Source organism: Lolium rigidum, chromosome 6 (assembly GCF_022539505.1).
Source record: "Lolium rigidum isolate FL_2022 chromosome 6, APGP_CSIRO_Lrig_0.1, whole genome shotgun sequence".
NCBI lineage: Eukaryota > Viridiplantae > Streptophyta > Magnoliopsida > Poales > Poaceae > Lolium > Lolium rigidum.
This window is the reverse complement of record NC_061513.1, coordinates 329,987,121-330,059,209: the sequence shown is the minus strand read 5'-3', so window position 1 is coordinate 330,059,209 and position 72,089 is coordinate 329,987,121. Positions and strand designations below refer to the sequence as shown.

General features: G+C 45.0%; 1 protein-coding gene and 1 pseudogene across 1 annotated transcript; one reads left to right on the top strand and one right to left on the bottom strand.

Moving 5' to 3' along the window:
• The first annotated feature begins 39,844 nt into the window (after positions 1-39,844).
• LOC124662052 (crocetin glucosyltransferase, chloroplastic-like) lies at positions 39,845-43,147 on the top strand. Its single transcript, XM_047199938.1, has 2 exons — positions 39,845-40,524; positions 42,109-43,147. Exons 1-2 carry the CDS (start codon positions 39,916-39,918, stop codon positions 42,976-42,978), a joined length of 1,479 nt encoding a protein of 492 aa, XP_047055894.1. The 5' UTR covers positions 39,845-39,915; the 3' UTR covers positions 42,979-43,147.
• Positions 43,148-60,813: 17,666 nt separating this feature from the next.
• LOC124659264 lies at positions 60,814-68,493 on the bottom strand (annotated as a pseudogene).
• Positions 68,494-72,089: the final 3,596 nt, after the last annotated feature.

Below are 72,089 nucleotides of genomic sequence, written 5' to 3'. Positions count from 1 at the left end.
TGGTCTAATAAAAATTTGGTGCAAAAAGCCCCTCAAAATTTTGGGTCAAAATACCCTAAAAGTGCCAAAATCCTTCCCTGTTTTAAAATTCCAGCAAAATCCCTAAAACCTAGGGGGTTTTCGCAAAAACCCCCTTTGTCATCTTCCCCACGCACACAGGCAGGCAACTGCCTGGCGCCCGCCCGGCCGTCGATGGAGCCGGCCGCCGAGATGCTCCCCGCCGCCCGCTGGCCCTTTAAAACCCTCGCCGCCGCCAGAGAGCAACCCTAGCACGCCCCATTTCTTCCCCCTCCTCTTCTCTGCGCCGCACGGCCAAACCCTAGCACGGCCAGAGCTCGCCGTCGCCGCCGTTCTGCGGCGCCCCGAGCCCAGCCGACGCCGCCGTTCGCTCCGCCGTGTCGCCGTCGACCTCCTCCGCCCATCAGCGCAAGCCGGAACGCCCCCAAACGCGCCAATCGAACGACCTCTGCCGCGCCGGCCACCGCCTCCCACCGGCGACTCCGGCCTCCCCTCGCCTCGCCGTCGGCACCACGAGCTTCGTGGTGAGATTCTGAGTCGCCTGGTGCTCCTCCCCTCTTCGATTGCTGGCCGTAGCATCCCGGCCATGTGCGCCCGTCCCGGCCTCCGCGCGACCTCGCCGGAGACGCCCCTCCGGCGACTATTGGCGGGCGGCGCCGCTCCCAGGAGGTTCGCCCTCCTCTTGCGCGTCCGCTTGGCCCCTGGCGCCCCGCTTCGTCGAGGCCGTGGCCAACCTGGCCGGCCATGGCCTGGCTGATGTCGTGCTGACGTCATGATGACGTCAGCCGACCCTTTTATTATTTTCTGTTTATTTTTAATTCAGAAAATGATGTGTAATATATCAAATTGTTCAGAATTTGAAATCCTACATGTTTATGCGCATCTCATACATCATTATAACCTTTAAACTTGCAAATTTAGCGAAACCCTAATCGAACCCTCTCATATGGCGGTGTCCGATGCCGGAACCCCTTTAATCCGATGTTGCACCTAGGGTTACTCGATTCCATTCACATGACTTGTCATTCATATTGTATGCGCATTGCATTATGCCATGTCGTGAATGTTTGTTTCCCTTTTCGGTATTTGGTTCTTCGCGATAGGATCTGAGCCGGAGTCCGACGTCAACGCCACCGAAGAACAGTACTCATCCGCTGAGGGACAAGGCAAGCCCTAACCTGGTTCATCTTTGATTTCGAAATGCTTTTATCTATGGTTCCTACATATCGCATACGATTCAACTGTCTTTTATCGATAGATAGAGTTACCCTATCTGTTGCATGTCCGACCTTTGTAGCCTCGATACCCTGATCCACTGCTCCTAGCATAACTAGGTTTGGCATGTGTGCGTCGCGATAGCCTTTATCTCTTTATGCTTAGCCATGCTTAGTTTGTTACGCTACTACTCCGGTCTTCGGACTGGAGCCTTACAATGAAATGAATCTAGCATGACAAGTTGACGTGGTAAGTATAGAGATGATGATAAACATGATTAAAGGCTCAGACGAGAGGCCACATTGGGATGTGGTGGGTTGTTTCGTTTCTGCCGACCCTAGGAACCGAGTTCTCGCCTCTTGAACCAAGACCGAGCGTACAACCACACGAGGCCCTATTATGGTACCCTCTCGACTCACTAACTTGCCTAGTAGATTCCATGAGTCACATAGTTTGCGCGTTACCTGATCATATGCATTGCATTTTGCTTGGGGGTTAAAGGTACATAACAGGCAGGTAAGCGTGGTCGTGGTGGCTGGGGGTTGCGGCCTCTGGGGAAACCCACCTCGCCTCACATCGTTAAGGACCGACTTCGGGACTTGACCCGTTACGGCGGAATAATCCTTAGCGCGTGACTCATGGTCTCGGCGACAGCAAGGTAAAGGTCTTGGTCGACCACCCTCTGCCGGCTCTCCAAGGAAGAGGGCTAATATATATTGGCATTAAGAGTCGGTTGGCGCGTGTGGGTAAAGTTGTGCACCCTTGCAGGGTTATGAATCTTTTCGAAAAGCCGTGTCCACGGTTACGGACGACTTGGGAACGGACGTGGAGATCATAGAGAACATGAACCTAATCGTAAAACTTGGCAACTAATGTTTGTTTACGGATACCTTCTTCGGGTGTTGAGGGGGTGGTCCGAGGATAGTGGTTCGAGATGATGAAGCTTGGTGGATACAATATGATGAGCAATAGAGATAGAGATGTCGCTCTCTTATCCCCTTTCAAAGGTTCTGAGTAGTCGAACTTCTCTTCTCTCTCATCTTACAAAGGAAAACTGGCTTTACGCAAAAGAAGATCTACAGAAAGCCCGCATACCCGCTTTGCTAAAAGGTTGTACTAAGTCTTGCTGAGTCCCTGTACTCAGCTTTGCATGCTTTTGTTTCAGATGAAGTCGCTACAGCCGAAGGTAGTTTCTACGTTAACATCGATGGTTAGTTTGGAGTTCCCGAGCAGCGACACTGCGACTTATGGGTCGGGACGTCGCTTTATGTTATGGCTTCTTAAGCCCTTTGCTATCTTGTTATTTAGAATAACATAATTTGCTTCCGTTGCTTGTTGAATGATGGGTCAGTGACCTCTACGTGTAATAATTTGGATCTTACTCTGTTAAGAGTTGTAATATATTCTTTTGAGTCGTAGAGTCACTGTTGTGTTACCGATTCTCTCACTGTAGTCTTCCGAGCTCGAGGTTAGGCTTACATCAGACGAAGATCTGGTATTTGTCTAACCCTGATCCCGGGGGTGCCACAGTGCGTCTTCGCTGGGATATCGTGCGGATTTCGGCGGATTCGCTGGGATCCTCATGGTACCGGTTTTGGGGCGTCACAAGTAAACAAAATCTAATATGGGGATTTTTCCTGGGTCGCTACATAACAGCACATCCACAACCTTAGAACTTTCTGTCACTGTCCCAGATTTAATGGAGGCATGAACCCACTATCGAGCATAAATACCCCCTCTTGGAGTCACAAATATCAACTTGGCCAGAGCCTCTACTAGCAACGGAGAGCATGCAAGAACATAAATAACATATATGATAGATTGATAATCAACTTGACATATTATTCAATATTCATCAGATCCCAACAAACACAACATGTAGAATTACAAATAGATGATCTTGATCATGATAGGCAGCTCACAAGATCTAACATGATAGCACAATGAGGAGAAGACAACCATCTAGCTATCGCTATGGACCCATAGTCCAGGGGTGGACTACTCACACATCGATCCGGAGGCGATCATGGCGATGAAGAGACCTCCGGGAGATGATTTCCCTCTCCGGCAGGGTGCTGGAGGCGATCTCCTGAATCCCCCGAGATGGGATTGGCGGCGGCGGCGTCTCTGGAAGGTTTTCCGTATCGTGGCTCTCGGTACTGGGGGTTTCGCGACGAAGACTTTAAGTAGGTGGAAGAGCAGGTCAAGGGGCATCACGAGGGGCCCACACATCAGGGCCGCGCGGCCAGGGCCCAGGCCGCGCCGCCCTGGTGTGTCGCCACCTCGTGGCCCCACTTCGTTTCCTCTTCGGACTTCTGGAAGCTTCGTGGAAAAATAGGCCCCTGGGCGTTGATTTCGTCCAATTCCGAGAATATTTCCTTACTAGGATTTCTGAAACCAAAAACACCAGAAAACAGCAACTGGCTCTTGGGCATCTCGTCAATAGGTTAGTGCCGAAAAATGCATAATAAAGACATATAATGTGTATAAAACATGTGAGTATCATCATAAAAGTAGCATGGAACATAAGAAATTATAGATACGTTTGGGACGTATCACTATGTCAAGTTGATTATCAATCTATCATATATGTTGTTTATGTTCTTGCATGCTCTCTGTTGCTAGTAGAGGCTCTGGCCAAGTTGATACTTTTGACTCCAAGAGGGAGTATTTATGCTCGATAGTGGGTTTATGCCTCCATTGAATGCAGGACGAGTGACGAAAGTTCTAAGGTTGTGGATGTCTTGTTGCCACTAGGGATAAAACATCGATGCTTTGTCTAAGGATATTTGTGTTGATTACATTATGCACCATACTTAATGCAATTGTCCGTTGTTGCAACTTAATACTGGAAGGGGTTCGGATGATAACCCGAAGGTCGACTTTTTAGGCATAGATGCATGCTTGGATAGCGGTCTATGTACTTTGTCGTAATGCCCCGATTAAATCTCATAGTACTCATCATGATATATGTATGTGCATTGTTATGCCTTCTTTATTTGTCAATTGCCCAACTGTAATTTGTTCACCCAACATCTGTTTATCTTATGGGAGAGACACCACTAGTGAACTGTGGACCTCGGTCCAATTCTTTACATCTGAAATACAATCTACTGCAATTGTTCTTTACTTTTCTTCGCAAACAAACATCATCATCCACACTATACATCTAATCCTTTGTTTACAGCAAGCCGGTGAGATTGACAACCTCGCTGTTATGTTGGGGCAAAGTAATTTGATTGTGTTGTGCAGGTTTGTTATCACCAGAATTTGACCGAGTCAGAGGTGGGCCACGATTGAGATAGACTTGAAGATATACATGGAAGGAAGAATAAGAATTGGCCTTATACACGAAGTTGGGCTGAATTGCCCATGTATCTGTAATATAGTAGATCGCATCTTAGATTAAAAGTTAGAGTTTTACTCGTGCACGGTTAGGTGCACGTCCGAATTAGAAAGTCCGCCGGACTATAAATATGTATCTAGGGTTTATGGAATAAACAACAACACAACGTTCACCCCAAAACAAACCAATCTCGGCGCATCGCCAACTCCTTCGTCTCGAGGGTTTCAATCAGGTAAGCGACACGCTGCCTAGATCGCATCTTGCGATCTAGGCGGCACAAGCTCCACGTTGTTCATGCGTTGCCCGTACTTGAAGCGTCTTTGATGGCGGGCAACGTAGTTATCATAGATGTGTTAGGGTTAGCATTGTTCTTCGTATAAACATGCTTACGTAGTGCAACCCTTGCATATCTAGCCGTCCTCATGCCTATCTCGGGCATGGGGCGGCACCCTGCTTGTTCATCGTTTAGTAGATCCGATCCGTTACGATTGCTCCTTGCTCTGCAAGGATTAGTTTAATATCTGCAATAGTTAGGCCTTACAAAGGGGGGAGGATCCGGTGGCATGTAGGGTGGCGTTCGCAAGTCCTAAACGAGGATGTTCCGTGGATCAACTACATTGTTGGTTCTTTGGCCTTGTTTAGGATCGGCTTATGAGCACCGTGCGTGGCCGCGAGGCCCAACCTGGAGTAGGATGATCCGATTATGCGGTGAAAACCCTAAATCGTCGTAGATCTCATTAGCTTTATCTTGATCAAGCGGGATCACCAAGTATTCGTGCACCCCGCACGGATCATGGGTGGATCGGCTCTTTGAGCCGATTCACGGAGATAACCTGAGAGCCGATCGAGGCTCGTATTTAATGTTTACGTGTATGCCATGCGAGGAACTAAGCGAGGCATTCCCCATCACCTTCCCGACCAGGTATAGGTCAGGTGGCACGCCCTTGCACTTCGCATCGCCGCGTGTGACCGAGAAGAGCATTGCGGGCCGTCGCTCGGAGGGGTCTCGGCCAGCCGCAGCTCTAGGCTCTTCCCGGCTCTACTAGTGCCGACCGTCGCTGCCCGACGGTGGGTTTTGGCGGTCAACACATTCCGGCACGCCCGGTGGGACAATCGTCTACATCAACCACATCGCCATCTACATCCGAGATGGCGACGGACGGCACGCCGGTCACCTACGAGGAGCTGCTCGCCGAGCTCAAGAAGAAACATGACGAGATCAAGGCCACCCTCGAAGCCGACCTCATCGGCTCTTTTCGGAGAACCCGTACCCATGGCATCGGATGGAAGGGATTCTCACCACAAGGTGCACTCGATGGGATAGATCTCTCTCGCCCCGTCGGAGGAACGCACCATGGCCCTGCGGCGGGAGATTAACTACTTGGTGGCTCACTCGCTACACCGCCACTGCGAAAACTTGGTCAACGTGTTGGAGCGTCTCGCTCGCGCGTGATCCAGGAGATCATGAGCCACCGGTACTCGCCGTCGGGACCAGCCCTCGGGACGCACCAAGGAGAGTTGCCACTCCGGGTCCCGTCCACCGCTGCCATATGCGTTGGCAGCACCGGCTGAAGTGCCGGCTACACCGGCATTCGTCGTCTACAAGATCGGTGGTGACCCTAGTGACTACCGGTTCTTGGTTGAGGCGCCTAAGGAGATCCCTCAAGGATACGCGTGCACGTATGTGCCGATTGTGGCAACCGGGCACTCTCAAACCAGGCCACAACGTCGGGGACTCCGGCGCAAACGGGAGGAACGTCGGCAACGAGCTTGAGAAGCAGACGTGGCTAACTAAGTACGCCACCCCGACGAAACTCCCGAGCCCAGCTCCTGCAGTTGGCTCAGAGCTGGAAAAGCAAACATGGCCGGCTAAGTACGCCACCCCGGCGAATCTTCAGAGCGCATCTCCTGCAGCCGGCACGGCGGATCAGATCGGTACCATGCCGAGAGACCGGTTCGGCATTATGCCGAAAAGGAGGGCAATCGGCTATTCCAAGCCGTACCCCGATGAGTACGAGATGATCCCGCTGCCACCTAAATATCGGCTCCACGACTTCTCCAAATTCGGTGGATCGGATGGCTCCAGCTCCATCGAGCACATCGGTCGATATTTGGCGCAACTAGGACCGGCTTCGGTGTCGGATCAACTACGCGTGAGGCTCTTTTCACGGTCCCTCACGGGATCGGCTTTTGGATGGTATACCTCTTTGCCGACAAACTCCATCCGAGTCTTGGAAGCAATTGGAAGAACGAGTTCCATATGCAATATCATTCGGAAGCTTCCGATTCTAGCATTGCCGATCTAGCACAACTACGTCGAAGCGCGGAGAAACGGTGACAGAGTACATCCGGCGCTTCGGGAACCTTAGGAACCGATGTTATTCGGTTCGTATAACCGAAAAGGAAGCGAGTCGAGTTGGCGTAGGCCGGCCTTGCAACACAGCTCAAGGACATGGCCTCCCAAGCAGATTATCCCTCGGCCGGCGCACATGGTTCGAAACTATCGAGCATATGAACAGCGCCACCCGGACCCGTACCAAGACAAGTTCAAGCGTGCGGTAGTCATGGTCGATACGAGAGGAAAGTGAAGTGCCTGCGGGAGACCAAGAAGTAGCGAGTGGCTGAGTGGACTCGGGGAGGAACCCCGTGTCCTACAAATGGGTAAAGCCACCGGGGCCGCCCGGGGGATTTGATTTTGACGTAACCAAGACTGAACAAATCTTCGACCTCCTGCTCAAGGAGAAACGAGTTGACGATTCTCGAAGGTCTCAAGTTCCCCACGGCGCAAGAGCTAAACGGAAAGCCGTACTGTAAATTCCACAATTCGCTTTCCCATGCCACCAACGGCTGCAGGGTGTGGCGTCAACACATCCAAGCGGCGATAGAGAAGGGGCGTTTAATTTTCAACCGAGTACGCCATGAAGGTAGACACCCAGCCCTTCCCCGCCGTTAACATGGTAGAAGTCATCTACCCCGAGGGCTGCCGACCGGGTCCCACGTTCGGCATCAACATGGTAGGACACGGGAACCACTCTGGCAAAGATGGAGATGCGGGCAGCTGCTCTCATAGCAAGGATACAGAGGAGGCCGCTCCACGCGATCGGCTCCATCATGATGGCAAGCGCTACGTCACAGAGGGAGAAGTGAAGAATATAAGATATCAACGACCTCTCTCTGACCACCTCCTCAACAAATATGTGAGTCAGTATGACCAACGCCGACGGTCCAACTATGATTATGAAGGAGATCGTTTGGCTAGAGAAGCCAGAAGACATCGTCGGCAGGATCGCGATGAGGAGGAGCACGAGCGCCATGCCACGGACACATCAAGGGAGCCGGATGATAACGCCAGACATTGGGACTGCCCTTTCTTCGGACAACTGCCGGGATTCGGGAATGAGCCGATTGCCCACAATCGGCAATTGCCCGAATGCAACAAGAAGAAGAAGGAGGCAGCCAACGTGTCCGTGTTTGAGCGCTTAGGGCCTCTCCCACCACCGGGCAAACGTGCTTGAGTCACTTCGTTGGGCAGATCTTGAGGATTCCGAAGACGAAGGGCTAGAAGAAGAAGAAGACAGGTACCACCGTCCAAGGTGGTGCCCTGACGGACTCAGCCGTTCACAGAAACGCAGGGTTCAGCGGTTGCGCGGCCTGGAGGAAGCCGAAAGGTTATATCTCGCATACGCTAAGGAAGGCACGGCCTGATCTAGCCGCAAAGGTTCGGCGAGCCCTGGATGAAGAGGGTCGTCCACGAAGAATGGAGTGGCGTCCTAAGCAAAAGAAAGCCGATGATGAAACATCGGCTGGCACAAACATGGTGCTTGTCTTGCCGACAGAGCTTAGTGCTCCACGATTATACGATGCACTCAAGGTGGACGACGAGCGGGCGCCTCAAGTCGGAGGTTGGGTTGGTTTTATCCAGCCTAACCGAGTAGCAAGATTAAACCAATGAGCAAACCGTGCGAGGCTGATCCTTGTGATCGGCCCCAAAAGGTCTATGAAGGAACATTACGGAACCTTCGATCGGCGCTCCAATCATTATGGAAGCCGATCCCGAGCAATCGGCCAAAATTATCCTCACCACATGTTCTGCTTGTGTTCACCTTTGACCCTATCACGAACCGACGTGCGAATTACGAGCCGATATCTGCCATTCTTTAACAGATTCGGCTCGGGGGGCACCTAAACACGGGAACGGATGCGGGGGTACATGGACAAGATGCGGGGTACATGTGTGCAATGAAATATCGGGGGCCGAAAGGAGAAAATCGGCCAGTAAAAAAAAACAACAAACATTTACAGCCGATGCGAGGGCATCGACTTTAGAATTGAGAGAAAGCCGATGCGCAGTCATCGACTTTAGTGGAATTATGCAATGTTTATCGAGTCTCCACCAAATCCAGGCCAACGGTGGTGCCTTCTGTTGCCTCGAGATTTCCAATCTTTGGGGCTAGTTCGGCTGAGACGGAAGATTATCGGCTGTGGCGCATTCTCTCTGACATTCTCGCCTCGAGTAAGGCTCGGGGGGCAGCAGGCTCGAGTAAGACTTGAGGGGCAGCAGGCCTAGTGGATACTCTGTTTGAGGAGCCGATGGGGATGCCATCGGCTGATTCTTCATCAGTTGAAGAGGGAAAAGACGAATTTCGAAGGACCGATGCGTTGTTATCGGCTTATTACGCATTGGCAAAGGGGGCGAATCGGCAAGGTCGGTAGAAGGGAGAATCGGCTAAATTGAGCCGAGAAGAAATCGGCAAAATCAAATTGGGGAAGAGATCTTCATTGATGGGCGAGATTTCTTACATGAAGAGCTGATTGCTCTCAAAAGGAAACACCGGGGGATACATTGCCCCATCTACTACTACGGCCCTATTCTAGAGGTCCTATCTATGGGCCGTCACTGCCCTCGTCGTCGCCGTCGTCGCCCGCTGTCGGCGCTGCTCCCGGCGGGCTCGTCGTCGCTCCGATGGCCGCCGACCGGGCCCTCGTTGTCTTCATCTTCTTCGTCGGCGTCGTCCTCGTCGGCTGTCGAAGTCGCTAAGGTTGCCCGGCCAAGGGCAGGAACCGCTTGGCCGGCGGCTCGTCGGAGGAGCTCTCGTCGTCGTCTTCCTCCTCCTCTTCCTGCTCCTCCTCTGCCTCGGAAGAGGTGAAGTCGCAGGAGAAGTTGTCGTCGTCGCTCTCCTCCTCCGTTTCCCCAACGGTGAGGAAGCGGAGGTCGCTCTTCCCGTCCGTCGAGGATTGGTCGCCCTCGGACCAGATGGAGAAGTCGTGGTCTGACTCCTCCCCGGCCGCAATGGCGCGGCGGGTGCTCGCCGCGTGGACCTCTGCCGGGTTGTACTCCGGCGTCGGCTCACGGGATGTGGAGGATTGGCTGGAAGGATCCGATGGAGCAGAGGAGGAAGAAGACATGGTGGCAGGAGGGCTTTTTGGAGTGCTAATGCGGAGGAGATACGGAGAGGAGAACCTGTTCATGGCGGTTAAATAAAAGGGGATATAGTGGAAATTCAATGCCACGGCAGTTTTCGAGGAAGTGGTGCCACGCGGAGAAGTTGAGAAGGCAAGGCATCATGATGAAGGATACTGCAACGGTTCTGCCACGACATGACCCGACGAAGAAAAAAAAACAGAGTGATTTTGGAATTACCAATTCCAAAACCGAGGGGGCATGTGTTATCACCGGAATTTGACCGAGTCAGAGGTGGGCCACGATTGAGATAGACTTGAAGATATACATGGAAGGAAGAATAAGAATTGGCCTTATACACGAAGTTGGGCTGAATTGCCCATGTATCTGTAATATAGTAGATCGCATCTTAGATTAAAAGTTAGAGTTTTACTCGTGCACGGTTAGGTGCACGTCCGAATTAGAAAGTCCGCCGGACTATAAATATGTATCTAGGGTTTATGGAATAAATAACAACACAACGTTCACCCCAAAACAAACCAATCTCGGCGCATCGCCAACTCCTTCGTCTCGAGGGTTTCAATCAGGTAAGCGACACGCTGCCTAGATCGCATCTTGCGATCTAGGCAGCACAAGCTCCACGTTGTTCATGCGTTGCCCGTACTTGAAGCGTCTTTGATGGCGGGCAACGTAGTTATCATAGATGTGTTAGGGTTAGCATTGTTCTTCGTATAAACATGCTTACGTAGTGCAACCCTTGCATATCTAGCCGTCCTCATGCCTATCTCGGGCATGGGGGCGGCACCCTGCTTGTTCATCGTTTAGTAGATCTGATCCGTTACGATTGCTCCTTGCTCTGCAAGGATTAGTTTAATATCTGCAATAGTTAGGCCTTACAAAGGGGGAGGATCCAGGTGGCATGTAGGGTGGCGTTCGCAAGTCCTAAACAGGATGTTCCGTGGATCAACTACATTGTTGGTTCTTTGGCCTTGTTTAGGATCGGCTTATGAGCACCGTGCGTGGCCGCGAGGCCCAACCTGGAGTAGGATGATCCGATTATGCGGTGAAAACCCTAAATCGTCGTAGATCTCATTAGCTTTATCTTGATCAAGCGGGATCACCAAGTATTCGTGCACCCCGCACGGATCATGGGTGGATCGGCTCTTTGAGCCGATTCACGGGATAACCCGAGAGCCGATCGAGGCTCGTATTTAATGTTTACGTGTATGCCATGCGAGGAACTAAGCGAGGCATTCCCCATCACCTTCCCGACCGGGTATAGGTCAGGTGGCACGCCCTTGCACTTCGCATCGCCGCGTGTGACCAGAAGAGCATTGCGGGCCGTCGCTCGGAGGGGTCTCAGCCAGCCGCAGCTCTAGGCTCTTCCCGGCTCTACTAGTGCTGACTGTCGCTGCCCGACGGTGGGTTTTGGCGGTCAACAAGGTTCCACGTTGGCGCCGGAATCCCTGGTGTTGCGCCGCACTACACTCCGCCACCAACAACCTTCACGTGTTCCTTGACTCCTACTGGTTCGATAACCTTGGTTTCTTACTGAGGGAAACTTACTGATGTGCGCGTCACACCTTCCTCTTGGGGTTCCCAACGGACGTGTCAACTACACGCAGCATTTACCTACTCGAGGGCGAGTAGGAACTAAGCTTGGGGATGCTTGATACATCTCAAACGTATCTATAATTTCTTATGTTCCATGCTAGTTTTATGACAATACTCACATGTTTTATATACACTTTATATCATTTTGATGCATTTTCCGGAACTAACCTATTAACAAGATGCCGAAGCGCTAGTTCCTATTTTCTGCTGTTTTTGGTTTCAGAAATCCTACACAGGAAATATTCTCGGAATTGGACAAAACAAAAGGCCACGTTCCTATTTTTCCAGGGGCTTCACGGAGTCCGAAGGAGAGACGAAGGGGGGCCACGAGGAGCCCACACCCTAGGGGGCGCGGGCCACCCCTCTGTCGCGCCGCCAGGTGGGGACCCCACCTCGGGACTCCACCGACATCGCCCCTTCGCCTATATATTCTCCCAGAAGTGAAAACCCTAAAACAATCGACGATATTCCACGAAGAGTTCCGTAGCCGCCGCCATCGCGAAGACAAGTTTCGGGGGACAGAAGTCTCTGTTCCGGCACGCCGCCGGGACGGGGAATTGCCCCCGGAATCCATCTCCATCGACTCCATCGCCATCTTCATCCCCGTTGTTGTCTCCCATGATGAGGAGGGAGTAGTTCTCCCCCGAGGCTGAGGGCTCTACCGGTAGCTATGTGGTTCGTCTCTCTCTCCCATGGTGTGATCTTTATGTGATCATGAGCTTTGTATCACTATTAATCTATGTGTTACTCTAGTGATGTTATTAAAGTATTCTATTCCTCCTCCATGATATAATGTTGACAGTGTGTGCATCATGTAGTACTTGGGGTAGGTTATGATTGTAATCTCTTGTGGATTATGAAGTTAACTATTACTATGATAGTATTGATGTGATCTATTTCCCATTCATAGCTATTGTTGTCAGTGTGTATGCTATGTTAGTACTCGGTCTAAATTGCGACGGTATTGTCTTGGATTATGATTTGATGAGGATATCCCTACGAGTGGTGTTTGTCAAGTACTTGATGAACTTTGAGCGGAGATTTTGTAGCCACTACATGATTAGTGTTTCCAATAGGAGAGTAATTCAGAGTAGAGATACATCTCAAACGTATCTATAATTTCTTATGTTCCATGCTACTTTTATGATGATACTCACATGTTTTATACACATTATATGTCATTATTATGCGTTTTCCGGAACTAACCTATTGACAAGATGCCGAAGGGCCAGCTTGTCTGTTTTGCTGTTTTTGGTTTCAGAAATCCTAGTAAGGAAATATTCTCGGAATCGGATGAAATCAATGCCCAGCATCTTAGAAATCCACGAAGCTTCCAGAACACCCGGGAAGGACCAGAGGTGGGCCACAGGGCCACCAGATGACAGGGCGGCGCGGCCCGGGGGGGCGCGCCCCCCTACTGTGTGGCTGCCCCGTCAGCCCTCCGACTCCGCCTCTTCGCCTATTTAAGCCTCCTCGACCTAAAACCTCGATACGGAAAAGCCACGGTATGAGAAACCTTCCAGAGCCGCCGCCATCGCGAAGCCAAGATCTGGGGGATAGGAGTCTCTGTTCCGGCACGCCGCCGGGACGGGGAAGTGCCCCCGGAAGGCATCTCCATCAACACCACCGCCATCTTCATCAACGTTGCTGTCTCCCATGAGGAGGGAGTAGTTCTCCCCCGAGACTAAGGGCTGTACCGGTAGCTATGTGGTTAATCTCTCTCCTATGTACTTCAATACAATGATCTCGTGAGCTGCCTTACATGATTGAGATTCATATGAGTTGTGTATCACTATTCATCTATGTGTTACTCTAGTGATGTTATTAAAGTACTCTATTCCTCCTCCATGGTGTAACGGTGACAGTGTGTGCATCATGTAGTACTTGGCGTAGGTTATGATTGTAATCCCTTGTAGATTATGAAGTTAATTATTGCTATGATAGTATTGATGTGATCTATTCCTCCTTCATAGTGTGATGGTGACGAGTGTGCATGCTATGTTAGTACTTGGTGTAATTGCAATGATCTATCATGCACTCTAAGGTTATTTAAATATGAATATCGAATGTTGTGGAGCTTGTTAACTCCGGCATTGAGGTGCTCTTGTAGCCCTACGCAATTAGTGGTGTTCATCATCCAACAAGAGAGTGTAGAGTGGTTTTATTATGTGATCAATGTTGAGAGTGTCCACTAGTGAAAGTATGTTCCCTAGGCCTTGTTTCTAAGCATCGAAACTCCGTTTATTTACTGTTGCATTGCATGTTTACTCGCTGCCATATTTTATTCAGATTGCTATTACCACTTATATACATCCATACTACTTGTATTTCACTATCTCTTCGCCGAACTAGTGCACCTATAAATCGACAAGTGTATTAGGTGTGTTGGGGACACAAGAGACTTCTTGTATCGTGATTGCAGGGTTGCTTGAGAGGGATATCTTTGACCTCTTCCTCCCTGAGTTCGATAAACCTTGGGTGATCCACTTAAGAGAAACTTGCTGCTGTTCTACAAACCTCTGCTCTTGGAGGCCCAACACTGTCTACAAGAATAGAAGCACCCGTAGACATCAAGCACTTTTCTGGCGCCGTTGCCGTTGCCGGGCAGGAAAGGTAAAAGGCACTCATACTCCGGTCCCAGGTAACTAAGTACTTTTCTGGCGCCATTGTGTGTGTGCTCGAAGCTATTTACTTTAGATCCTGCAATTGCATCTTTTTGTTTCTTGTTAAACACTAGTAAGGCATAATGGAAAACATATGTGAGCTTTTTGTACTATTTCCTGAGTCAAGACATGAATGGTTTAATGCAAAAATTAAAAAACCTATGGAACCTTATGTGCATGCTAGTAGTAATATTAGTATTAACGCTTTGAACACCATTGTTGATAATGATATAGAAAGTTCTAAGCTTGGGGAGGTCGGTTTTGATGAGAATAATCTCTTTAGCCCTCCGGGTATTGAGGAGAAAGTTTATGTTGATTATGATATGCCTCCCATATATGATGATTATAATGATAGTGGTCTTTTGGTGCCGCCTACTATGGAGGATAAATTTAATTATGATTACAATATGCCTCCTATATTTGATGATAGCTACTTTGTTGAATTTGCTCCCACTACAACTAATAAAACTGATTATGCTTATGTGGAGAGTAATGATACTTTTATGCATGTGAATAAGAATGCCTTATGTGATACTTATATTGTTTAGTTTGTTCATGATGCCACTGGAAATTATTATGAGAGAGGAAAATATGGTTGTAGAAGTTTTCATGTTACTAAAACACCTCTCTATATGCTGAAATTTTTGAAGTTACACTTGTTTTATCTTTCTATGCTTGTTGCATTATGCCTACATGACTTGTTTATTTACAAAATTCCTTTTCATAGGAAGCATGTTAGGCTTAAATTTGTTTTGAATTTGCTTCTTGATGCTCTCTTTTGCTTCAACTCTTATTTCTTGCGAGTGCATCATTAAAACTGCTGAGCCCATCTTAATGGCTATAAAGAAAGCACTTCTTGGGAGATAACCCATGTCTTTATTTTACTACAGTACTTTTGTTTTATATTTGAGTCTTGGAAGTTGTTACTACTGTAGCAACCTCTCCTTATCTTATTTTATTGCATTGTTGTGCCAAGTAAAGTCTTTGATAGTAAAGTCAATACTAGATTTGGATTGCTGCGCAGGAACAGATTTCTGTCTGTCACGAATTTGGGCAGTGTTCTCTGTAGGTAACTCAGAAAAATCTGCCAATTTATGTGCGTGATCCTCAGATATCTATGCAACTTTCATTAAATTTGGGCATTTTCATCTGAGCAAGTCTGGTGCCTCTTTAAAATTCGTCTTTACGGACTGTTCTGTTTTGACAGATTCTGCCTTTTATTTTGCATTGCCTCTTTTGCTGTGTTGGATGGATTTCTTTGTTCCATTACCTTCCAGTAGCTTTGTGCAATGTCCAGAAGTGTTAAGAATGATTGTGTCACCTCTGAATATGTGAATTTTTGATTATGCACTAACCCTCTAATGAGTTTATTTTGAGTTTGGTGTGGAGGAAGTTTTCAAGGGTCAAGAGAGGAGGATGATACAATATGGTCAAGAAGAGTGAAGATTCTAAGCTTGGGGATGCCCCCGTGGTTCATCCCTGCATATTTTAAGAAGACTCAAGCGTCTAAGCTTGGGGATTCCCAAGGCATCCCCTTCTTCATCGACAACTTATCAGGTCATTTCTCTTTAAACTATATTTTTATTCAGTCACATCTTATGTACTTTACTTGGAGCGTTTGTGTGCTTTTATTTTTGTTTTTGTTTGAATAAAATATGATCCATCATGCTTGTATGGGAGAGAGACACGCTCCGCTGTTGCATATGAACACATGTGTTCTTAGCTTTATTCTTAATGTTCATTGCGAAAGTTGGACTATTTCATTCATTGTTATATGGTTGGAAACGGAAAATGCCGCATGTGGTAAATGATATAATGTCTTGAATAATTTTATACTTGGCAATTGTTGTGCTCATATAGATCATGTTCAAGCTCTTGCATCATGTAGTACTCATTAATGAATAACTACATAGAGCTTGTTAAAATTTGGTTTGCATGATTGATCTCCAGAGTCTAGATATTTTCTGGTTGAGGTGTTTGAACAACAAGGAGACAATGTAAAGTCTTATAATAGTTACAATATGTTCATATGTGAGCTTTTCTGCACCTTTTATACTTGAGTTTGCTTCAAACAACCTTGCTAGCCTAGCCTTGTACTGAGAGGGAATACTTCTCGTGCATCCAAATCCTTGAGCCAAAAACCATGCCATTTGTGTCCACCATACCTACCTACTACATGGTATTTCTCCGCCATTCCAAAGTACATTACTTGAGTGCTACCTTTAAATTTCTATTCTTTGCCTTTGCAACATATAGCTCATGGGACAAATAGCCTTAAAAACTAGGGAAAAAACTATTGTGGTGAAGAATATGTACTTATGTGTCTTATTTCTTAATAAGTTGCTTGTTGAGCGGTAACCATGTTTTCTGGGGACACCATCAACTTTTACCTTTGTTGAATATCATGTGAGTTGCTATGCATGTTCGTCTTGTCTGAAGTAAGGGTGATTTTCATGATCATATGGTTTGAGTATGCATACTGTTAGAGAAGAACATTGGGCCGCTAACTAAAGCCATGATTCATGGTGGAAGTTTCAGTTTGGACAATTAATCCTCAATCTCTTATGAGAATTTTAACTGTAGTTGTATGCTTATGCATTAAAGAGGAGTCCATTATCAGTTGTCTATGTTGTCCCGATATGAATGTCTAAGTTGAGAATAATCAAAAGTGAGAAATCCAATGTGAGCTTTCTCCTTAGACCTTTGTACAGGCGGCATAGAGGTACCCCTTTGTGACACTTGGTTGAAACATATGCTATGCAATGATAATCCATGTTAATCCAAGCTAATTAGGACAAGGTGCGAGCACTATTGGTATACTATGCATGAGGCTTGCAACTTATAGGATATCTTATACATAACACATATGCTTTGTTACTACCGTTGACAAAATTGTTTCTATGTTTTCAAAATAAAAGCTCTAGCACAAAAACAGTAATCCATGCTTCCCTCTGCGAAGGGCCTTTCTTATACTTTATGTTGAGTCAGTTTACCTACTTCTTTCTATCTTAGAAGCAAACACTTGTATCAACTGTGTGCATTGATTCTTACATGTTTACCTATTGAACTTGTTATATTACTTTGTGTTGACAAGTATCCATGAGATATACATGTTGAAGTTGAAAGCAATTACTGAAACTTAATCATCCTTTGTGTTGCTTCAATGCCTTTACTAAGAATCTATTGCTTTATGAGTAACTCTTATGCAAGTCTTATTGATGCTTGTCTTGAAAGTATTATTCATGAAAAGTTTTTGCTATATGATTCATTTGTTTACTCATTGTGTTCACCATTGCTTTGAATCACTTCATTCATCTCATATGCTTTACAATAGTATTGATCAAGATTATGATAGCATGTCACTTCAGAAATTATCCTTGTTATCGTTTACCTACTCGAGGGCGAGTAGGAACTAAGCTTGGGGATGCTTGATATGTCTCAAACGTATCTATATTTTCTTATGTTCCATGCTACTTTCATGATGATACTCACATGTTTTATACACATTATATGTCATTATTATGTGTTTTCCGGAACTAACCTATTGACGAGATGCCGAAGGGCCAGTTGCTGTTTTCTGCTGTTTTTGGTTTCAGAAATCCTAGTAAGGAAATATTCTCGGAATCGGACAAAATCAATGCCCAGCATCTTAGAAATCCACGAAGCTTCCAGAACACCCGGGAAGGACCAGAGGTGGGCCACGGGGCCACCGGATGACGAGGCGGCGCGGCCCGGGGGGCGCCCCCTCTGTGTGGCTGCCCCGTCGGCCCTCCGACTCCGCCTCTTCGCCTATTTAAGCCTCCTCGACCTAAAACCTCGATACGGAAAAGCCACGGTACGAGAAACCTTCCAGAGCCGCCGCCATCGCGAAGCCAAGATCTGGGGGACAGGAGTCTCCGTTCCGGCACGCCGCCGGGACGGGGAAGTGCCCCCAGAAGGCATCTCCATCAACACCACCGCCATCTTCATCAACGTTGCTGTCTCCCATGAGGAGGGAGTAGTTCTCCCCCGAGGCTAAGGGCTGTACCGGTAACTATGTGGTTAATCTCTCTCCTATGTACTTCAATACAATGATCTCATGAGCTGCCTTACATGATTGAGATTCATATGAGTTTTGTATCGCTATTCATCTATGTGTTACTCTAGTGATGTTAATAAAGTACTCATTCCTCCTCCATGGTGTAACGGTGACAGTGTGTGCATCATGTAGTACTTGGCGTAGGTTAAGATTGTAATCTCTTTTAGATTATGAAGTTAATTATTGCTATGATAGTATTGATGTGATCTATTCCTCCTTCATAGTGTGATGGTGACAGTGTGCATGCTATGTTAGTACTTGGTGTAATTGCAATGATCTATCATGCACTCTAAGGTTATTTAAATATGAATATCGAATGTTGTGGAGCTTGTTAACTCCGGCATTGAGGTGCTCTTGTAGCCCTACGCAATTAGTGGTGTTCATCATCCAACAAGAGAGTGTAGAGTGGTTTTATTAGGTGATCAATGTTGAGAGTGTCCACTAGTGAAAGTATGATCCCTAGGCCTTGTTTCTAAGCATCGAAACTCCGTTTATTTATCGTTCGTTGCATGTTTACCCGCTGCCATATTTTATTCAGATTGCTATTACCACTCATATACATCCATACTACTTGTATTTCACTATCTCTTCGTCGAACTAGTGCACCTATACATCACAAGTGTATTAGGTGTGTTGGGGACACAAGAGACTTCTTGTATCGTGATTGCAGGGTTGCTTGAGAGGGATATCTTTGACCTCTTCCTCCCTGAGTTCGATAAACCTTGGGTGATCCACTTAAGGGAAACTTGCTGCTGTTCTACAAACCTTTGCTCTTGGAGGCCCAACACTGTCTACAAGAATAGAAGCACCCGTAGACATCAAGTAGCACAAGTGAGGAGAAGTTATCTAATTGTTATGTGATCATTGTTGAGAGTGTCCACTAGTGAAAGTAGGATCCCTAGGCCTTGTTTCTAAGCATTGAAACACCGTTTCCAACAAGTTCTGTTACATGTTTGCTTGCTGCCATCTTTATTTCAGATTGCAATTACTACTTACAATCATCCATATTACTTGTATTTCACTATCTCTTCGTCGAACTAGTGCACCTATACATCTGACAAGTGTATTAGGTGTGTTGGGGACACAATAGACTTCTTGTATCTTAATTGCAGGGTTGCTTGAGAGGGATATCTTTGACCTCTACCTCCCCGAGTTCGATAAACCTTGGGTGATTCACTTAAGGGAAACTTGCTGCTGTTCTACAAACCTCTGCTCTTGGAGGCCCAACAACTGTCAACGGGAATAGAAGCGTGCGTAGACATCACATACCCACCCTTTTGTCCATCCGTACACCCCGGTAGACATCTCCACGATCATACGGGTTTACCCCCGGTGTACTATGGACAATCCCTCATAGACGATAGAGCCTCTCATCCACACTAGTGTTATCTCCAATACCCAGCTAGGCTCTACCAGGTCCATTGATATGCAAGAGGGAAACGATACAGCTGACTTCCCCAGAGCCATTATAGATCTTATGGTTAACGCAAATTGTACGACGCTAGAATCACTAGAGAGCATTGATGATTAGTCCTAGATTAATAGAACCCTTGCAATGGAACCTCCACCATATCAACACATACCATGGTTCCATTGCCCACCACATAGTCATATTCATAATTGGAAAAGTAACATTTTGCTTTTCAATGCAGGAATGATAAGTATAGTACTTTTGCGGTAAATTGATAGAAAATAATCAAGGTGACATGAGCAAGAGTGAACTTGCCTGGTGACTGCGAGATAATGCAGTTCGAAGTGTTGGATTGAACCTGAACCTCAGGTTCTGCAAAGAAGCATCATTGTCCGGTAAAGACAGTGTTATAAGATCCAAATGATGCATGTATGGATGTATTATTTCATGTTGGAACCCTTACCCCCACATGGTTATTACAGATTTAGGGTTTGAGTTAAGGATTGGTGCCTTTGCCGGTACTTTCTAAATATTTAAGTACTTTATCATGGTTTGCTTTTCTAATAAGAATAGTTGATATTTTCCTTTGGAAAATATTTATTTCAAATAAAGAATTTTAAAATTAGGGTTTCCCATATTTGGAAATTATTCATGAATTTTGAATTATTAAGATTTTCCCTCTTTTCGGAAAATCTTAACCTTGAAAACAAATGATTTGGAATAATAGAATTCCCTTTGAAATTATTTGAACAATAATTATTTGAATTCATTTTGAATTTTCCTTTATTTTTAAATCTAAGGAATATTGCAATTTAAAATTTAGAATTTAAATTTGAATTCAAAATTTTGAAATTGTATAACATTTCTCATTTCTTATTTTATTCTTGTTAATAATAATTTATTATTCCTTAATCTTTTTTTTCTTGAATTTTTAGAGGTCTTTTCCATTTATTTTTATTTGGTAGAATTCAGGAGATAAATAAAAATTGAAAAGACTAAAATGCCCTTGACCAATTGGGCCGGCCCACCTCTCTGGCCCATTTGGACAGCCCACCAGGGCCAGTTCAAAATGACTCGGTGCGGTCGCACCGGACCGTGTCGGCCCACTCACTCGCTCACTCTCTCGTCCTCTCCCGAACCCTAATCGCCTGAGGCGAACTCGTGGCGACTGAGCCGCCGCCTTGGACGCCGCCGTGCTCCGGCCGAACCAGGGCACGCCGTGGTGCTCATCGACGCAGCTCGCGACGGCGCAGCTGTTCGTTCGATTGGTTTCGTCGATTTCGTCCTCGTGTGTGCTCTCGCGTGTGCAATGCTCGCAGACGACGATGGAACTGTGGAGATCTCCACCGATCTGTGCTACCTCGCCGTTCCTGGTGGTTCTCCGCCTTCTCTGGTGAGGCGTGTGGCCTGGCACGGGTCAGGTCGCGGTTTGACACCGCCGTGACGGGACTGTGCCACCGTGCCGCCATTGCTGCTGCCTCCTTCTTCACCAGGTAACCTCCTCTGCTTCTCCTATCTCCTATGCTCCATCTAGCCCTTCTCGATCTTTGCCTATGGCTCTCATCGCGCATGCTTCGTCGTGGTGCTACTGTGTTGCTCTGCTGCTGCTCTTGATTGCCTGTACTGTGCTATGGTGCTGCTGCGCATGCTATGCTTTAGCCTAATCCTACTTATGCCATTTCTATGCCTACTGGCTCCTTGTGTTGTGTTGTTCTTGACCTATGTTGTGCACTTGCTTACTGTCTCATGCTCACATGCTTACTGGCTTGATCCTATGCTTATTAGCTTGCTCATAAGCTTACTGGTTAATTCATAGGCTTATTGGACTTCTGATTGTCCTAGGTTTGCACTACTGACACTTGTGGTGTCAGTGATGCTCACCCATGGCTCGTGTAAGCTTCAGTTGATCAAATTCTTGGATCACTGCTTGTCTCTGATTCTCTGCTATGCTTGGCTTGATCTAATTGATCCATTTGATCAATTAAATACTAGTGACTGTTACTGGTGAATTCCTTTGCTAAATGAATGGATTATCTACTTCTACTGTGGTTCGTTCTTGTTCTGGCTACAGCACAAGTGTGTGTATGTGCTGCTTCTGCTGTCCATAGCTCACTGGACTTGATCCAGTAGCTAGGATGCAATGGGTGCATGCTATTGTTGCCTCACAGTGATGCTACTGTATATATTTAATGCATGGATTTGTTATATATTCATGCCAGGATAAATTGATTACTGATGAACTGCTTATGCAGTGATGCTTAAGTGTCTTGCTATGCATGATTTGATATTTCCATGGATAATTTGGAAGTATTACAAGTCTGAATCCATTCCTGGATAGTGATGGCTTATCTGCTTTGGTTCAATTGGATGGATTTGTGTTTGTTGTGACCTCAGTAGCCTTGCTACTGACTGGTTGCTCACACAGTTGGCTAGATCTTGTTGGCTACTCATCTTTGCTTGCATAATAGGGAATCATAGTTCATATGAAAGCCATTATGCTTGCCTGTGAAGAAATTCTAGGGTTTACTAATGGTTTAATAGCTAGGGTTTCACTAGGTGGTCTTTGGTAGCTATCTATAACATGTAATCATCTACTGGTGCTTTCTGTGCATGTGTGCTTTCTTGTGTGCACTTCTGTGCATCTATCCTTGTTCATATGCACAAAGATAGTGTCTAGATGGTTTAGGTGCTATTGGCTCCCTCTGTTTCTGCAAGTGATCCTTGGTTATACCAAGTGATGATCACCCTTGAGCATCTTCTCATACCATGACCTGTGTCATGCATAAATGATGCATTGGATCCACAGGATCCTCTCCAGGAACTTGGTATACCTTGTTCCAGCTCCTAGAAAGAAATATTTTGTTGATGTAGTGCTTCTGGATGGTTTTATGATCACAACCCTTCACCTCCTAGCTTCTGGTTGATCTCCTCCTTAGGTCACCATGATTTTTGGGTGATTGGTTGGTGGTTTTGAATGGATGGTTGGTTTCTGTGATGGTTGGTGCTGTTCTTGAGCAAGAACAGGATGAACTCTACTCTTTCCCTCACTGGTTACTTGGTGAATGCTTATCTGGTCGACTGTGCATTATCTCTAGGGTTTCTGCCCTATTTATACTCCTGGTACTTCTTCTTTGGCCATGCCACACAAGCCTGACATGCTTGGTGACTAGGCTGTGCCTTGCCTTGTTGTTGGTTGCACAGCAACCCATGAGCTGTGAGCATCTTTGGTGAAACTTGGGCCACTGTCCTTGCCCAATTTTTGTCTGCTGTTGATCCTATCCTATGCTGTCCAGGATTTTGGACAAACACAAGTGTCATTGACACTTGGTTCACCTCAAACTGACTACTGGCTTTATATTTAACCCCTGCCTAGCTAGTCTCTTTGTTTCGCAGGTTTTGAAGGTGAATATGACCTCAAGATCAGTTCTTCCAAGATAGTAGTTTTAGGATTTAGTCTAGAATCAAACAATGTAATCTTATTTTTATTTTATATTTACATTCATTCAATTCTTGTATCAAGAATATTGTAAAGACTTTGTATTTATGTGTGTATGATCAATAAAGCTCAAGTTTTACTTATGAGCTCAGTTTGTGTATGTAAAAATTACTTATAAACATTTGTGTATTTATCTTTCAATTTGAAATTCAAATTGACTTGAATTTATGAAATGTGTTTGAAATATGAAATGTATTTGAATTCTAAATTAATAATTCAAATTCTATCTTATTTATCATTTCTATTTTGGATTATAAATTCAATATAACTTGTCAAATGAAATCAACTCCCAAAGTCAACAAGATACAAAAGAGATCATGTCGAAATTTCATAACTCACATTGCCTAACCCTAATTGCAAGTGAGAGAGAACTGATGTCTACGCACGCTTCTATTCCTGTAGACAGTGTTGGGCCTCCAAGAGCAGAGGTTTGTAGAACAGCAGCAAGTTTCCCTTAAGTGAATCACCCAAGGTTTATCGAACTCAGGGAGGAAGAGGTCAAAGATATCCCTCTCAAGCAACCCTGCAATTAAGATACAAGAAGTCTCTTGTGTCCCCAACACACCCAATACACTTGTCAGATGTATAGGTGCACTAGTTCGGCGAAGAGATAGTGAACTACAAGTAATATGGATGATTATAAGTAGTAATTGCAATCTGAAATAAAAGTGGCAGCAAGCGAACATGTAGCAGAACTTGTTGGAAACAGTGTTTCAATGCTTAGAAACAAGGCCTAGGGATCATACTTTCACTAGTGGACACTCTCAACAATGATCACATAATTGAATAAATAAATGCTACTCTCAAACACTCTCTTGTTGGATAACAAACACCATTCATTGTGTAGGGCTGCAAAAGCACACCTCAAGCCGGAGTAAACAAGCTCCACAACGTCATAAAGGAATCACACGCGATGCGCACACTGTCACCATCACACCGTGGAGAGTGACTCCGGAGTTCATATTAAAGTAACCTCTAGAGTGCATAATAGACAAGAGTAACATCTACATATTCAACTAGATTACAAAGCTCATGATCACATAAAGATCACACCATGGGAGAGAGAGATGAACCACATAGCTACCGGTGAGAGCCCTCAGCCTCGGGGAGAACTACTCCCTCCTCATCATGGGAGACAGCAACGGCGATGAAGATGGCGATGTAGTCTATGGAGATGGATTCCGGGGGCACTTCCCCGTCCTGGCGGCGTGCCGGAACAGAGACTTCTGTCCCCCGAACTTGGCTTCGCGATGGCGGCGGCTACGTAACTTTTCGTGGAATATGACTGATCGTTTTAGGGTTTTCGCTACGGAAGGAATATATAGGAGAAAGGGCGGCGCGAGGGGGTGCCCGAGGGGCCCACCCCATAAGGCGGCGCGCCCCCCTCTTGGCCGCGCCAGCCTATGGTGTGGAGGCCGTGGGCCTCCCCCTGGCTTTCCCTTCTGGCTCCGTGTGTCCCTCGGAAAAATAGGAGGTTTGGCTTTTGTTTCGTCCAATTCCGAGAATATTTCCTGTGTAGGATTTCTGAAACCAAAATCAGCGAGAAAACGAGAGCTGGCGCTTCGGCATCTTGTTAATAGGTTAGTACCGGAAAATGCATCAAAATGATATAAAGTATGGATAAAACATGTAGATATTGTCATAAAACTAGCATGGAACATAAGAAATTATAGATACGTTTGAGGCGTATCAAGCATCCCCAAGCTTAGTTCCTACTCGCCCTCGAGTAGGTAAACGATAAAAAGGCCGGATAATTTCTGAAGCGACATGCTACCAACATAATCTTGATCAATACTATTGTAAAGCATATGAGATGAATAACGTGACTCAAAGCAATGGTCTATAGTTTTCTAAAAAAAAGATAATGACTAAACAACTGAATCATATAGCAAAGACTTTTCATGAATAGTACTTTCAATACAAGCATCAAAAAGTCTTGCATAAGAGTTAAGTCATAAAGCAATAGATTCTTAATAGAAGGTTTTTAAGCAACACAAATGAAGTGATGAGGACATCCCTACCTCACTACTACCTCCGTCATTAACAAATGAAGATGAACCTGCTGTGAAGCTCAAGTCCAATGAAGTTCGGATTGGACCAATTACAAGAGCTCGTGCGAAGCTACTTAATCAACAAGTGAACTTGTTCCTAAACGATACTTTGATTGATGAGAACTTTATACTGCCTAAGTCCTATTACTTATGTATCATCAGGTATCAAGAGGAGACAAGCATCGCACGAGGAGAGGAGCAGCTGGACATGAAGATGGACGTCAAGAGGGCCGTGAAGCTGGACATGGAGCTGGACATGAAGATATCTCATGAACGCGCGAGGGAGGAGCGGGAGGAATGCGCGAGAGGAGAAGAAGAAGTCCAGGCCGGTCCAGAACCCGGTCAGACCGGCCCCCAGACCAGACCGTCCGGTCCCTGGCCCGGTCGACCGGTCGTAAACCGGCCACCAACCGGAGGGAAATTATTGTACCGGGGCGAGACCGGAAACTTCGCGATTTTCCGGTTTCCGACCGGTTGACCGGACCACCGACCGGACCGCCCGGTCCACAGCCCGGTTGACCGGACCACAAACCGGACAGCCCGGTCCACGGCCCGGTTGACCGGATTCCGGACCGGACCGGTCCGAGTCTGTCTCGACCAGATCTATTCGGGTCGGTTTTTACTTGTGTTTTTCGACCGAACTCGTCCCGGACACCTATATAAGTGCCCGGGACGCCCCCTAGCTGCTTTAGACCACGTTTAAGATAAACCCTAGTTCTTAGTTGTTTGCTCTGCAAAACTATTGAATTCCCTACACCATATTGCTTGGATATTGTGTAGATCCTGTTTAAGTCTTGTGTGATCTCGTTGTTCCATTGGGAATTAGACGGTTGCAACTTACCGCTTCGTGGTCGGCGGCTACGTGCGCAAGTGTGTGGAGTTGCGAATATCTTGCGGGGTTGAGAGCTGTTGCATTGGCGACGGGGACCAATCGAGAGATCTCGTTGCGTCATACAAGTTATCATCCACTACATCGTCGTGTTTCTCCGCTGCCATCACCCCGTGATCATCATCACCACCGTTGCTTACTCGAGAAGATCGGGCCACCCCTTATCATCTTGGTATCAGATTTCCAGTTTTCCTCGGTAAGCCATCCACAATCCACCCCATAGTTGAGTTGTGAGTGTTTTCCTATCCAGAAAAAGCCATAAAAAAAATTAGGGTTAGGGTTTGCCATAGCCTTAGATTGCACTAATTTCGAGTTTTAGTTGCTTTTCGTAGTTGTTTTTTTTTGCGTATCTTTATCTTTCTTCTAGTAGAATTGTTAGGGTTTGCGTTTACCCTATCATCTTGTGTCTAGTTTATCATAGTGTGTCAGTTTGTTACTCCGAGTCCACATAGCGTACAGTGTGCTTGTTCCCAACCATAGACACAGCCTATCGATATAAAGTGACTAGGAACTTCCCCAGAAGAGACTAGTTTTACCGCTCGACAGGCTGCTCGTTAGGGTTTTGGTGCTTTGCAATTTCTGTTGGCCGTGTTATCAAGGAGTTGAGTCAAAAAAAAAAGCAAAAAGAGCTACATAGCTGCGTGTGTTATACAAAAGAAAAATCCAAAAAGAAAAGTGTTGTGCTAGTTGAATCAAGTGAAGGCCTAAGTTTACTTTACTGCACCCGTAGTTGAGCAATCTTGTGCCTGTCTCGTTGAGCTTTGCTAGCGTCTCTCTAGTGCATTGCAACGTTTTCCCACATATAGTTGCATTGCCCCATTATATCGCCTTGTGTGAGTATCTTTGGTTGTCTACGGTCAGCGCTAGAGCTTGTTATTGGTGCAAATAGGTAGCCTACCTACAACCCCACATATATCCTGCTTTGTCGTGTGATTGTTCTTATACCCTTGATATTCGCTTCGCTACATCCGTGCACTAGTTGTTACTACAAGTGGTAAGCAACACTAATTTACTTTGGAACGGTAAGATTTCCTTTTCTTATCAGTTTTGAGTGAGTTGTGAGAGTACCACCATATATTTTTGATTTAGTGCACTAACCTACTAATCATGTACTGCTAGTGATAATAAGATTGTTAACCAGGAAAACAAGAATTCGGCGGATATCGTCACATGGAGGGAGTATGAAGCTCTTCGTAACGAGATGCGACGTGAATTCCGCACTAAGGATGATGAGCTTAAGGATACGGTTGACGAGATCAAACAGACGCTGGATGCTACTAATATCACCGTCACTGGATTGGCTGATCAAATGACCGATATACAGCGCACTCTTGCCGATATGCGCCTTACTATTGAGAATTTGACTACACAACAACAACAAGACGATGATGAAGATCCTGAGCTTGACGATGACGCACACAATGCTCGTGGTGCGCCTCATGGTCATCGTCCGCGTGGTCGGGCTCCACTTGGCCGTAATGGTCGTGGGCAAGATGAAGAAGATGGTTTGGGTAAGCCCAAGTTTTCCATACCCAAGTTTGAAGGGGGAGCTGATGTTGAAGAATATCTCACTTGGGAGCTCAAAATTGAGAAGTTATGGAGCTTACATCCCAACTACTCTGAAGATAAGAAGATCAAGCTTGCTTCTTCTGAATTTGATGGTTATGCATTACGTTGGTGGGATTCTTTGATTCGTAACCGCGACGAAGATGGTGCACAGCCTATCCGTACATGGCGTGCTATGAAGGAAGTTATGACTTCTCGTTTTGTGCCTACAAATTACATGCGGAATATATTTGATAAGCTAACACTATTGAGGCAAGGTGTGAAGACTGTTGATGAGTACTACATGGAGATGGAGATGCTTATGCAGCGTGGTCGTGTCCGTGAGTCTCTAGAGATGACAATGCAGCGTTTTCTCAATGGATTGAAGTATGATGTTAAAGGCATTGTTCGTCATTACACCTACACCGATATGAATCAATTGTTACATCATGCACGAGAAGCTGAATCACAGTTGGCTGAAGAAGCAAAGGTTAAAGGACGTGCTACGGGAGCTGGGCGTTTTACACCCCGCGCGCCCTCTACGGCGCCGGCACCGTCGACGCGCTCCGTTCCTTAATCTACTCCGCCTAGCAAACCGATCTCCAATGTTTCTAATGCAAAGAAGTCCGAATCTGCGGCAAGTACGAGTGGTTCTGGTGTGTCTACAACGCGCAACCGCGATATGCTTTGCCATACATGTGGTGGCAAGGGTCACTTCAAGAGAGATTGTCCTAACCGCAAAGTCATGTTTATCAATGAGGACAATGAGTATGAGACTCGGAGATGATGTTGATCCAAATGCTCCGGACAATGATGACTATGACACCGATGGCGAAGATGCATATCCTTCGATGCTCGTACCATTGTTGTGTCGCAGCGTGCTCTTAATGTGTTGCCTAGTGCATCTACTCAGCGCTGCAATTTGTTCCAAACCAAAGCTTTGGTTGGTCCACGACAAGGCTTGCAAGGTCATTATTGATGGCGGGAGTTGCCGCAATTTAGCAAGCAAGGAGTTATGTACCAAGCTGAAGTTGAAGTACCTACCGCACCCGCATCCATATTATATTCGGTGGTTGAGCGACAATGGTGAGATGAAGGTAAACCATATGGTGCGTGTTGAGTTTGAGATTGGACCGTATAAGGATTGCATTGATTTTGATGTGGTTCCTATGACGGTTTGTCACCTTTTATTGGGTCGGCCTTGGCTCTATGACCGTTCTGTGCAACACAATGGCCGAGCCAATACATATCACTTGGAGTACAAGGGCAAGAAAATTAACTTACAGCCTATGTCACCACAACAGATTGTCAATGAGTCTCGTCAGAAGATTGAAGTGAATTTGGAGGATGCACCTCTAGATAGGCGAGAGAATTGTAATGTCGTGAGTGATATAACGAAAAGTGAGAGAGTGAATTCCTTAGTTTCATTAGCCACCAAAGAAGACATGAGAGAATTTAGTGAGGATCCTACGGCCATGCCTCTTGTGCTTTTGTACAGGGGTACGGTTTTGGTTTCTAACGACATGACCCCTCTTCCTCTTGGTGTTTCTAGTGTTTTGCAGGAATTCGGCGACGTGTTTCCGGAGGAGGTACCCGCAGGACTACCACCATTGCGAGGTATTGAGCATCAAATTGATTTGATTCCCGGAGCATCGCTGCCCAATAGGACGCCATATCGCACTAATCCCGAAGAAACGAAGGAGATACAGAAGCAAGTACAAGTGCTACTCGACAAAGGTTATATCCGCATAAGCCTTAGTCCTTGTGCTGTTCCTGTTATTCTAGTTCCTAAGAAAGATGGTACTTGGCGTATGTGCGTACATTGTAGAGCTATAAACAACATTACTATTCGATATCGTCATCCTATTCCCCGTTTAGAGGATATGCTAGATGAATTGAGTGGTGCTTCGTTGTGTTATCTAAAATTGATTTGCGTAGTGGTTATCATCAAATTAGGATGAAAGAAGGGGATGAGTGGAAAACCGCCTTTAAAACAAAATTTGGTTTATATGAGTGGTTAGTAATGCCTTTTGGGTTAACTAATGCACCTAGCACTTTCATGAGACTAATGAACCATGTTTTGCGTGAATTTATTGGCAAATTTGTGGTTGTATACTTTGATGACATATTAATCTACAGCCGCAATGAATCTGATCATACTATTCATATTCGACATGTTTTGCAAGTGTTGCGTGATAATCAACTCTATGGTAATCTTGAGAAGTGCACATTTTGCAAAGATAAGGTCATATTTCTGGGTTATGTTGTCTCTAAGCATGGAGTAGAAGTAGATGTGTCTAAAATTGAAGCTATTCAAAATTGGCCTACTCCCATGAATGTGAGTCAAGTTAGAAGTTTTCATGGTCTAAGCTGGGTTTTATCGCCGTTTTGTGCCCAATTTTTCTACTATTGCTGCACCTTTGAATGAATTGACTAAAAAGGGTGTTGTCTTTGAGTGGGGCGTTGCCCAAGATCATGCTTTTGATGAACTGAAACGATTATTAACTTCTGCACCGTTGCTTGCACTTCCTGATTTCAATAAGCAATTTGAGATTGAATGTGATGCTAGTGGTATTGGAATTGGTGGTGTGTTGATGCAAGAGGGTCGCCCAATTGCATATTTTTCTGAGAAATTATCTGGTGCTAAGTTGAACTATCCTATATATGATAAAGAATTGTATGCTTTAATTAGAGTTCTTGAGGTTTGGCAACATTATTTGTGGCCAAAAGAATTTATCATACATTCGATCATGAAGCTTTAAAATACCCGAAAGCCCAATCTACTTTGCATAAGCGTCTAGCTAAGTGGGTTGAGTTCATTGAGTCTTTTCCATACATCATTAAACATAAGAAGGGAAAAGATAACATTGTTGCTGATGCTCTATCTAGGAAGAATATGCTATTAACTCAACTTGATGTTAAAATTCCTGGTTTAGAGATACTATGTGATTTGTATGCTACTGATCATGATTTTGCTTGAACCATATCGCTTATGTGCTCTTGGTAAAGCATGGGAAAAATATCACATACATGATGGGTTCTTGTTTAGAGCTAACAAACTATGTGTTCCGAGAATCGTACGTGCGTTTGCTCTTATTGCGGGAATCACATGCTTGGAGGTTTGATGGGTCACTTTGGGCGTGAGAAGACGCTACTCATGCTAGCCGACCACTTTTATTGGCCAAAGATGAGGCGGGACGTGGATAGATATGTGAGGAGATGCATTACTTGCAACAAGTCCAAGTCCAAGCTGAAGCCTCACGGTTTGTATACTCCGTTACCGGCACCTACTACACCATGGGAGGATATAAGTATGGATTTTGTGTTGGGTTTGCCGCGTACTAAAAGAGGCCATGATTCTATATTTGTGGTAGTGGACAGATTTTCTAAAATGTCACACTTTATTGCCTGCCACAAAAGCGACGATGCGTCGCATATTGCTAACCTGTTTTTCGGGGAGATTGTTCGACTACATGGAGTCCCGAAGACTATTGTTTACGATCGTGATGTGAAGTTCATGAGCTACTTCGGAAGACACTTGGGGAAAGTCTGGGGACAAAGCTACTGTTCAGTACTACTTGTCATCCTCAAGCTGATGGTCAAGCGAGGTGGTGAATCGAACCTTGTCACAAGCTGTTGAGATCCATGATCAAGAAGAACCTGAAGGAGTGGGAAGAGTGTTTGCCGCATGTGGAGTTTGCTTACAACAGGGCGGTACATTCTACCACGGAGCTGTGTCCTTTTGAGGTGGTGTATGGTTTCAAACCCATTACTCCACTTGACTTGTTGCCTTTGCCCATACATGAGAGAGTTAATATGGAGGCATCCAAGAGGGCAGATTTCGTGCGTAAGATCCATGTGAAGACTAAAGAGTTGATCGAAAAGAAAGGCAAGAGCAATGCTGCAAGGATGAACAAGAAGCGCAAAGAGATGTTGTTCAAGCCTGGTGATTTGGTGCAGGTACATTTTCGCAAGGATAGGTTCCCGAAGCTGCGGAAGTCTAAGTTGAAGCCGCGTGGTGCTTGGTCCTTACAAAGTGCTTGCCAAGATCAATGATAATGCATACTCGATAGATCTTCCGAGTTGATGAGTTTGGTGTCGGTAATTCTTTCAATGTTGCTGATTTGACACCATATGACGGAGAAGACCTTGGAGCGTCGGGGTCGACGCCTTTTGAAGGGGGAGATGATGAGGACATCCCTACCTCACTACTACCTCCGTCATTAACAAATGAAGATGAACTTCTTGTGAAGCTCAAGTCCAATGAAGTTCGGATTGGACCAATTACAAGAGCTCGTGCGAAGCTACTTAATCAACAGGTGAACTTGTTCCTAAACGATACTTTGATTGATGAGAACTTTATACTGCCTAAGTCCTATTACTTATGTATCATCAGGTATCAAGAGGAGACAAGCATCGCACGAGGAGAGGAGCAGCTGGACATGAAGACGGACGTCAAGAGGGCCGTGAAGGCTGGACATGGAGCTGGACATGAAGATATCTCATGAACGCGCGAGGGAGGAGCGGGAGGAATGCGCGAGAGGAGAAGAAGAAGTCCGGGCCGGTCCAGAACCCGGTCGGACCGGCCCCCGGACCGGACCGTCCGGTCCTCGGCCCGGTCGACCGGTCGTAAACCGGCCACCAACCGGAGGAAATTATCGTACGGGGCGAGACCGGAAACTTCGCAGTTTTCCCGGTTTCCGACCGGTTGACCGGACCACCGACCGGACCGCCCGGTCCACAGCCCGGTTGACCGGACCACAAACCGGACAGCCCGGTCGACAGCCCGGTTGACCGGATTCCAGACCGGACCAGTCCGAGTCTGTCTCGACCAGATCTATTCTGGGTCGGTTTTTACTTGTGTTTTTCGACCAGAACTCGTCCCGGACACCTATATAAGTGCCCAGGACGCCCCCCTAGCTGCTTTAGACCACGTTTAAGATAAACCCTAGTTCTTAGTTGTTTGCTCTGCAAAACTATTGAATTCCCTACACCATATTGCTTGGATATTGTGTAGATCCTGTTTAAGTCTTGTGTGATCTCGCTGTTCCATTGGGAATTAGACGGTTGCAACTTACCGCTTCGTGGTCGGCGGCTACGTGCGCAAGTGTGTGGAGTTGCGAATATCTTGCAGGGTTGAGAGATGTTGCATTGGCGACAGGGACCAATCGAGAGATCTCGTTGCGTCATACAAGTTATCATCCACTACATCGTCGTGTTTCTCCGCTGCCATCACCCCGTGATCATCATCACCACCGTTGCTTACTGAGAAGATCGGGCCACCCCTTATCATGAAGATTTAAGTTTCAGCAGTTGCTTTCAACTTTCAACATATATATCTCATGGATAATTGTCAATACAAAGTAATATGATGAGTGCAAATAAGCAAGTATGTAAGAATCAATGCACACAGTTGATACAAGTGTTTGCTTCTAAGATAGAAAGAAGTAGGTAAACTGACTCAACATAAAGTAAAACAAAGGCCCTTCGCAGAGGAAAGCAGGGATTACTCATGTGCTAGAGCTTTTTATTTTGAAAACATGGAAACAATTTTGTCAACGGTAGTAATAATTCATATGTGTTATGCATAAAACCTCCTATAAGTTGCAAGCCTCATGCATCGAATACTAATAGTGTCTGCTCCTTGTCCTAATTAGCTCGGATTTCCATGGATTATCATTGCATAACATATGTTTCAACCAAGTGTCACAAAGGGGTACCTCTATGCCACTTGTACAAAGGTCCAAGGAGATAGATCGCATTTTATCTCTCAATTTTGATAGATCTCAACTTGAGGACATCCATACCGGGACAACATAGAAAACAGATAATGGACTCCTCTTCTATGCTTTAAGCATTCAACAACAGGTAATATTCTCATAAGAGATTTGAGGATTAATGTCCAAGCTGAAACTTCCACCATGATACATGGCTTTGGTTGGCGGCCCAATGTTCTTCTCTAACAATATGCATACTCAAACCATTTAACTCATGGCAAATCTCCCTTACTTCAGACAAGACGAACATGCATAGAAACTCACATGATATTCAACAAAGGTGTGACAGGTTGATGGCGTCCCCAGATAACATGGTTACCGCTCAACAAGCAACTTATAAGAACTAAGATACATAAACGACATATTCATTACCACAATAGTTTTTTAGGCTACTTTCCCATGAGCTATGTATTGCAAAGACAAGGAATGAATTTTTTTTGAAGGTAGAGCGCAAGAAATTTACTTTTGAATGGCAGAAAAATACCACATAGTAGGTAGTTATGGTGGACACAAATGGCATAGGTTTTGGCTCAAGGTTTTGGATGCACGAGAAGCATTCCCTCTCAGTACAAGGCTTTGGCTAGCAAGGTGGTTTGAAGCAAACACAAGTATGAACCAGTACAGCAAAACTTACATAAGAACATATTGCAAGCATTATAAGACTCTACACTGTCTTCGTTGTTGCTCAAACACTTTTACCAGAAAATATCTAGACCTTAGAGGGATCCCCAAGCTCTACGGTAGTTCTCCACTAATAGGTTTAAACCACATGATGCAAGAGCTTAAACATGATCTACTTGAGAGCTCAAAACAATTGCCAAGTATCAAATTATTCAAGACAATATACCAATTACCACATGAAGCATTTTCTGTTTCCAACCAAATAGCAACAAATGAAGCGGCTTTCAACTTTTGCCATGAACATTAAAAGTAAAACTAAGAACACCAGTGTTCAATATGAAAAAGCGGAGCGTGTCTTTCTCCCACACAAGGAATGTTAGGATCCGATTTTATTCAAACATAAACAAAAATAAAAGCACACAGACGCTCCAAGTAAAGCACATGAGATGTGACGGAATAAAAATATAGTTTCACTAGAGGTGACCTGATAAGTTGTTGATGAAGAAGGGGATGCCTTGGGCATCCCCAAGCTTAGATGCTTGAGTCTTCTTGAAATATGCAGGGATGAACCACGGGGGCATCCCCAAGCTTAGACTTTTCACTCTTCTTGATCATATTATATCATCCTCCTCTCTTGATCCTTGAAAACTTCCTTCACACCAAACTCAAAACAATCTCATTAGAGGGTTAGTGCATAATCAAAAATTCACACGTTCAGCAAAGACACAATCATTCCCAAAACTTCTGGACATTACCCAAGGTTACTGAAATTTAATGGAGCAAAGAAACCCACTCAAACACAGTAAAAGAGGCAATGCGAAATAAAAGGCAGAATCTGTCAAAACAGAACAGTCCGTAAAGACGATTTTTTTCGAGGCACTTAACATGCTCAGATGAAGAAGCTCAAATTGAATGAAAGTTGCGTACATATCTGAGGATTACTCATGAATTGTTACAGAATTTTTAGATTCTCCTACAGGGAGAACAACTCAAATTCGTGACAGCTAAAAATCTGTTTCTGCGCAGAAATCCAAATCTAGTATCAACCTTCTATCAAAGACTTTACTTGGCACAAAAACGAAATAAACATGATAAGGAGAGGTTGCTACAGTAGTAACAACTTCCAAGACACAACAAAACAGTAGAAAAATAAAAACATGGGTTATCTCCCAAGAAGTGCTTTCTTTATAGCCATTAAGATGGGCTCAGTAATTTTAATGATGCTCTCGCAAGAAATAAGAGTTGAAGCAAAAGAGAGCATCAAAAGCAAATAAGAAACACTTTTAAGTCTGACCCACTTCCTATAAAAAGGAATCTTGTAAATAAACAAGTCATGTAAGCATAATGCAATAAGCATAGGAAGACAAGACAAGCACAACTTCAAGATTTTCAGCAAAAAGAGAGGTGTTTTAGTAAAATGAAAATCCCTACAACCATATTGTCCTCTCTCATAAAGATTTTCAGTAGCATCATGAACAAACTCAACAATATAACTATCACATGAAACATTCTTATCATGAGCTACATGCATAAAATTATTAGTCTCCACATAAGCATAGTCATTACTATTAATTATAGTGGGAGCAAATTCAATAAAATAGCTATCATTATTATTCTCATCACCATAATCATCATATATAGGAGGCATATTGTAATCATAATTAATTTTCTCCTCAATAGTAGGTGGACTGAAAATATGATAGTCATCATTGTAATCATCATATATAGGAGGTAAAGTATCATCAAAGTAAATTTTTTCCTCCATGCTTGGGGGACTAAAAATATCATGCTCATCAAAACCAGCTTCCCCAAGCTTAGAATTTTCCATAGCATTAGCAACAATGGTGTTCAAAGCATTCATACTAATAACATTGCCATTAGCATGCATATAAAGTTTCATAGGTTTTTTAATTTTCTCTTCAAATACCTCATGTCCTAACTCAAGATAAATACTATAAAGATCTCTAATATTTTTGTTGTTTTCCATTAAGCCTAACTAGTGAAATAAAAAAAGAAACAAAAAGATATAATTGCAGAATCTAAAGGAAATAGCTTCGAGCACTCACACACCGGCAACAGTGCTAGGAAATAGCTTAGTAGTCGGAGGATGTGAATACCTTTTACCTTATCTCCTCGGCAACGGCGCCAGAAAATAAGAACCTCGATCCCTCTTAGGTTTAGTTGCAATAAGGCGCAAAAATTTCCCTCGTTTTGTGGGTTATTACAGCCACGTTGAGAAAATAATGCATGCCATTAATGAAGTCAGGATGGCACCGGTCACTGTTCATTCATTGTCGACTAATCTGCATTATATAAGTATATAAAAAATCATTAATTACACAACATCATGGATATATGAGTGACCAACTTAATTAATATTCAAGGTCATCCCATAAAACTATATTTTTTTTATAAAAAAGAAGAGGCTCACCGAGGTGGTACGGTGCCGGCTAGAGGACGACGCTGGCGATCGACGGCGGTGAGGACGGGGATGATACTAAAACCTACAAAACATACTTTAATTTGAGCTCAAATTGCATATAAAAAAATAAAATCCCTAACTTAGGCATTTCATCGAACACCTTGCTAGCACTAGAAAAATAATACGAGTTAAACTAGCAAAGAAATGAGCTAAATTAGGAACGCCGGAAGAAAGGATGATATTGCTAACCCTTGGATAGATGGATATCGTTAATCTTGTTAAAATGATGGAGAAAAAAATGAAAATTTGTTGGAGTGTGAGAGGTGCAAAATATTTAGAAATGTGAGAGAGAGAAGAGAAAATGATAAAGGATCATGGGGGGAGGGGGCAATGATCATATAGGCACCCTTTAGTACCGGTTCTTTAGATAAACCGGTACGAAAGCCCCTCACAAACCGGTACAGATGCTCCTCGCCCGCCTGGGCGCCCGAACTGGTATAAATGACCCCTTTAGTACCGGTTCGTAAGGGAACCGGTACTAAAGGCTTAGACGGTTGCCCCTTTTTCCACTAGTGACAGCCTTCCTCATGGGACTGGTTTTGGCGTTGATCTTGATTTCTGCACGACAATGAACAGTGAGGAAGGATGACAACCACAGTCAGCTGTCGAATATGTGGAAGGACGATGAGCGATGGTGGACCGACCTGCAGAAATCGACGGAGCTTCGTACGAAGGAGATCAAGCGGAGGGGATATAAATAGGGTGCGGAAGGGAAGGGATTGGAAGGAACGAAGGAGATATAGAGGTCGCGAGTTATGGAGAGCACTTGGTTTGGCTTCCGGTGAATGAATGCGAGAAGCAATGCATCATCAGTTTTGTAAAATACTCCCTCCATCCCAAAATGTAAGACGTCTAAGGATTAGTCAAAAGTCAATATTTTTAAAGTTTGACCAACTTTATACACAAAAATATGAACATTTATAATACTAAATTATTATCAATATATTCACCCTAAAGTATATTTTCTTAATATCTCAATTTAGTATTGTGGATGTATTTTTTTTCCTAAATATTTTGTCAAAGTTTGCAAAGTTTGGCTTTTGACTAAACCTTATACGCCTTACATTTTCGACGGAGGGAGTACTGTAGATCGAGGAGAGACGCGACGCAACCCGATTCAGCCCATGGATAAATAGATAATGACGTGGAGGCAGGAGAGTGCAGGAAAATTAGATCATGTGGGACTCCTATTTAGAGATAAAAGATCTTTTGTAAAGTGATAGCAGATCGGAATCGAAAATGGTAGTTTTATACTAAAAACTCGTAGAGTGGAGGATATTTTCTAGAAATAATAGATAGCTTTAACCTTAATTAATCGCTCACTCTTTGTCCTCCTATGTGTTTGTTAATTACGCGCAGCGTTGTATAAAAAACTCTTATATGATGGAGACAGCGGCATAGTATGTGTCCAGCCGATGTCTGCTTGCCCAACCAATAATGTCGTAAGGGAATGTCGGCCTCCAAATTTTACTAGTACTAGGATTCTGCATGTCATGTTTACTACCACCATTTCAAAGAATAAAGCGCACGCGTATTTTAAGATGAATTTTAACCTTAAAAATTGTGATAAAATCTTGATTATATTATATGTAATTAGTATCGTTGGATCCGTATTGAAAAGCACTTTTTAATAATACTAATTTCATATAAATAATGTTTATCTATTTAAAGTAATTATTGGTCAAGCAAAAAGCACGTAAAACGAGGATATCTTATTCCTTAAAACGGAGGTAGTATCATTTATCAGATCGAGTGAATGTGCGCTGGGGTTGGGGTTGGGATTAAATAACTTCCATAAAGAGAACCATGGGTGGTTAGGAGGTTCAGGGACACTCAAATCACAGGGTTGACGCTTTAATGTCTTTGAAAGATGAAATATTTTTTATTGGGAGATGATGTTGCCATTCACAGCAAGATATTTAAGATGTTTGTGGTGACTTCATCAATCTAAAGACCCGCCGAATCATCTTCTTTGAACCAGTCTCTCGAAAGTGCTCATAAGAGTAGATATGTATATGAGTTTGTAGAAGTGAGTGTATGTACGTATTTGTGAGCGTCTGTATTGTGTTTCAAACAAAAATTACTTCCACACGTGCAAGGCCTCTTTGAATCATAGGTTTGAAAAAAGTAAGGATAGAAAATTGGTTTCTTTCCTAACTCTCCGTGGATAAACAATTAACTAAATTTTTAGTTGACACATCTCCACTAGTTTGCACCATAATTATGCTAGCATGAGTTGCAACATGTATTGCAACATCGATTTATCTAAAGAGGCACAGAAAAAATCCACAGAAAAAATCCTAATAGTAAGTCCTACAAAAAAAACTCTTGTGAAATTCCTAGAATCCAAAGAGGCCATAACTGCTATTGTTGTTGTTGTTGCGCGTGTGCCAGGGAGTGTTAGAACATTCCGTTCAGCTGAGGAACGTTTTCTCGATATGCAAAATTTCATCAATCAACATGATCCTTAATTCCTCTAAAAAAACATGATCCTTAATTAATCCAAATACAGTCCCGTCCTCGATTATGGCGTTTTAGAGGCCGAGCTACATGTAGTTCTTTATTTTTATACACTTAAAATTTATATTTTGAAGTTTCAAAAAAACGTGTAACGAAATTCTACAGGTAGCCAATTATATATGCTATGATGGTGTAAAATTTCAATGTAAACTAATTTAATTCTAGGCTACATAAAATTGACAAAATCTGACAAATTTATAGTCTTGAAATATGCACTATTCACTATAAAATTTGCCAGAATTTGTTATTTTTAAGTAGCTTAGAATATAAAGTAGTTTGTATTAAGATTTTCCAACATTGTAGTATACATCATTAGCTATCTGTAGAATTTTGATTTGGATTTTTTGAATCCTTAAAACACAAATTTTAGCTTCTTTCTGAACTTTCTCTGAGAGGCATCACACACACACTCTCTCCGTAACAAATAGAGTTATATATAAATAGGTGCCACATCACAAATTGACAACTTAGTTTCTGGAAGAAGAATCAAACGTACACGTGATCGGTCGGCTTCTTGGGGAATCCTCAACATCGTCTTCTTGGCTCGTTGCACAACGGGCCACACAAACCCATGTAGTGTAGCCGGCGCCAAGCCAGCCGCAATCCTTCCACCTGCTGACCACACATGTGACATGGCTCCCCCCTCGCCATGTAGTCATTGCTTTCGTCACCTCCGTCGTATATAAACAAGCGGAGCGAACAGCCACATCCATCACTCGCCGCTGCAATTCGAGCCAGCAAGGACACTCACAAGACACTCTCACGTACGCTTACTCTTGCAATCAACAATGCCGGCCATGGTGGCAAAGAAGGTGGAGCGTGCGTCGGCGGCGGCGGGGGAGGTGCCGCACTTCCTCGTGGTCACGTACCCGGCGCAGGGCCACATCAACCCAGCGCGCCACCTCGCGCTGCGCCTGCTCCGGGCCACGCCGGGAGCCCGTGTCACGCTCTCCACCGCCGTCTCTGCTTGCCGCAAGATGTTCCCAGACGCCGGTGAGGCGGAGGAGCACATGGACGGCGCGGGAGTCCGGTACGTGCCCTACTCGGACGGCTTCGACGCCGGCTTCGACAACGCGGCGCACGACCACACGGACTACATGTCACAGCTCAAGATCGTGGGTCCCCGCACGCTGGACGGCGTGCTCACGCGCCTCCGCGACGCTGGCCGCCCCGTCACGCAGGTGGTGTACACCGTGCTTCTCTCCTGGGTCGCCGGCGTCGCGCGCGCTCACGGCGTGCCCGCCGCGCTGTACTGGATCCAGCCGGCAACCGTGCTCGCCACGTACTTCCACTTCTTCCGCGGCACCGACGGCTTCGACCAGGCCGTCGCCGCCGCGGCGGAGGACCCGTGGGCGGAGCTACGCCTCCCCGGGTTCCCGGCGCCGCTCCGCTTGCGCGTGTTGGAATAAGCCACGCCTCATGGTGGCGACCGGCGTCAGCGCGCCCAGGTCGTGTCCGTGGAGGGCGCGTGCGTGCTGATCGTGCAGTCATGGAGCCAAGTCGTCGCGCGGAGCAGGCAACCAACAGAAGCTGCATGCAAGGAGATCACGCCGAGTCAGTTGCTCGGGCGTGTGGACGAGCTGTTTGTGCGGCTGTACGTGCGCTTGCATGTAGCTAGATTAGTGGGTTAGTTGCCGGGCATGGCGGCAGGCTAGTGTGTGCGTTGTGTCTCTCCTGTGTTTAGCTATTTAAGTGTGAGTCCAGGGCAGGGAAAAAGAAGAGCAGCTAGGAGGAAGATGCAGTCTCCGGTGGTCTCATGAGAGCGTGAGGAGAGTAGTAGCCGGAGTTAGTGCTCCAGGTAGTCTCCCATGTATGTTGATATGGGTATGCGCCCAGTTTGAGAGCTGAAGAGGAAGAAGAGTAGGGCGTCAGTGCGCCCACGGCGGCGTTCGTGCGCCGGCCGGGAAAACTCCATGTCTCCACTCCATCGTCTCCCTCCGTTCGTTAGTGCGAGCGAGGAAGAGAAAGGTGCAGCCGAGGTGCTGCACCAACATGTGGTATCAGAGCCGGAGACGTGCCGGCGGCTGCGTGATGAAGCTCCGGGCCGTGTGTCGGCCTATGGAGGTGCGCGGCGCTGCGGCTGTCATGGCGGACACGGAGGCAGCCTGCGGTGTGTCCGCGACGAGCGCAATGGACATGGAGGCCTCGGCGGCGCGGCTGTGGCTCGCGGCGAGCGCGTGGCGAAGGGGCGCGGCTGTGGCTCGCGGCGAGCGCGTGGCGAAGGCGCACAGCTTCGACATCGAGCAGCGCGGCAACCGCGGCTCGGGCGCGGCGAGCGGACGCGGAAGAACGCGGTGGTGTCAGGTGGAGGCGTTCATGGCATTGACGACGACGACGAGCCAGGGCAGGAAGGCCGCGGGGCGAGTTCGTGGCTTAGGAGGTGAATGTTGGAATAAGCCACGCCTCATGGTGGCGACCGGCGTCAGCGCGCCCAGGTCGTGTCCGTGGAGGGCGCGTGCGTGCTGATCGTGCAGTCATGGAGCCAAGTCGTCGCGCGGAGCAGGCAACCAACAGAAGCTGCATGCAAGGAGATCACGCCGAGTCAGTTGCTCGGGCGTGTGGACGAGCTGTTTGTGCGGCTGTACGTGCGCTTGCATGTAGCTAGATTAGTGGGTTAGTTGCCGGGCATGGCGGCAGGCTAGTGTGTGCGTTGTGTCTCTCCTGTGTTTAGCTATTTAAGTGTGAGTCCAGGGCAGGGAAAAAGAAGAGCAGCTAGGAGGAAGATGCAGTCTCCGGTGGTCTCATGAGAGCGTGAGGAGAGTAGTAGAGGGAGTTAGTGCTCCAGGTAGTCTCCCATGTATGTTGATATGGGTATGCGCCCAGTTTGAGAGCTGAAGAGGAAGAAGAGTAGGGCGTCAGTGCGCCCACGGCGGCGTTCGTGCGCCGGCCGGGAAAACTCCATATCTCCACTCCATCGTCTCCCTCCGTTCGTTAGTGCGAGCGAGGAAGAGAAAGGTGCAGCCGAGGTGCTGCACCAACAGCGCGACCTGCCGTCGTTCCTCACCATCACTTCCGACGAGCACCCCTACGCCTTCGTACTCGCCGCGTTCCGCGAGCTCCTCGGCGCGCTGGACGACGACCGCGAGGAGAACGGGCGGGGCGCCACCGTGCTCGCCAACACGTTCGAGGCCATGGAGCCCGACGCAGTGGCGACGCTACGCCAGCATGGCCTCGACATCGTCCCCGTTGGCCCCGTGCTCTCCTTCCTGGACGCAGCACCGGCATCGACCAACAGCAACGACCTGTTCAAGCAGGACGGGAAGGGGTACATAGAGTGGCTGGACGCGCAGGCGGCGTCGTCGGTGGTGTACATCTCCTTCGGGAGCCTGTCGTCCATGAGCAAGCGGCAGATCTCGGAGGTGGCGCGCGGCATGGCGGAGAGCGGCCGCCCGTTCCTCTGGGTGCTGAGGAAGGACAACCGTGGCGAGGTCGACAGCGCCGACCTGTGCGCCGGCGGGGGCATGGTGGTGGAGTGGTGTGACCAGGGGAAGGTGCTGTCGCACCCGGCGGTGGGGTGCTTCGTGACCCATTGCGGCTGGAACTCGACGCTGGAGAGCGTCGCGTGCGGGGTGCCGGTTGTCGGAGTACCGCAGTGGACGGACCAGGGCACCAACGCGTGGCTGGTGGAGCGGCAGCTCGGCACCGGGGTCAGGGCCGCCGTCAGCGACAAGGACGGCGTGCTGGAGGCAGAAGAGCTGCGGAGGTGCATCGGCTTCGCCACGTCGGAGATGGTGCGCGCCAAGGCCACGATGTGGAGGGAGAAGGCGCGAGCTGCCGCGGCCGTGGGCGGCTCGTCGGAGAAGAACCTCAGGGCGTTCGTCGCCGGGCAGGTCGCCCCCGCCGGCAACTAGCCAGTCGGCGTACTGCCACTTGACAGCACATAGCAGGACGACCAAACGTACGACACGACACGACGCGATACGGCGTTCCTGTGCGTCGTTGTCGTAAATAATTCTATTCCGACACTGCATACAGATGTTATATACTGCTGCTACTTGGGAAACTATGCCATTGTTTAGAGCATGACTCAGGGTATTGTTGCGAGCGTTCGTTTGCGTCCACCCGGGAATATATTTTGACAGCGCGTTGAATATATTTTAACGTGCGTCTGTTTACATGTGGGAGTGCTCCCAGCGGGATGACCCATTTTTTATTTTACAAAATATTTAAAAAGCATAATCCACTATATAGAAACTATACAAACTAGTTGTAGAAACCTATACTACTTGCTACCCGAGGCCCGGTCCCGTCGTTTTGCGTCCCTCCCTCGTCTGCTTCTTCGCCATCTACCCTGCGGCCACTAGGGCTCGGTGCGCTATCGCGTCCTCTAGCAGGCACCACCGCAACGTCTCGTTCGCAGAGTCCTCGGCCTTCTTGAGCATGTCGAAGGAGTCGACTAACACCCTCTGCTCCGCCGCCTTCTCCTCCGGAGTAGGCGCATCAGGGTCATCAGAAGACCATGATATGTCGGAGTCGTCGTCCTCTGCGGCTGCGGTGGCCGCCACCCTGCGGCGTTCCATCTCGGCGTCGAACGCCGCGTGGGCCGCTTGCTCCTCCTCTGCTTCATTCTCCGCGTCAGCCATGAACTTGGTGTCCCTGACTGGGTCCAGGAGGTCATCGGTGTTGTCGTCGTCGAACTCCTCGTCGGAGGTCGAGGCCGGGGGAGGTGGAGGTGGAGGCGCGACAGCCTGCCCGCAGCCGACGCTGCTCATGGTGGCAAAGGTGGAGGTTGTGCGGCAGCTAGGGTTTAGTGTGGGTGGAGATGAGATAGGCGCGCCCCTGTTTATATAGGCCGGAGGAAGGCGACAGCCGCGACACGCGTGGCATCGCCATTACTTTGTGCGCAGAGGTAGGCGACGGATGCACCATGCGAGGCATCGCCATTACGCAACCGCAGACTGCCCAAGCGATGCCTCGTCGCTAGTACTGGCGTGGCTGAGAAGACGCATCGAGCCTGGGTCACTGCCAGGCAGGCCCGACGAAACATCCGCCAGAAGCGAGCGGACACTTTGCGTGTCCGCGCAGCATCCGCAGAGATGCATCCAAGGCGCATATTTGGGCTAGGTTTGCGTCGCTGCGGGCGGTCCGTTCACTATTCGTCGCCCCGCTGGAGCGTGCTCCAGAAGCATTTTCGGCCCGACCGGAGCGTCCGTTTTCGCCGCCCCGTTGGAAATGCCCTTAGACTAGCCACAATTGGAGTATCATAAGTAGTATCATGCATATTATGTTGGCAAAAATGTAATGTGGCTCACCAATTAATGAGGTGAGAGATGGGAGTGGTATCATACCGTAGCATAGCACGCATAACTAAAAAACTTAATGGCAAACACATCATGTACACAAATTTGCATTGAGATTCTATAAAACATTAAATATGATGATAATATGATACTATCTTATAATACTATGCATTGTGGGAGTAGTATTAGTATCATGTGATACTTCCCATTGTGACTAGTCTTACCTCATTTGGCCTAAAAGCCATAGAATTTGGGAAATGCTTCTGACCAGCCCGCGTGGCTCCACTAGTAGAAAACAGGGCTTTGGTTTTTGGCTCCAAAGAGCATTGATGACGCGTAAAGCACACGCCCGTTGGGAACCCCAAGTGGAAGGTGTGATGCGTACAGCAGCAAGTTTCCCTCAGTAAGAAACCAAGGTTTATCGAACCAGTAGGAGCCAAGAAGCACGTTGAAGGTTGATGGCGGCGGGATGTAGTGCGGCGCAATGATGCGTGTAGTTGACACGTCTGTTGGGAACCCCAAGAGGAAGGTGTGATGCGCACAGCGGCAAGTTTCCCTCAGTTAGAAACCAAGGTTTAATCGAACCAGTAGGAGTCAAGAAGCACGTTGAAGGTTGATGGCGGCGGGATGTAGTGCGGCGCAACACCAGAGATTCCGGCGCCAACGTGGAACCTGCACAACACAACCAAAGTACTTTGCCCCAACGAAGCAGTGAGGTTGTCAATCTCACCGGCTTGATGTAACAAAGGGTTAACCGTATTGCGTGGAAGATGATTGTTTGCAGAGAAAACAGTAAAACAAGTATTGCAGCAGATTTGTATTTCAGTATTAAAGAATGGACAGGGGTCCACAGTTCACTAGAGGTGTCTCTCCCATAAGATAAAAGCATGTGGGGTGAACAAATTACGGTCGGGCAATTGACAAATAGAGAGGGCATAACAATGCACATACATGGCATGATAAGTATAGTGAGATTTAATTGGGCATTACGACAAAGTACATAGACCGCCATCCAACTGCATCTATGCCTAAAAGGCCACCTTCAGGTTATCGTCCGAACCCCTTCCGGTATTAAGTTGCAAAGCAACGAGACAATTGCATTAAGTATGGTGCGTAATGTAATCAACAACTACATCCTCGGACATAGCGCCAATGTTTTATCCCTAGTGGCAACAGCACAACACAACCTTAGAACTTTCTGTCACTCGTCCCAGGTGTCAATGCGGGCATGAACCCACTATCGAGCATAAATACTCCCTCTTGGAGTTAAAAGCAAAAACTTGGCCAGAGCCTCTACTAGTAACGGAGAGCATGCAAGATCATAAACAACACATATGTAATAACTTGATAATTAACATAATATGGTATTCTCTATCCATCGGATCCCGACAAACACAACATAGAGTATTACAGATAGATGATCTTGATCATGTTAGGCAGCTCACAAGATCCAACAATGAAGCACAATGAGGAGAAGACAACCATCTAGCTAATGCTATGGACCCATAGTCCGGGGGTGAACTACTCACTCATCACTCCGGAGGCGACCATGGCGGTGTAGAGTCCTCCGGGAGATGAATCCCCTCTCCGGCGAGGTGCCGGAGGAGATCTCCGAGAATCCCCGAGATGGGATCGGCGGCGTCTCAGTAAGGTTTTCCGTATCGTGGTTTTTCCGCATCAGGGGTTTCGCGACGAAGGCTTTAAGTAGGCGGAACGGCGACGTGGGGGGCCACACGGGGGCCCCACACCACAGGTCGGCGCGGCCAAGACCTGGGCCGCGCCGCCCTATGGTGGTGGCCCCTCGTGGCCCCACTTCGTATCCTTTTCGGTCTTCTGGAAGGTTCGTGGCAAAATAGGGCCCTGGGACTTGATTTCGTCCAATTCCGAGAATATTTCGTTACTAGGATTTCTGAAACCAAAAACAGCGAGAAAACGACAGCGGCACTTCGGCATCTTGTTAATAGGTTAGTTCCGAGAAAATGCACGAATATGACATAAAGTGTGCATAAAACATGTAGGTATCATCAATAATATGGCATAGAACATAAGAAATTATCGATACGTCGGAGACGTATCACGCAACACCAAGGATTCCGGCGCCAACGTGGAACCTGCACAACACAACCAAAGTACTTTGCCCCAACGAAACAGTGAGGTTGTCAATCTCACCGACTTGCTGTAACAAAGGATTAGATGTATAGTGTGGATGATGATTGTTTGCGAGAAAACGAGTAGAACAAGTATTGCGATAGATTGTATTCAATGTAAAAGAATGGACCGGGGTCCACGGTTCACTAGAGGTGTCTCTCCCATAAGATAAATAGCATGTTGGGTGAACAAATTACGGTCGGGCAATTGACAAATAGAGAGGGCATGACAATGCACATACATGATATGATAAGTATAGTGAGATTTAATTGGGCATTACGACAAAGTACATAGACCGCTATCCAGCATGCATCTATGCCTAAAAAGTCCACCTTCGGAGTTATCATCCGAACCCCTTCCGAGTATTAAGTTGTAAACAACGAGACAATTGCATTAAGTATGGTGCGTAATGTAATCAATAACTACATCCTCGGACATAGCATCAATGTTTTATCCCTAGTGGCAACGACACATCCACAACCTTAGAACTTTTCGTCACTCTGTCCCAGATTTAATGGAGGCATGAACCCACTATCGAGCATAAATACTCCCTCTTGGAGTTAAGAGTAAAAACTTGGCCAGAGCCTCTACTAATAACGGAGAGCATGCAAGATCATAAACAACACTTAGGTAATAGATTGATAATAAACATAACATAGTATTCTCTATCCATCGGATCCCGACAAACACAACATATAGCATTACAGATAGATGATCTTGATCATGTTAGGCAGCTCACAAGATCCGACAATGAAGCACATAAGGAGAAGACGACCATCTAGCTACTGCTATGGACCCATAGTCCAGTGTGAACTACTCACTCATCGATCCGGAGGCGACCATGGCGGTGAAGAGTCCTCCGGGAGATGATTCCCCTCTCCAGCAGGGTGCCGGAGGCGATCTCCTGAATCCCCCGAGATGGGATTGGCGGCGGCGGCGTCTCTGGAAGGTTTTCCGTATCGTGGCTCTCGGTACTGGGGGTTTCGCGACGAAGACTATATGTAGGCGGAAGGGCAGGTCGAAGGGCGTCACGGGGGCCCCACACAGCAGGGCCGCGCGGCCCCCCTTGGGCCGCGCCGCCCTAGTGTGGCGGCGCCACGTGGCCCCAATTCGTCTTCTCTTCGGTCTTCTGGAAGCTTCGTGGCAAAATAGGCCCCTGGGCGTTGATTTCGTCCAATTCCGAGAATATTTCCTTACTAGGATTTCTGAAACCAAAAACAGCAGAAAACGACAATCGGCTCTTCGGCATCTCGTTAATAGGTTAGTGCCGGAAAATGCATAAATACGACATAAAATATGCATAAAACATGTAGATATCATCAATAATGTGGCATGGAACATAAGAAATTATCGATACGTCGGAGACGTATCAGCATCCCCAAGCTTAGTTCTCGCTCGTCCCGAGCGGGTAAACGATAACAAAGATAATTTCTGGAGTGACATGCCATCATAACCTTGATCATACTATTGTAAGCATATGTAATGAATGCAGCGATCAAAACAATGGTAATGACATGAGTAAACAACTGAATCATAAAGCAAAGACTTTTCATGAATAGTACTTCAAGACAAGCATCAATAAGTCTTGCATAAGAGTTAACTCATAAAGCAATAAATCAAAGTAAAGGTATTGAAGCAACACAAAGGAAGATTAAGTTTCAGCGGTTGCTTTCAACTTATAACATGTATATCTCATGGATATTGTCAATGTAAAGTAATATAACAAGTGCAATATGCAAGTATGTAGGAATCAATGCACAGTTCACACAAGTGTTTGCTTCTTGAGGTGGAGAGAGATAGGTGAACTGACTCACCATAAAAGGAAAAGAAAGGCCCTTCGCAGAGGGAAGCATTGATTGCTATATTTGTGCTAGAGCTTTGGTTTTGAAAACAAGAAACAATTTTGTCCAAGACTGAAACTTCCACCATGATTCATGGCTTTAGTTAGCGGCCCAATGTTCTTCTCTAACATTATGCATGCTCTAACCATTAAATGAGTGGTAAATCTCCCTTACTTCAGACAAGACGGACATGCATAGCAACTCACATGATATTCAACAAAGAGTTGATGGCGTCCCCAGGAACATGGTTATCGCACAACAAACAACTTAATAAGAGATAAAGTGCATAAGTACATATTCAATACCACAATAGTTTTTAAGGCTATTTTGTCCCATTAGCTATATATTGCAAAGGCGAATGATGGAAATTTTAAAGGTAGCACTCAAGCAATTTACTTTGGAATGGCGGAGAAATACCATGTAGTAGGTAGGTATGGTGGACACAAATGGCATAGTGGTTGGCTCAAGGATTTTGGATGCATGAGAAGTATTCCCTCTCGATACAAGGTTTAGGCTAGCAAGGTTATTTGAAACAAACACAAGGATGAACCGGTGCAGCAAAACTCACATAAAAGACATATTGTAAACATTATAAGACTCTACACCGTCTTCCTTGTTGTTCAAAACTCAATACTAGAAATTATCTAGACTTTAGAGAGACCAAATATGCAAACCAAATTTTAGCAAGCTCTATGTATTTCTTCATTAGTAGGTGCAAAGTATATGATGCAAGAGCTTAAACATGAGCACAACAATTGCCAAGTATCAAATTATTCAAGACATTTTAGAATTACTACATGTAGCATTTCCCGATTCCAACCATATAACAATTTAACGAAGAAGATTCAACCTTCGCCATGAATACTATGAGTAAAGCCTAAGGACATATTTGTCAATATGCAACAGCGGAGCGTGTCTCTCTCCCACACAATGAATGCTAGGATCCATTTTATTCAAACAAAAACAAAAACAAAAACAAATCGACGCTCCAACCAAAGCACATAAGATGTGATGGAATAAAAATATAGTTTCAGGGGAGGAACCTGATAATGTGTCGATGAAGAAGGGGATGCCTTGGGCATCCCCAAGCTTAGACGCTTGAGTCTTCTTAAAATATGCAGGGGTGAACCACCGGGGCATCCCCAAGCTTAGAGTTTTCACTCTCCTTGATCATATTGTATCATCCTCCTCTCTTGACCCTTGAAAACTTCCTCCACACCAAACTCGAAACAACTCATTAGAGGGTTAGTGCATAATAAAAATTCACATGTTCAGAGGTGACATAATCATTCTTAACACTTCTGGACATTGCACAAAGCTACTGGACATTAATGGAACAAAGAAATTCATCCAACATAGCAAAAGAGGCAATGCGAAATAAAAGGCAGAATCTGTCAAAACAGAACAGTCCGTAAAGACGGATTTTATTGAGGTACCAGACTTGCTCAAATGAAAATACCCAAATTGAATAAAAGTTGCATACATATCTGAGGATCACGCACGTAAATTGGCATATTTTTCTGTGCTACCTACAGAGAGGCAGGTCGAAATTCGTGATATCAAAGAAATCTGTTTCTGCGCAGTAATCCAAATCTAGTATGAACCTTACTATCAAAGACTTTACTTGGCACAACAATGCACAAAACTAAGATAAGGAGAGGTTGCTACAGTAGTAACAACTTCCAAGACTCAAATATAAAATAAAAATACTGTAGTAAAAACATGGGTTGTCTCCCATAAGCGCTTTTCTTTAACGCCTTTCAGCTAGGCGCAGAAAGTGTATATCAAGTGTTATCAAGAGATGAAGTATCAACATCATAATTTGTTCTAATAATATAATCAAAAGGTAACTTAATTCTCTTTCTAGGTAAGTGTTCCATACCTTTATTGAGAGGAAATTGATATTTAATATTACCTTCCTTCATATCAATGGTAGCTCCAAAAGTTCAAAGAAAAGGTCTTCCCAATATAATGGGACAAGATGCATTGCATTCAATATCCAAAACAACAAAATCAACGGGGACAAGGTTATTGTTAACAGTAATGCGAACATTATCAACTCTCCCCAAAGGTTTCTTTATAGCATTATCAACAAGATTAACATCCAAATAACAGTTTTTTAATGGTGGCAAGTCAAGCATATCATAAATTTTCTTAGGCATAACAGAAATATTTGCACCAAGATCACATAAAGCATTACAATCAAAATCATTGACCCTCATCTTAATGATAGGCTCCCAACCATCTTCTAACTTTCTAGGAATAGAGGTTTCAAGTTTTAGTTTCTCTTCTCTAGCTTTTATGAGAGCATTTGTAATATGTTTTGTAAAAGCCAAATTTATAGCACTAGCATTAGGACTTTTAACAAGCTTTTGCAAGAACTTTATAACTTCAGAGATGTGGCAATCATCAAAATCTAAATCATTACAATCTAAAGCAATGGGATTATCATCCCCAAGGTTGGAAAAAATTTCAGCAGTTTTATCACAAGCAGTTTCAGCAGTTTTAGCAGTTTCAGGTAATTTTGCGCGCTTTGCACTAGGAGTAGAAGCATTGCCAACACCAATTATTTCACCATTGATAGTAGGAGGTGCAGCAACATATGAATCATTAGCTTTGCTAGTGGTGGTAATAGTCCAAACTTTAGCTACATTTTCCTTTTTAGCTAGTTTTTCATTTTCTTCTCTACCCCACCTAGCACGCAGTTCAGCCATTAATCTTATATTCTCATTAATTCTAACTTGGATGGCATTTGCTGTAGTAACAATTTTATTTTCAATATCCCTATTAGGCATAACTTTCGATTTCAAAAGATCAACATCAGAGGCAAGACTATCAACTCTAGAAACAAGAATATCAATTTTATTGAGCTTTTCTTCAACAGATTTGTTAAAGGCAGTTTGTGTACTAATAAATTCTTTAAGCATGGCTTCAAGTCCAGGGGGTGTATTCCTATTATTGTTGTAAGAATTCCCATAAGAATTAGCATAACCGTTACCATTATTATAAGGATATGGCCTATAGTTATTACTAGAATTGTTCCGATAAGCATTGTTGTTGAAATTATTATTTTTAATGAAGTTCACATCAACATGTTCTTCTTGGGCAACCAATGAAGCTAAAGGAACATTATTAGGATCAACATTAGCCCTATCATTCACAAGCATAGACATAATAGCATCAATCTTATCACTCAAGGAGGAGGTTTCTTCAACAGAATTTACCTTCTTACCTTGTGGAGCTCTTTCCGTGTGCCATTCAGAGTAATTAATCATCATATTATCAAGAAGCTTTGTTGCTTTACCAAGAGTGATGGACATAAAGGTACCTCCAGCAGCTGAATCCAATAGGTTCCGCAAAGAAAAGTTCAGTCCTGCATAGAAGGTTTGGATGATCATCCAAGTAGTTAGTCCATGGGTTGGGCAATTTTTAACCAAAGATTTCATTCTTTCCCAAGCTTGAGCAACATGTTCATTATCTAATTGCTTAAAATTCATTATGCTACTCCTCAAAGATATAATTTTAGCAGGGGGGTAATATCTACCAATAAAAGCATCCTTGCATTTAGTCCATGAATCAATACTATTTCTAGGCAGAGATAGCAACCAATCTTTAGCTCTTCCTCTTAAGGAGAAAGGAAACAATTTTAATTTTATAATGTCACCATATACATCTTTATACTTTTGCATTTCACACAATTCAACAAAATTATTGAGATGGGCAACAGCATCATCAGAACTAACACCAGAAAATTGCTCTCTCATAACAAGATTCGAGTAAAGCGAGTTTAATTTCAAAGAATTCGGTCGTAGTAGCAGGTGGAGCAATAGGTGTGCATAAGAAATCATTATTATTTGTGGTTGTGAAGTCACACAACTTAGTATTTTCAGGAGTACCCATTTTAGCAGTAGTAAATAAAGCAAACTAGATAAAATAAATGTAAGTAACTAATTTTTTGTGTTTTTGATATGGAGAGCAAGACAGTAAATAAAGTAAAACTAGCAACTAATTTTTTTGTGTTTTGATATAATGCAGCAAACAAAGTAGTAAATAAAATAAAGCAAGACAAAACAAAGTAAAGAGATTGGATTGTGGAGACTCCCCTTGCAGCGTGTCTTGATCTCCCCGGCAACGGCGCCAGAAATTTAGCTTGATGACGCATAAAGCACACGCCCGTTGGGAACCCCAAATGGAACGTGTGATGCGTACAGCAGCAAGTTTCCCTCAGTAAGAAACCAAGGTTTATCGAACCAGTAGGAGCCAAGAAGCACGTTGAAGGTTGATGGCGGCGGGATGTAGTGCGGCGCAACACCAGGGATTCCGGCGCCAACGTGGAACCTGCACAACACAACCAAAGTACTTTGCCCCAACGAAACAAGTGAGGTTGTCAATCTCACCGGCTTGCTGTAACAAATGATTAGATGTATAGTGTGGATGATGATTGTTTGCAGAAAACGAGTAGAACAAGTATTGCGATAGATTGTATTCAATGTAAAAGAATGGACCAGGGTCCACAGTTCACTAGAGGTGTCTCTCCCATAAGATAAATAGAATGTTGGGTGAACAAATTACGATCGGGCAATTGACAAATAGAGAGGGCATGACAATGCACATACATGATATGATAAGTATAGTGAGATTTAATTGGGCATTACGACAAAGTACATAGACCGCTATCCAGCATGCATCTATGCCTAAAAAGTCCACCTTCGAGTTATCATCCGAACCCCTTCCGAGTATTAAGTTGTAAACAACGAGATAATTGCATTAAGTATGGTGCGTAATGTAATCAATAACTACATCCTCGGACATAGCATCAATGTTTTATCCCTAGTGGCAACAGCACATCCACAACCTTAGAACTTTCCGTCACTTGTCCCAGATTTAATGGAGGCATGAACCCACTATCGAGCATAAATACTCCCTCTTGGAGTTAAGAGTAAAAACTTGGCCGAGCCTCTACTAATAACAGAGAGCATGCAAGATCATAAACAACACTTAGGTAATAGATTGATAATCAACATAACATAGTATTCTCTATCCATCGGATCCCGACAAACACAACATATAGCATTACAGATAGATGATCTTGATCATGTTAGGCAGCTCACAAGATCCGACAATGAAGCACATAAGGAGAAGACGACCATCTAGCTACTGCTATGGACCCATAGTCCAGGGGTGAACTACTCACTCATCGATCCAGAGGCGACCATGGTGGTGAAGAGTCCTCCGGGAGATGATTCCCCTCTCCGGCAGGGTGCCGGAGGCGATCTCCTGAATCCCCCGAGATGGGATTGGCGGCGGCGGCGTCTCTGGAAGGTTTTCCGTATCGTGGCTCTCGGTACTGAGGGTTTCGCGACGAAGACTATATGTAGGCTGAAGGGCAGGTCGAAGGGCATCACGGGGGCCCCACATAGCAGGGCCGCGTGGGCCCCCCTTGGGCCGCGCCGCCCTAGTGTGGCGGCGCCCCGTGGCCCCACTTCGTCTTCTCTTCGGTCTTCTGGAAGCTTCGTGGCAAAATAGGCCCCTGGGCGTTGATTTCGTCCAATTCCGAGAATATTTCCTTACTAGGATTTCTAAAACCAAAAACAGCGAAGACAACGAATCGGCTCTTCGGCATCTCGTTAATAGGTTAGTGCCGGAAAATGCATAAATACGACATAAAGTATGCATAAAACATGTAGATATCATCAATAATGTGGCATGGAACATGAGAAATTATCGATACGTCGGAGACGTATCAAGCATTAACACCGGTTGTGCTACGAACCCAGACTAAAGGTTGCATTAGCACCGGTTCGTGCGGCCAGGACATCGCATGGGGACCAGCAGAGCTTTAGCACCAGTTCGTGCGGGATCTTTAGCACCGGTTTGTGACACGAACCGGGGCTAAAGCCCGCTTTGCCTATAAATATGATCATGCATTAGACATGATCCTCTTGTTCCTCACTAATCACTTCTTTATCATTTCTCTCATCACACTCACTTAGATTCTTAGGGTTTATGATCATCACCCAATTTGTAATGATCAAGGTATTGGCCTTATAAGGATTCCTTAGTGAAACATGGTTCTCTTATCCAAGATCAAGTACTAGTCCATATACTTTGGTATACACATGTAGTTTGAACTCTCTGGAATAGGTAGAATTCTTCTAGGTTTATTATGCTTACTAAGGTGTAAGGATCCTAACATTGACCTCCTAATGAATTACTAGAGGAATAGGTTCTTACTTATCATCCAGGGATGACTAGGTCAAGTAGGGTTTAGCACTTAACTTATATTTCTGGTAGCATTAATTAATATCAAGGACTTATCTCACTAAGATAGGATTTGAATATTAACCTAGAGTTCCACTTATAAATGGATAGTATAAACATATGAATGGTTCTCTCCTTTCTCTAGGGTTTAATGGGAACAGATTTGAATGAACAAGATTGAATAGTCAAGGTTGATAAAGAATGAATATGAATGTCCTTGACTTGGGTTCAATATTGTAGTTGAAGATATACCATGAGCATCATAGTAGAAACATTGGTTTAAGTAGAAGAACATAGAAAAGATAAGTAAAGAATAGTTTCTTATTTAATTGTGCTCTTAGATTTATAGTTGAATAATTATTCATGTGTTGTGGTTCGATATGCTATGTTGAGATTCTTTATAAGATCTTGTAGTTGATCCTTACTTAAGGTGTTGTTTGTTGTAAAACTAATTTCATTTGATCTAGCCCATAGATCATATCATATCTACCCAAAGCAAGGTTTTAGCAAAGATCACAGTGAAATTTATAGCGCTTGACTTGATGCTCTACTTCAATTCCAGCAAGTCAAGTGAAACTTCAGTTACTGTGGTAAGTTTTATTTGAAAGCGTGAAAATTCCCTGTATTTTCTATGCATGAATGCAATGCACACTTTGGTGTTCTCTCATTTTATTGCCTCTAAACCTGGGATATTACATAGTGGCGCTTGCCGTGTCTTCTTCGGCGAGCTCTGTCCTGAAGTTGAAGTCTTTTGGGTGTCGGTGAGGGGGCGATGGTGATGCTCGCTGTTTTTCACGTGTGGTCATCGTGTCTGGCGATGGTACTTGGCATTCTACCCAAGTTCTCATGCATTCTCTAGAGAGAGCTGCTCCGCCTGCCGATGGTTTGACGCTCTACGATCCAGGGCGAGAAGGTTGGAGCCTTCTTCGGAGGTGGAGGCGGATGGCATGCTGGCTGCGTTGCGCCATGACTTGATGTTGGCAGGGTTCTCCGGTGGCGAGCTGCACGGCATTGCCCCTACTTCGCTTTGCCTTCTCCTTCAGATGATGGCATCGAAGTCAAGTTGTGTTCTTTGTAATCTTTCGTTTGCTTTGTCCTTGATGTTAGTAAGTTGTTTTTCAGCATCTTGTAACTCTGCCGTTACGGCTTTATTAATTTAAAACTGGGTTTTGGCCTTATGTTTAAAGTATCATAGATCTCTTAGGGGTCATTAGGAGAGGCCATGCAATGATCCTCAGTCGCGCTGTAAATAATTGCCCAATGATCCCAAAAAGTCTTTTTGAGCAAGATGATCCCGAACCTGAACATTGGACTAATGTAGTCCTATAAGGTAGAAAGCATGCATGGGGAATATCAAAGCACATAGGTTGCTGGAATTTTATCGTGGAGAATACTGATGTATGCCTTTGAACACACGTGGAAATCCATCAGCATTAGCTAGCACGGCCCTTGCTTAGCTTTGGCTGACATCGCGGTTTCTAGATCACGGCCATGCGCTTGGCCATGCATGGAAAAGAAGAGTTCGGAGCATATATTTTTTTCAAAAACACGCAATCTGCATGTCTTCTATATTAAAATAGAAAGTAGAACTTGATACAAACCAAAGAATGGCACCACTCCACCCGCACCACTCCACCCACGTCATCTCAAGCCACACGTCGGCTTACAAGTTACAACAAACTCCAAACAAACCACACGTCATCTCAAGCCACACATCATGCGAGACTTTTGCCTTGCCCGACCTCTAGCCGCAAGGGCGAAGAGATGAGGCACAGAGCAACAAAGCCGCATCACCACCAAGCCCGGCACCATCACTACCACGACCCTATGCTTAGCTGGCGCAGATCATCGTACCGTCCACCTCACAGTGCCAAGAAGGAGTCAGCTAGTGACCGGCAGAATTCGACCAACTTAGAGAAAGGCGTCGTCCAGGAAACTCCGGCAAGGTGTACATTGTGCCCTCGAGACTCATACTCTAGGTAGTAGCTCTAACTACCCTCGGGGACACCACGAGCAAACCACGCGGCGCCTTCAAGGAGGAACGACACCATGGTGTCTTCGTCGCCCGATCCAGACCGCTGGATCTAGGATTTCCCCAGCGCTCATGGCGGGTAGCGTAATTGCGGCCATAACAGCACCCCATATATGAGGGAACGGCGCCTGTAGGTGTTGCCGTCGTCAGCAAATTGCGGAGCTTTCGCAACGGCCCAATCGCCGCCAACACCAAGGTCCATCGAAGGGGGCAGAACATGAGCCACCATAGCGAGAGGGCAACCATATCTCTTCGTGGGCGAACAGAAGGTCGTTGAGCACCGGCCCACCTCATCCCCCACCGGGGACCTAGACAGCGCAGATCCAGGCCACCTCCACCGGCTTCACCGCAGCCTCGCCGGCCACCGGCTCAGCCAGAGTTCCGTCGGCAGCTTCACCATAGTACCTAGCCACCCCACCGCTCAACTCCATCTCCACCGTACAGCGGAACGCATCCAGCACCTCCGGCCTACAAAAGCCCATCAGCCCGACCTCGGGCCCGATGGCTCTACCTGCCGCCGTGAGCGCAGCCTGGGAGCACTCCCTGCACCTCCTCCGGCATCGAGCAGCTAGCTGCACACCACGCATATATAGCCGCCGGCCGCCGATCCACTCTGCATCAACCTGAGTTCGCGGACTCGGCTTCCCCTTCCCCGACCGCCAACTCCCCCACGAGCCAGTTGCCCCCACTCGAGCACGGACAACCCCTGACTACCTTCGACGCCAAGGGGAGCCACCGCCGCAGCGAAGGCCAGCGGTGGCAGCGGCAAGGACGACCCCAGGATGGGGCTTGGAGGCGGGGCGATTTTTTCACCCCTAGCACCGCCTAGGGGAGCGGCGCGAGGGGTACCTTTTCAGCGGTGCCCAATTCCAAGGCCATTGAATAATTCGTTAGGCCATGTTTCGAGTTCGGGGCATATGAGATCAGAAGAATATTCGTGTACATACGGCGGCTCGTTCATTAATTTAGGGTTTCAAGTCGTTCAGGTTTTTACTTAATGGCAAAGGTGGATATTTTTTCCTGCACTTTGGTGCTAAACTTACCTTTCAAAGATCTATTGGTTGTAAAACTTTAAAATCTCTAATAAACGGTTCGATGTTTTGCTTTTTTGTGAGATTTTCTAGCGGGTATTCATATATTGATTGTAATAACATATTATCTTATATAATGGGACGGAGGAAGGTATGAACATTCACGCTTTTCATGTATGAACATTCTAGTTGAAAGGAGAGGTTTTTCTCTTTTAACTATTGGGTTATGTGTTCAATTTGTAGTACAACTAGATATGTGCGTTCTCGATTGTTAATTTTCACAACGTAGTGCATTTTGAAGTTGATGTTTTTTGCAGCGATGATCTTCTTGAGCAATGGTTCGGGGAGAACTGATAGTACACATTCAACCCCTATGTTTTGTTGGTAATGATCGATGATTAGGATCTAACGCCACTTGATGTTCTACTACTACCACTTCAAGAGAGAAGATGCATGCCTCCAAGCACGTGGGCTTCATGAAAATATACACTAGTCCACCAACGCTGCGACCAAACACTGCGTTCAACGATAAATCGACAAGTTCAACAAGCAATAGAAACATATGATGTTCGCCCCGGAGGTCCCATTTGGGTCAATCTTTTTCAGGAACGCTTTCCAAATTCCAAAAGAGAGCAAGTCCAAGCTTATTCCACAGGGGGATGCACCATTTCAAGCTTTTGAGATATTGAGTGACAATGCTTACAAGATTCACCTACCCATGGTAAAGTATGTGGTGAGCAACTCATCCAACATATCTGACCTCTCCCTTTACCATGTTTATGAAAACTTTGAGTCGAGGATAACTCCTCTTCAAGATTGGGGAGTTGATACAGTGGGATCCATGGACATCACCATTCCAAGGTCATCATTGAGTAATCTGGTGTCCAATGAGAAGGTCACAAGCTAAGGTTTTCCAAGATGAGGTGAATCTGTTTAACAAATGTGTTCCCTCTTGTTCTAGTAGTTTATTAATACCTAATTCTTAGACCCTTCTACTTAAGTATGATGTATACCCTACCTAGTGTGCTTTACCTCTTTATAATTGGCATGACAGAACTATTTACTTTGTTGTATATGACATGATAAAATGAGTGTGACTCATATAATCCATTTTTTTTCTTGATCATATAATCCTGTGTCAATGTGCTCTAACGTGGTGGGAGAAACACCATCACTAAATTGCCTCTCTTGATTCTATGTTTCTATATTTCGAGGCTCTTTTATGATTATTCTTATGTTGACTCATATAGCTTATTTTCTACCCTTGTGTGACTTGACCAATGCATGTGTGAACAAAGCAAGATGTTACTTTATATAGTTATGCATCTATCTAACTCTTACCCAGTCCTTATATGCACAAGCCCTTTGACACGGACGAACGAATCATTTGGAAGGGGTTTGGGAATTTTGCACACATGGCCTTTGAGCTGCATTTTCCGAGCCGCTTCTAAAAATCCTAGTACAAATATTTCAGGAAAGGCCCAAAGCTAGATGGAGGCCCATAATCTTCTCAGCTTCTCGAAACCTCTAAGATTTTGCAATATTGTGCTCTTGGAAACGACATGGATATATATTTAGTTCTATCTCCATTCGCTCCTACTTCAAAGGAGCCCTAGCGCCGCCACCGCTCGATAGCACCACCTATGGGTTCCTCCATATCAACCTCATGTTTGCCTTCTCCTTCGGAATTATAGCTTCTTTATTGCCTCCTTCGAGTTTTTCATCGATTTGAGTGGATACGAGCATCTACTCCCAAGTTCATCATTGGAGTTCATCTTCCTCCGAGTTAGGGCAAGGATGATGTCTGGGTCAGGTATGATTTATGCCTCCTCTCTAATTCCCCATTATTGCTTCAAACTTAGATCTTTGATAGGATTCGAGAAAATTAGGATAAATCTCAAATTCATGGTGCTATTGATCAAGTGACCTGAGGTGGGACCCCCCCTCCCTCTCCATCCCTCCACAATAGTTGTCTACATGACTTCCTTTGTGGACTTGTGGACTCAAATTTGCTACTTATGTATCCATGATCATGGATTTCGAGAGGTAGATCTCCCGCAAAGCGGATGAGGCATGCAAGAAGACCGCAATTGATGCTCAACCTTCAAGGACTCAACCAACAAAATGGCAGAAATTGACCAAGGGTGGTAGTAGGAAATGGAAGGTTGTAAATAAGAAGAAAAGGACCAAACCACAATCTCACATGTCTGTCATCCCAATGTTTGCAAATTGGAAGGTGTCCAAGCCCAAGTGGCATGAGCGCAGTAGGGACAACCCCTTTCAAGGACCATAACATACTGATAATGAAAGTTATATTGTGAGACACACCAAAGTATGTATGAAGATGTCACTGGGATCAACACAAGGTGGTCCATCAAAAGGCCAATATCTTTGATTACATATGGTAGAACCCCTAGTTTGTTAGGGTGTTTGAAGCTTATGAGAAAGTTGACCTCATGAAGATCATGCCAATCACGCAAGATTACAATGATTAGTTGATCAAAGAGTCATTTGCCACAATATACTTTCACAGGGATGATGGAAGGAACATGACTTCAATTTTATGAGTGATCTACACCAGAACTCTTCAATTCACATATGCTATTGTGATTTGTCTTTTGCATGTTTCAACTATTTGCATTACAAATTGAGTTGTGACGTTTCTAATTGTCCAGTTGAATATTGTTGAATTGTAGACATTAAATATCTTTATCTTTGAATGGTTGTGGTGATAAACTATGAGTCATCTACAGATACTCCGTATTAAAAATATTTATCTCAATCTGCCTAGTGAAGACACATCTATAGACCAATAAGCTAAGTCCAACAGAAAAACAAGCAGACAAGGAACACAAGACGCACGACCATTGTCCTGCACTATTCTCTTCATTTTTTTCATTCTTTTTTTGGGTAACGGCAGAAAAGCAGAAGCAATTCGCCTTCCCTGGAGCAACTTACAACAATGAGAAGCATCAACCAACAACAGCTGCCCTATTACCATCTTCCCAACACTTTCAACCGGGAGACATCATCCATCCATCCCTATAGAAGTTGAACCAAGGTAGAAAGAAGAAAATAACACATGTACAAAAGGATCAAAGAGAACAGGGTACGAAACGCGCGGGAGGGGGGGGGGGGGGGGGATGCTATATCTACTGCCATGATATCCTATCGACAAAAAAATGCTATGCATCAGCTCACGCCCGAAAAGGCGTCATCACCGTTCTTCATCCCCCAGGTCCCTTCTGATGTCTGATGCCCGGGACGAGTCACTGCTGGATGCCTTGATCGCCTCGGCGATCATGACGGCGACCGAGGCCTTGTGGGCCGCGAGGTCAGCCTTGTGCATCAGGCAGTGTGCCCTCTCCCTCTTGAGCCTTGCCATCGCCGCAGCGTGCTGCGCAGCGCTCATCGCGTCACGCAGCTTGAGCTCCTCGACGTCGATACGGTGGCTCTGGGGCGGCCCTGGGAACATCTGCTTCGAGTTCTGGTACTCGTGGATCGCAGTGTTCCAGTGATCAGGCACAGCTCCCCTCTTTATTCTCTGGTTGCGGATGGACGGGGATGCTTGGTGATCCTCGGAGAATGCAAGGCTTGCATTCCTTTTCACACTGTTAGTCCTGATGAACCTTGGAGTAGAACCTCTTTCCGGAGCATCGAATGCGTGGGGGATTCTGTTCTCGTTGAGAACCTGGGAGAGTACCCTGTTGGTGAATAGAGAGAACCACCGTCATAGGATTCACATGTCTTCCCGTCCCCAAGATATTCACCATTTCTCCGACCTGATACTTTTGACAGAAACAGGAAGCCGTATCAGCAGGGGGGACATGAGCCAGGGCTCTGACTACAAAACATGAAGGGTGTACCTTGTCGGTGAAAGCCATCCTGCTCTCTTGAAAAGCTGTGGGACCCCGAGTACATGAGTTTCTTATGTGATCGCTGCTTTGGTCCCTTAGATCCCTTAGAGGGTATCTGAAGCTGGCGTCCACGAGGTTTCAAACAGAAGGCAAACATTGCAGGTTTTGGGGGCAACCTTCTTTGTTGGTACCCATTCGGTACACCCTGCATTTTCTGTACTGCTGATTCCCACTCCTCTAGCTGCTGCGCATAAATCTTCCACATAACAGGCTGAAAATGATAGGAAGTATAATCAGAGGGCGTATGCATTCAAGTGTCAACATAGTAATAATATATAATATATAAGAGCAAGATAGTTGAAAAATCCAAGTCAATCATTTCTCTGAAAGCATCAGCATAGATGCGTCTGTCAACTGAAGATAAAGGGTCTATAGCAATATGAAGAATCGAAGTACCTTATCATGACCAGATACTTGGTATATACACTTAATTAAAGCGCTGTCAGGAAGAGGAACTCCGAATCTACTCATACTACAGAAAAGAAGCTACTACTTAAAAGCACAAGAAGCAACCTAAGAGGCCAGAATACTCAGGGATAACTGGACAAGTCAAATACACCACTAAAAGTATGTAAACTATTTGAACTCATATTGTGATGTTTTGGCGCAATGCTCCACTATTTGCGTAGCTCAAATAAATAAACTCAAACAAAACTACATAAGCATAAGAAGGACAGGGTGTTTCTGCACCCGGGTGCATATGCACCCTTTATTTGAAATGCATATTAAACATATTTCCAAATGTCAAAAAAATAAAAATAAAAATGCCTCGTGTATACCTTGACATGTTACATGTTCACAAAGTTGTTTCAGCAAAAAGCGATATGTTTTGTGCCCTGTACTAAAAAGACAAATTTTTGGTGTTAAAATAGTCTATTTCTCGAGGCATTATTTATCTTTTTTGCACAGGGTACAAAAATTGTTGGTTTTACGTGAAACTTTACGTGTACACATAGAACATGCCCCTCTACATGCTAAATTTTTTTCCTAAATTTTTTTACTTTTTAAAATATGTTTTATACATACCAGGTGCATATGCACCCATGATCAGTTTTGGTTTTCCGGCATAAGAAACTAAATTTTATTAAGTAGGTGGGATCATGAAGGAGCCTAGGTATATAACTAAACATACTGAGGAAGATAAATAGCAGAACTCTATAATACATTCTGAATTGCATACCCACGGTAAGATAAAAGAAATATGACAGAATATTTTCACCTGAAAGTGTCGAACGAGTGGAATTCCCTTCTTCTGCCTCTTGTCGTGCCAATGATCATGTATCACTTCAATGATGTCCAGTGGCACATCATCCATATCCAGTTCCTTAATCTGATCAATGGTGAGCTCATTGCAATTATGGGTATGTGCAAATTTCTCGAATTTGTCCATAACCTTCTCAAACAAATCCTCTGTCAACTCACTCACAGTGCTGTTCTTGCTATGTTGAGACTTCCTCCATCCTGAGATCCACTCCTCGTCATCACTGTCCATGTCATATATAACACGGGATTCATCAAGAGCCATTTCAACATCTGGTCCAATATGGCAAAGATAATCTTGGGGGCGCACAAACAATATACCGCCATTATCATCATGACCTTCAACCATGCGGACACCTGGGATTGGAATGTTTTTAACAGATGCAGCTCTGATGTTATGATTATAGCATTCGCCATGCATTTGTTTGAAAATCGCCCACTGGCTTCTGTCAGGAAATTCTAGGCACCATTCAGGGCCCCCTTTCCACAATATAGCATGTGTATAGCGGTTTGTAGCCCCAGGTTGCAAAGCTTGACAAACCTTGTGAGCATACTTGATTCCTTCAGCAAGCCTCACACAAATCCTCCGATCACTCTGTCCATCAGTGTCAATTTTGATCTGAGTATCATACTCCCTCCATCCTCTATCACCAACTGTTACCAGGATATTTGCAACACAAGTCAAAGACTCCGGGCTGCTCTCCCCACTTCTAGTATTATCAGGAAACCTCTTTGCACCATTTGTCTTAGCGCTGTGAGTTTGTATCTTGCGGAAATGTCCTTTGTGTTTTAGTCCAAGTTCATCACTTCTAGGAGAAACTGAGTATGAAGCAGGGGTTCGTGGTTTCTTAGAACCATCTTCTGGCCATAATTTTGAACCATCTCCGAAAGTGCGTGATATGGATGTAAACCGGTTCCGATGGAAGGTTGTCCTTGGGGCAGTTGGTGTAACACCACCAATTGGATATTCATTCAATTCCTGAACCAAGTTAGATACAGGCTCTGAAGCTTTGCCATCTTTCCTCTCATCATCTGGAGGATCAGATGTCTTATCTTGAGGAATATCTATGGAAGGGCACCACTGTTTAGACTTCTCTGGAGAGTTTGTAACATTATGAACGGAAGAACACATTTTATCACCACGACTGGAATTGTTGCCAGCTACATAACGCCCATTTTGATCTGGACACCTTTCGCTTGTCACGTTGATATCACCATCACTGCTGTCATTACAATCCAGACTTACAGTGCAATCAGTGGTATCATGCTTCCTGCTAGCAGAACTAGAATGATTCATGGAACCAACGGTATCCATATCCAGGGGACCATCCTGATTGACAAAATCAGATGCATGTTGTGAAATAGACTGCTGATCCTTTTCTGAAGAAATTTCAGAAGGAATAGCCTGGTGAACTAAACCACTGGAAGTCAAATTGCTTTCAATAAGCAACTTTAGATGATGACATAGCAGTAGCGAAGGTGCAGGTAGATCCAAAGGTTCTTTAGTAAATTCACTCTGATTATCAAGACAAAATATGACAGGATCAACATCTGGATAATTTGATTCTGAAGGAAACTGAGGGCCCCGAAAATCGAACAATAAACTCTGGAAACAGAAAAGGTAGTCAGTAACAAGACGATTTACTAATGGCTCTAGACCTAGATTTTCAGCACAAAATGCTTTGAACTAAATGCAATAGATTATGATAAAAAAAATGTATACAGAAGATCAAAGACATCAGTTAAACTGAATATCTCCATTAAATAATACACTATTCTCATTTTACATGATAAATGTAATGGAAATCACGTGAGTCATAGACAGAACTAGAGAACCAGAACTGTCTACAGAAAGTTCAGGATTCTTGTGCTTAGACAAAAGATCGTATGTGCAAATATCAACTAGACATGTTTACTGGAGAAACCAGATTTTCAGAACATATGGACTGTTGTCTACCTTTTCACATATTACATCAATTGCCAGTTACTGGAAAAAAAATCCTAAATATTTGTGAAACAACATGCACAAATAGAATAGTATATGGCCATAAGAGCTTTCACCAGTATACGACACAACCCAGATCTATTTACACCAAGAAAATGCCTTTCAATAAAAAGGGTAAATAGCACCGTCCATATTCAATCTTCGGTTTGAAGTACGAAGACCTATTTCCACGGTAGAGATGGTACAAAAAAACAAAAGGGAACTCCAATGTTGCAAGCAACCGTGAGGTTTTAATGCAAATTATATAGTTTATTACTAGATTTTACGAATTCAATTCACTGCAGCACGAAACTGTAAGACTAACCAGACAAATATATAAGGTACGTTTCGACAAATTTTAACTAAGTCTTGTTTCCCTACCTATCCTGCAACAGAGAGTAGCACAAAGCAGAGACATTAAAAGGGAGTTGATCTTCCATCAGTTCGCATATTTTCTAGGAGCACTCCCAAAAAAATATGAATGTATTTAACTGATATATTCTAAAAAACACATGTCAGCTCAAGTGTAACGGCTGCATCCAATTTATTTATCCAAACACATGTCCTATCAGTCAATGAAGCTCTCAGAAAGGAGATCACTACTCACCTAAGCTCAGTTAGATGTTAACTAGCATGTATTGTGCTTCTGAACAGCATGAGACAATAAAGGTTGACATTTTGACATATCCTGTAATTCCAGTTGACAAAACATGATACCTGATCTAGGTTCCCCCGTAAATAATATGGCTTGCAATTACACAGTGATTAGTACAATAGCTACCAAGTCACAACTTACTGAGTAACAGGGTTGCAGCTGACTACTACCTCTAATTATTGATCAGCATATTCTCCATAAAGTGCAAACTATGTGTAATAAGTTATCTGTTTATGTTTCTACAATAAAATCATGGGCATGCAATATTCAGAATCAATCAATCCAAATATGATGTTGAAATGTCAATTCAATCTGCACAGATAAGGTCAGTTGTGTACCTTCGAAAAGATATCCATTGAAGTTCCAACTTGGTCAGTTCCATCAGTGAGTTGTTTGATGTTAGCGTATGTGCAATTAGCTTTAGACAGCTCCCTTTTCAAAGAGTGATATCGAAGCTTCGCTTCCAGGTTCTTCCATTGTGACTTGCATATCCCAAAGATGCTGAACAGCACAAACGCTACTTGGCTCCTACCATCTAAACCAGATATCTGGAATCTGACCGAGGTGCATGGCGGTTTTGAATCCGTAGAAGTACTCTGACCAGAACACTGATTGAAGCTTCCAACAAGTGAACAGAAAAGAGATACTGCTGATCTTAAGCAATTCCGAAGAAGCAAATGTTTCAAACCTAAAGCATTATCAACAAAAAGTATGTCCAGAAATACAGCAGGCCATAAGCTAATCAACGAACCATGCTGAGGGTGAAAGAGAGAACTGAAAATCCAAATACTGCAGGCTTCAGAAACTAACTTGTAAACAGATTTCAGGGGCAGGCTTAATACCAACATGACATGTTTCACGGCACCAGTTTCAGTATCAGCCTCCCTACTAATAACTGAAGCAATAACCGCTGCAGAACTTGATCTGCTTTCAGGATTTAAATCATGTTCTGAATTGTTGACAAAACAATTCCTTCCCCTGCAAACTCGCTTCCTAGAATAAACAACGTGAAATCTCCTATCCCCAGATCTATTCCCATCATCATGAACTTCTTCATCCCCATTTGCAAATAAACTACCACCAGGTATAGCATCATCAGACTGCAACTTTTCCTGATTGGCGTCAAAAGAGTTTGATACCACAGGAACAATATTTGATTGGCCGTGATCTGGCTTGTCAATGTTACTGGATGTAGCAGGTCTTGCTTGGTTTGATCTAGCTGACCATGAGACGGTGGGCTCCGAATCAGAGCTTCCTGGACTGTTTCCATCCATGTCTTCCCTCTTGTCCTCCTCGTAGCTCACCTTATCTGGTTTATGATTAGATCTCTTGCGACCTTCGGCTGGCAAAAGAAGGAGCTTGATTCTCTCGTTTTGAAGATTGATCCATTCTTCGTCCTTATCATCATACTTGACAAAATGCAACCCTTTCACAGGGTCATATCCCTTGACCAGGCCGAAATACCAAGTCTCATCAAGGGGCCAAAACACCCTAATCCGCTCTTTTATGATCTTATATGGATCCTGATCACGAGGATTGACTTCATAAAAATGACGACGTGGACGACGCTTGCTGAATGGCGCTTTACCTCCACGCCTCCGTAACATCCTTGAAGGCCCAGCTACATCCTCGACTGTGTTGTATGGATCCTTGAAGCGATTACGGTGCTGAAAAGAAGATTCCTTTGATGATTTATCTGGTGATCTCTTCCTCGATGGGTGAGCATGTCTATTGTCTGATAGAGAACAGAGCATCATAGCAGCATTTTCTTCCAAGGTAGCATCATCGTCCTGCTGCACATGCCCAGAGCTTTCCTTGTCAGCATGAAGAGGATTGGATGGTTCACCTGAAAGACGAGACTGCTTTTCAACTGAGAGACCATCGCCCTCTTGCACATGCGCAGAGCCTTCCTTGTCAACATGAAGAGGATTAGATGGTTCACCTGAAAGACGAGACAGCTTTTCAACCAAGAGACCGTTCTCAGAACAAGACCTTGTTATGCCGTCCCGATGATCATTCTCAGTATTCAAGCGACAGACAGGGTCATCACCACCAACCCTGTTCTCCTTAAGCACCCGCGGTTTCCTCTTCTTCTTCCTCCTCACGAAATGGGCAGCCTTAGAAATTCCATTGGACTGAAGAACCTTGCGGCCTCCAGCCTCATTCTCGATACTGTCGTTGTGGGGAAGCGTCCTCAACCTCAAGACACCACGAGGCCGCCCGAGCAGCGTACCAGAAGTAACCGAAGGCTCCGACCTGACATTCCTTCTTCTCGACAACGAAAACCGGTGGCGGTCATGCACGCTATCCACGCTCCATGTGGTGTCACTGGAATCGGATCCTGCTGCCTCCGGATCATCAACTCCCATGCCGCCGCAGCTCAAGCTGCCATGCTTCCTCTTCCTGGGGGTAGCAGAAGTGCTCGAGGAAGAGGCCTCCTTTCCGTGAGCATCCGGCGTGCTTGGGCCTGACCCGGATCCCTCAGACACTGTCTCGTCTCCATCATCTAACACCAGTAGCACTGGCTCTGGTGCAGGGGCGGACTTGAACTGGGGCATGGGGGTTCAGCTGAACCCCCAATTCTGTTCTGTTTGGAAATAAGCTGCTCCTCCACCTGGGCAACGAGTCCCAGATCGATCTTGGGCGCCGGAGGACAGGAACCTACCCGAAAATTGCACGGCTGGATCAGATAAACAGGCCAAACAGATCGGTAACAAACGGAATGGGAATAAAGGAGTGATTTTTTTTCTCGGCTGCTCAGTGCCACAGCGAAACGAGGATCAAGAAACGGTGTCCTGGGACAATCCGCCCAGGTGAAAAAAAAAACTAGGGTTTGTTACCAGAGACGGAGGAGGCCGATCCACGCGAGTTGAGTGGCCTCAGGGGCTTCCCAGAGCGTCCCGTCGTCGTGGGGATGGCGGATTGCGGCGGATTGATGGACGATGAAGGAGAATTTTGGGAGGAATTGGAGGGGAGGGGGAGGCAGGAGGAGGAAGAAGGAGGGGACATTGGGGAACGGGGAAATTTCCGAATCCGTCCTTGTATAAAGGTGTCCGGGCGAAGGCCGGGCAGGTCGCGTCACCGGGTTTTTCGCACCGTCGGATGGTGATCGGACGGCTAGGATTAGATGAGGTGGGGAGCGTGGCCCTCAAAATTAAAAGTTACGGAAAGGCGTCGCCTCTCTTCCCCTTGCGGTTGTCGATCACTGCTCCGCCGGCGGTTTGCCATGATCGATGCTGTACTGAACGCCCCACCACACCAGAGACATACAACCCAAAAAAATAGAATAAATTATACTCCTCCGATCCATTTTACTTGATGCTAAAATATATATATCTATGACTAAAATATGTACATCTATATTAGAGTCAAGTAATATGAATTGGAGGGAGTAACATTTATCCCAGTTAACTTCACTGGGGAGAGGATCATTCGTTTTCCAATATTTCCTATACATATAAAGTTTGGATTAAAAAAAAACAAAGCCGCTGCCTCTCGATAGTTTCCTCTGATCGAGTCCCAATCTTCCAGACACCACTCTCTGCTATTAAGATTACGCGTTGTTTTCTCGTTCCACTCCCCTTACGGTCTTACCCCTACCCCACACACCAACCTCTTCCTCACTTCAGACCTATCGCTGGCCCCCCACCATCCCATGTCCACTACAGGGTCAATATTCCCATGCATCGTGCATGACAGCGACAGGGGCTGCCAAGGTGCGACAGAGCTTCAAAATTAGGTTCTAGTAAGGCCAGAAACTCCCCTTACCTGCTTGAAAAATAGGTTGAAAATAAAATGTCCACACTATTTGGACTAACAAACAATGTCGCCGCCTCCCGATGGTTTCCTCTCATCCAATCCCAATCTCTCATACACCACAACTTCGCCATTAGGATCAGGCGTTGATTTCTCGTCCCACTCCCCTTACCCTCTACCCCCACACACCAACCTCTTTCTCACTTCAGACCTGCCCTTGGCCTCCCACCACCACATGTCCACTGCAGGGTCAATGTTCCTATGCATCGTGCATGGCAGCAACAAGCGATAGGGGCTGCCAGGATGCAGTATGAGCTTCAAAAATAGGTTCTGGTAAGGCCAGAAACTCGTTGGCGGCCGGTACTATATTTTTGGCAAGTTTTACACCTAGTAGATAAATTTGTAGACCTTCCTAGTGCCTACATATCAAATTGGTGGCTAAAGTACCAGGTTTACGATGTCAGGCATCTGTTTGTGTGGAGAAGATAAATTTGGCTTCAGATACTATGCAAGTAAATTTATGATGATGACAACACATGTATGCCTAGAATTGATCTTGCAACAAAAGTGGTAGTTTGGCAAAGTTTTGTGTCCATGAATTTGTTGGATTTCGAATATGAGTTATGTGCATTGCATCTATCCATGCTTTGTTCACTACAGGTACAAGCCATTAAACACTATGCTTTTTGAATGTTTCATAATTTATAGATTAGATTGCCTGTATTTGGCGTTGGTTGTTCCTGAAATAGATTTATGTATCCCCTACATATGTTGGTTAATACTAATATAGTTGCGAGAATATCACGATAAAGATAACAATTGATGTGCAACACGTATGATTAGTGCACTACTTTCTCCTCTGTTTATGGGCAATTGGTGTGAAGCTACAAAAGTTTTTAGTTACATAGATGATACTCACACTTTTTTCGAAATTGCGGACTTACAGGGGTTTTCCTGGAGGCATCTAGCGGAGGTGGGGGTGGGATTGCGGCCTCGGACTCCTAGTTGACGTGGTCCTCCTTGTGCCCCCATGCGCAACGATGGCCGGTGGTGGCGCTCGGTGGGGCGAAGTAGATGGCTATTGGGTCCCAAGAAGAGAGCACCCAACCCGGCGACAGGAAGATGATGAGGGAGGAGAGCACGAGGATGTAGACCGCGGATCTTGGTGGGGGGGGGGGGGATGGAGGCGGGGGGCGAAGGGGGTTAGGGATGAAGGTGGGTTGAGGCACGGCGGCGCGGAGGGAGATAAAGCGGGGGGGGAGGGGGTAGAGGAGGAGGGTGTGGTGGATGGGCGCAAGGGATGCACGCCTAGGGTTTTGACCACCAGCCAGTAAAATAACGTACAAGATCAACTTCTTAAAAGAGATCGGACGGTCGAGAAACCAAGTGATGTTGGAAGCCTCCCTTTTCGTCACGAATGATTCTTTTAGATTTCACTGAACTATCACAGGAAAAAAGGGTGGATGAACTGCTCACATATCACATGGAAATAAGTTAAGCTTCATGCATCCAACAATGCAAATGGTTTAAGTTGTTGAGCATAAAAATGGTCATGTAAGGTATGTATGTTATTTGCTTTTTTGAAGTTGAGTTATGTACACTAATTCTATTATTTCTTTTAGAGGATTGGTTGTTGTTGAGCGTTACTTGCTGGATAAAGTATAATACAATGTGCAATCGTGGACTTTGTACTCTTTATTTCTTACTTTCTGTTTTACAATGTAACTCAACAACTCCAAAGGTAGAGCATTTACCTATGTTTACAAAGGTAGAGAGCATGTTTACCGTCCATGAGATTCTTTGTTTAAGTCTACAAGTTGTCATTCAAATCATATTTGTAGACATTTTGGATTTCATGCAACTCCCATGCACTATTTGTTTATAGTACTCCTTTTATTTACTTGAGTTATGATTATCATGTGAATTTTTTCATCTATGAAGGTCAATGGAGCATCAATAAGAATGTTCTTCTATAGGTAAGAGATGGTATGGAAAATTCTGGTTAGTATCTACTACCTCTTTCCACTGATACACGTTGCACTTTTTTTTAAACTGCAGACTTGCAGTGCATGCCGAACACCTACTTCGGCGTTTTTGGACATAATTCCATTCATTCAATGGTTGGTTGTTTACTTATTTTTCTCCAAGACTTATATGTAATATGGTTGTATCGCTTTAGTATCGCTGAGCCACATGAAAGAACCAAAAATTATTTGTGAAGATCTTTTTAGCCAAGTTCATAGATATGAAGCTTATAATATGATTAAACACGAAGAATTGGGCTAGCTGACCATTTGCGTATTCTTATTTAGAGCCACCCAATTAGGAATGTTTTGTGTCCTGTTTTGTCCCGGGCGGCGCATGTCAGAAGGTGGGATGGCAAGCCCAGGGTCCATATAAAAATGTTACACCTCTTTCCAAAAGAAAGGTGTGCAAAATATCCTTGACAGAGCACGGTTTATGTTTCAACTTTATTTTTCTTTATCCATCTATAATGTGTAATAGGTAGTATGATGATGCTTTTAATTTTTTCCGTTACCATTAGCTCTCACTTTTGTATGGTATGCATGTCATGTCGAAGATACTATCGTTCCATTTCCTGCCAAGAAGTATCATTTTCTTCTATACGATGTTATATGTAACAAGATTCTTTTTATTTTATTTTTGTTCATTTAGATGTGGCTCGCTATCCTTCAATATTTATTCAAGCAAACATTTGTATTCTTGAGGATGAATCAACAACAAGAAAAATGTGAGACAAATGAACAAAATTTTCACCCATATAGCTTTAGGTGGGAATGAACGAGCGACGTTTGTCCTGTACCAACATTCAACAG

Coding starts and splice junctions, on each gene's coding strand:
- LOC124662052 (XM_047199938.1), top strand. CDS start 39,916: ATGCCGGCCATGGTGGCAAAGAAGGTGGAGCGTGCGTCGGCGGCGGCG. Junction 40,525..42,108: donor CGGCGCCGCTCCGCTTGCGC/GTGTTGGAATAA, acceptor CTGCACCAACAG/CGCGACCTGCCGTCGTTCCT.